This window comes from Macaca fascicularis, chromosome 17 (genome assembly GCF_037993035.2).
Source record: "Macaca fascicularis isolate 582-1 chromosome 17, T2T-MFA8v1.1".
Lineage (NCBI taxonomy): Eukaryota > Metazoa > Chordata > Mammalia > Primates > Cercopithecidae > Macaca > Macaca fascicularis.
Window position 1 is genome coordinate 52818391 of NC_088391.1, and position 72089 is coordinate 52890479.

A 72089-nucleotide genomic window follows, 5' to 3' on the forward strand; every position below is an offset into this window, starting at 1 on the left:
AATACCCCATGTTTTCACTTATAAGTGGGAGCTAAATTATGAGAACACATGGGCACATAGAGAGGAACAACACACAGTGGGGCTTTGGGGCTTACCAGAGAATGAAGACTGGGAGGGAGGAGAGGATCAGAAAAAATAACTAATCGGTTCTGGGGTTAATGCTTGGGCAACAAAATAATATGTACAACAACCCCCCATGATACAGGTTTACCTATGTAACAAATTTGCACATTTACCTCTGAACTTAAAAGTTAAAAAAAAAAAAAAAAAAAAAAAAAAAAAAAAAAAAAAGGTCAGTGGATCAATGCACTGTGCGATTTGGCAAGTCTGAAGAATTACTGGAATAAGATGACTAGGAGTGAGTAGGAAAGGTAACAATGTGGAAAGGATAATTGGATGGTCTGAAATATGAATTGTGGAAGGCAAATTATTCATTAGAGAAGGCCAATAAGATCCAGGGAATGATCTTCAGGATGTGTGACCAAAGCAGGTTAATAATAACATTATTAGAGGATAAAAATTCCTTAGGAAAGTATCTTTATATTATTTTGTCAGTTTTTTTGACAAACTGCTTTTTTGTAGTGATTTATTAGTCCAGATGGTATGTACATTTAAAAAATTTTTGACACATGCTTTTAAATATTGTGGCAATTTACATTCTCCATGCAAATATAAATATAATTATTTGTATATATTATAGTTGACTTTAGGTACTTTTATATTTTAATTATTTCCAATTTAAGAGATTACAATACTTCACTATTTTAATAAACATTTATTGTGTACACATGGGCATCCAGAGTGAAATAAGAAACATTGGCGACTTGAAAACCTGGGAAGATGAAAGGGGGTGTGGGATAAGACACTACCTCTTGGCTACAATGTTTACTATTTGGGTAATTGTTATACTAAAAGCTGAGATTCCACAACTATGCAATATATTCATATAACAAAACTGTTTTATACCCCCTAATCTATAAAAACAATTTTTTTTTGTTTTGTTTTTGTTTGTTTGTTTGTTTGAGACGGAGTCTCAATCTGTCGCCCAGGCTGGAGTGCAGTGGCCGATCTCAGCTCACTGCAAGCTCCGCCTCCCGGGTTTAAGCCATTCTCCTGCCTCCGCCTCCCGAGTAGCTGGGACTACAGATGCCCGCCACCTCGCCCGGCTACTTTTTTGTATTTTTTTTTTTTTTTAGTAGAGATGGGGTTTCACCGTGTTAGCCAGGATGGTCTCCGTCTCCTGACCTCGTGATCCGCCCGTCTCGGCCTCCCAAAGTGCTGGGATTACAGGCTTGAGCCACCGCGCCTGGCCAAAAACATAAATTAAAGTAAAAAAATACACTAAAAATACTACAAAAATAGACATTTTTATTTAGTGTTGAGTAAAATATTCTTGGATGTCTATTTTTTATACATTTCATTTGCTAATTTCTAATGAAATACAAGGACTTCATGACAAACATTCTTAAACATTTGAAACTTTTATCAAGTAACTATAATAAAAGTTCACTGAATGAAAAATATTTTGTTCATCATAATGCTATTTTGGATACTACTTTCCCAGAAAAAAAATAACTTCTTTATTTTACAATAAATAGGTTATTTGCCCCTCAGAGTGAGATTTATAATAATAATAATAACAGTAAGTATTATGGAATAAGGGTGAAAGATTAAAAAAAGAAATGAGATGTAAACTTCCTTAAGTTTGTTTATGTAAGTTTATGGTTATGAAGACATGACAAATTATCCACTATCAAGTTTAAGGGTAATTTGGATCAAAATTACTTTTTGTTGTGCTTTCAATCTTATGGAATTTTAAAATAAGGCTTTAAATTTAGAAAGTGTGATTATCGCATAAACATCATATTTGAGTAACTTAATTATATGTGAATAAACTTTGTCAGCATCATTCTGGACGATTTATAAAAATGCAGATCCTGAAACTTCCCAGGACTTCTTGATAGTTCCATGTAATCTGCATTTTTACAAAGTCCCCAGGTGACACTTCTACTCACAAAAGTTTGAGTATAACTGATAACAACATTCTCTGACATATTCTCAAACTTAATTATGTTAGAAATTGTGAGAATATGACAAACAATCTTTTATATCCTGAGAAATTCTGTCTACATGAGCACTGATATTTATTCAAAGGGAAAGTTAAAAATAAAACTATCAGTAAAGCACATATATATGATATGTCAGTAACTCTCCATTAACATGAAACAAATGTGCCAGATGGTAAATGCCCTACTTAGAAAACTTGGGGAATTGACTGATCCCCAAGCAGAGATCCCTGGGAAATAATTTGTGTCACTCAAGGCAACAAACATATTGATAAATTGTGCTCAGTGTTCATGAAAATGATTGGATTTAAACCGAAGAACTTGAACATGTGGCATTATGGAGCAGAGAGCTTTTAGTTGATTAAAGTTCTCTTGCAAATATCCTGTATCAGAGAGCCAAAATCAAAACTGTGGTAAATGACTTTATTTATATTGCTATAAATTAAGTTTTTAAACTTACATTTTGGATTATGAATTTTAAATATATATATATATTACTTTTTCAGTTATTACAGATGACTAGAGTAAGGCAAGTTTTTGTGCTCAAAGTCTCCTTGTACCTTTAGAAACAGCATTGCAGTAATATAATTTAGAAGGGGCATTGTGGCTCAGGCACCCATTTTCATTATTTTAATTTTAAATGGTGATTGTTTAATTGTGATAATGCATTTCTTAAAGATATGTAGTAACCATGCTGATAAAATGTGATATTAAACAGGAAATGATATTGTCCTAGACATTAACATAGATTTTCTCATTTACTCTTTGAACCTATTTGGAATTTATTCTTCAAGTAAACCTATTAAAAACTGAGGTGAAAATGTTCAAATAATTAAAACTCAAGTTTTCTAAGTGATTCCAAACCAAAAACTTCTCTTTTATACTAAAATGTCAGAATATATTGCTGATCAAACTTGCTTTGTATTTCTTTGTTTTTAATTTAAATAATATTTACTCTTCTGGTTTTAAACTTATTTTTTTTTGTAGAAATCTGGTAGATAAAAAACCATCCACAAGCTACTATTCAGAGATGATCAATTATAAATTTGTGTGTGTGTATTGTATATAAAATATAATTTTGTCTATGAGTCTTGTGTGTATGTATTTATGTGTGTACATGTCTACATGTATGTATGTATCTATCATATGTCTTTCTATATAGCTATACTTGTTTGTCCTGGGGTTTTTGTTGTTGTTGTTGTTGTTACTAAGCGTCTGTCTTTTTTTTTTTTTTTGGGAAACAACCCTAGTTCTTTGAAGAACTGCATATTCTTCTATCTAGAGATGTGGTTTCCAGAGAAATTATTGTTGCGGGATCCTTGGGTTGTTGCTTTTATGGTCAAACACCTCTGTGACTGGTGGCTCCTTTGCCGGAGTTCTGCTTTGGCCCACTGGGCGCGTTCGGCCCACTCGGCCTGTCAGGCTGTGCTATGCTCATGCTACCAGCTTGGATCTCACATCTGCCAAGGACGAGCCAGGCATGGAGTAGCAAGGGGTGTGTGGGCGAGCTAGTGTGGGATCCGGCTACTGTGCACAGTCAGGCACACCACCTGCTGCAGCATGGCAGGCAGCTCGAGGTGCTGACACAGTTGCCAGCTCCCTATGAGGCTGTGGCGGGACCAGGTACACCACAAACAGCTTCCATAACTGCCAGTGGGGAGCACGGTAGCGCTTGGAAGTTTGGAGAGTCCAGGAGCTGCAGAGCCCCAAAGAGGGAATCACAACCCTGGCTCAGGGAGCTCCCAGGTCTGGGCTCCCTGAAGGGCTGCGGCTCTTCTCTCCTTCTCTTCACCCACAATGTGGTGAGCAAGGGAATATTTCAGCCCTGTTTGTGTTATAGCTTTTTCACCCCTGCCATTCTGCAGGTCCCGAGTTCTTGTCCTGCGTCCAGGAAGAATGAGGTATGAAGACAAATGGAGAGTGATCAAGGCAAAGAGGAACTTTATTGAGTGACAGAATAGTTGAGAACAGGATTTGGAGTGGATAGCTCTACTCTGCAGCTGGATGTCACTACCAGTGTTCACCTCTCAGCAGAGAGGACACACTAGAGTGACTAGCTCCTCTCTACAGCCTGTTTTCCTGACCTCTACTCAGCTCTGGGCTGAGGCCAGCATTAATGGGCCTCAGATGGGAGGAAGTGTATGCCAATTGGTCCATGGGTGACCCTGGGCAAGCCCAAAAAAGGAAAAAGTTCCCACTCTGGTCTGTAGGACTGGCAGCCTGGCCCCCAGGTTTCAGGTCCTCCCTGGCCTGAAGGTGATGCCTCACTGGGAATTCACCCCCTTCCATCAAGGAACCTGTCTGCCTCCTGCTGCCATTTAAGGTGCGAAGACTGTAGGTGCCAAGGCGTGCCTGCTGACCAGGGCTGAATTGCCCTCATTCCCCCATCAGCTTCCCTCCTATGCTTGTCTGTGTTCAAAGCCTGGAGGGGGTCAAGGTGGCAGTGGGTTGGTGTGGCAGTACTACCCCAAGTGTGTACAACTGGGCTGTGACAGTGCCTGTGCTCAGCCTGGACTTCGCTCCAAGATCAGAGTAGGCACTGATAGCAGGAAAAAGCCAAGCAGTGGGAGTAGGCATTTCCCAGCCGGGGAGGGCAGGGTGGAAGCTACCCGGCCCCCAACAGTGCAGGGATGCCTGGGTCTGCAGTGGCTGTTTGGGCAGCTGCAGCTGCACTTGGATGGGGGTGAGGCTCTTGCCTGCTCTGTCGAGCAGTAGGCCTAGGTCTGCAGCCAACAATTTGGGCGGCTGCAGCTGTGCCTGGGAGGGTGGGGTGCCTGCCTTCTCCATACAGTGGGAGGCCAAGGCATCAGCTGTTGTATGGGCAGCTGCAGCGGCATCTGGGGAGCTCCCCCTCCACCAACTCAGAAGGAGTGGGGCTCCTACTAGTCCCCCACTCCCACCAGCTCCGTGGAGTGTGCAGCCTTGGCCGTACCTGCCTGCTGCAGCTGGCGTGATGGCAGTGCCTGCTCCAGATGGGCTGCTGCCGCCATCGGTATCAAGTTCTTACCTGACTACTAATCTAATAATGGTTGATTGGTTCAGGGTTAGGCAACATGTTTCTTATAATCCTTCCCAAGAATGTCTTCAAAGGACTTTAGAAGACTTTAACACGGTATTGTATTAAATTGTATAAAATATAAGAAGTAGGAGCTATCAATAGTTAATTGTCCTAGCATGTGGAGAAGGGTTGTATGTAATGGAAGAATAAAGAAGCTAGATGCATAAAATAGAAGTTTTGTAAATACTAAAATATACACTATATTAAAACTTTGCATTGTTCTCTAAATTTAATGTGTGTAATCAAATAACTAGTTTTAAAATGTTATGAGAAAAACTGTGAAAGAACAAAAAATAGTAAATATGACTTTAAACGTGTAAATTTGAGTATGTGACCTGAAAATCGGCAATTGGCAAAGTCTACCTAGAAATATTAGACTTCTCATGCACCTTTTGATAGAGAAGGATAGAGGGATAGAAAGAAGCTAGTCTGTCTTTCCACATCATTCCTGTTGATGCCAGAGGTTTCCTACATCGTATATCAAAAGTGACAGAAAAGTAGAGCAAACCTATTCCCAGAAAGGATCATTACTCTTCACCTTAAAAACCTTTAAAATGGTATTATTGATTAGTCTTAATTCAACTTAGTACAACATTGAAAGATTTTAGTATTCTATCATCTCTGCTTTTATTGTTACCTTGTATAATTCTCTTTCCTTTTCTTAATGATAGCTTAATTAAATTTCATTTTCTGGTCATTCTTACTTCATAAAAGCTTTGTTCAATTATTTTTAATTTTGCATTTTTTACTAGTTTTATTAATACAGTTTAATTTCCCAAGAGTAAATGCAAATATTATTTTATCAGGCATCCTAGATATATTATTATGTGTATGTATAAATGCATATTTATATTTTAGTTCTCTACGTTTTTACACAAATGCACTATACTCTATAATCCGCAAGTGTTTTTGTTTTGTTTTGTTTTGTTTTTCTGATACCAAGTCTCACTCTGCCACACAGGCTGGAGTGCAATGGTGCAATCTCATTTCACTGCAACCTCTGCCTCCCGAGATCAAGCAATTCTACTGCCTTAGCCTCCAGAGTATCTGGGAATATAGGCATGTGCCACCATGCCCAGCTAATTTTTGTATTTTTAGTAGGGATTGGTTTTGCTATGTTGCCCAGGCTGGTCTCGACTCCTGGGCTCAACTGATCCCCCTGCCTCGGCCTCTCAAAGTGCTGGGATTTCAGGCGTGCTTTTAAATTTTGGAGGTATTTTTTTCAAAAGTAAACTAAATAGTTGTTGATTTTACTGGGAGCCAAATTATTCCATTAGTGCATACTCCCACAATTATTTAAGCGGCCTTCTATTTTGGATACTTACGCTATTTCTAATATTTTACTATTAAAAATAATGGTTCAAGACTGCAACAATTAATCTTGTGCTTATTTCATATGTATTAGGGTAAATGAGTAGAAAAATATTTTAGAAGCAGTGTTTGTAGAACGCACATTTTTATGTTGATAAATACTGCAAAATTGCCCTTTATAGATGTTACAGAAATTTATATTCCAATTAGAAATGACTAAGCTTCCTCTACAACCATATCAACCTAAACATGCCTGATCTTTTCTGATTATGGAAGCTAAGCCCATTCGTTCTCAGGTGAGAGAGGTGAGTGAGCTTTGTAGTTTCTTTGCATCCCTTTCATTATTTTATGCAACCTCTAGATCTTTGCCAGTATAAGAAATATTTGTGTCTATATTTGTAAAATTTTATTTCTTATCAGAAATTATTATTTCCCATAATTAAGCATGATTAGCATTTTCTGAAATGGATTCTTTATATCTTCTGTTTTATTTTTCTATTTGGGATTGATTTTTTTCTCAGTGGCCTGTAGGAATTCTGTTAAGAATTACCATTTTTTGTAGATATTAACTTCACATATTATTATTCTTTTGACTTTGCTTATGATCTTTTTTCTATGTAGAAAAATTTTAATATACATTTTTATTTATCAATAATTACTTTTATGCTTTTAGAAGTTTTATGTTTTATTTAGAAAGGTGTCTTCCATCCTGAGCTGTAAAATAATTAGCCCATGGTTTGTTTTAGTAGAGTTATGATGTGCAATTCTTTAATTAAATATGTGGTTTATTTAAAATTTGTATTTTTATGTGTTAAAAGGGTGTTTTTAATCTTCTAGATGTCAGTTTCTTTAAAAATTTAAAATTCCCCCAAATAGTTGAAATAGTTAGATTTTCATACACTAGTATGTTTATTTACTTTTAAGCTTTGAAGCATTGTATATTATCTTTACCTCTATTCATGTGCCACTACATACTGTTTACAAAATGATGCTTTGCAGTCTATTTTAATACATTTTACAGTAAATTAGGATTACTATTACATTTTTTAAAAATAATTTTTCTTTGAATGTTTTTGTATTTCTATATGAGCTATATAGTGTTTTGTTTCAAAATATTATCCTTTATATTTATTTAAACACGATAAAAAGTATAGTTTAGCTTAGGGAAACTGACATATATGTAAAGTAGTATCAAGGCACATATTATACTTTCCCGTTTGTGCAGGTTTACCTTAAAACTTTTTAAGACTATTCCATAATTTTCTTAATATAGATTAATTTATATCCTACAACTATTTTCCCCAAGAAATATTTTTATTCACGTTGTAAAATACTTTAGCATCTCCTAACAGTTATTTAAATATATGAATTAAATTTCTACATGTTAATCAAATATCTATTGAAGTTCTTGATGTTTTTATGTTTTCCAGGAATAAAATTACATCATACATAATCTGTACCTTCTCTCTCTCTCTTTTTTTTTTTTTCTCTGAGACAGAGTCTTGCTCTGATGACCAGGCTGGAGTGCAGTGGCACAATCTCGGTGCACTACAAGCTCCGCCTCCCAGGTTCATGCCATTCTCCTGCCTCAACCTCCAGAGTAGCTGGGACTACAGACACCCACCACCACACCCGGCTAATTTTTTGTATTTTTAGTAGAGATGGGTTTCACTGTGGTCTCGATCTCCTGACCTCATGATCTGCCCACCTTGGCCTCCCAAAGTTGTACCTTGTCTTTTTAAAATTTGTAGTTACATATACATTTTCTGATGTTTCCCATATGTATCTGTTTGTTTCTCATGCTTCTTAATATGTATATTGTTTTACTTATTTATTTGGAAACAGAGTCTCACTCTGTCACCCAGGCTGCAGTATAGTGACATGATCACAACTTGTGGTAGTCTTGAACTCCTGGACTCAAGCAATCCTACCACCTCACCTTCCTGAGTCACTGGGATTACAGGCATGTTCCACTGCACCCATCTCTTCTTCATATATTTACTGTGCATTTCATTTTGTTCACATTTTTTATTTCTATTCACAAGACCTTCAGTACTCCATGGACTCCTTGATTTTTCTTATTACCAGTAAAATTATGTTGATTCTAAATTTATATAATATTTCCCAATACACAGAAATACATAATTCTCAAAATTTGTTTTTTAGAAATCTATAAAGCTACCTACAAAATGTTAAGAATGGTTGTTTTGGTCTTCTGAAATGAAAATATTAGGAAATATAGTTTAGTCTATGACTTAGTTTTGTGTCAATGAAGTAACAAGTTAAAACAGACTTAACTACTTGTAATTACACAAATTTATTATCTTTCAGTGCTGTATGTAGAAGTTCAACATCAGTCTCACTGTACTAAAATTAATGAACTACAAGTCTGCATTCCTTTCTCAGTATTTAAGGGGAAAATACACTTTCTTGCCTTTTCCAACTTCTTAGAAAGGTCTCTCTCTCTTTCTATCTCTCTCTCTCTCTCTCTCAGTCTCTCTCTCTCTCTAACTCAAGTAGACCAGGCTCTCCATTTTTAGAAATTCACATGATTAGATTGAGCCCAAGTGAATAATTCCAGATAATTTTGATCTCAAGGTCCTAAACGTTGATCACTTCTGTGAAATGCCTTTTTCCACACTAGGTAAAATATTCACAGGTTGTAAGGATTAGGAGGTACATATTTTTGGTGGTGAGGAAAGATGGGGAGGTTGTAGTCATTATGCCTTTCCCCCTCTATTTTATCAGGTAAACCCCAACCCTGATATTCACCATGGGTACTTTTCTAATTTCCTAAGCTTCCGCTGGTCTGAGAAATAAAGGGAAAGAGTACAAAAGAGAGAAATTTTAAAGCTGGGTGTTCAGGGGAGACATCACATGTCAGCAGGTTCTGTGATGCTCCCTGAGCCATAAAATCATCAAGTTTTTATTAGCAACTTTCAAAGGGGAGGGAGTGTATGAATAGGGTGTGGGTCACAGAGATCACATGCTTCACAAGGTAATAAAATATCACAAAGCAAATGGAGGCAGGGCGAGATCACAGGACCACAGGATGGGGCAAAATTAAACTGCTAATGAAGTTTTGGGCACATATTGTCATTCATAACATCTTATCAGGAGACAGCGTTTGAGAGCAGACAACCGGTCTGACCAAAATTTATTAAGCAGGAATTTCTTCGTACTAATAAGCCTGGGAGTGCTACAGGAGACTGGGGCTTATTTCATCCCTTTGTCTTCAACCATAAAAGAGAGTCGCCCCCAAAGCAGCCATTTTAGAGGCTTACCTTCAGGGACGCATTCTCTTTCTCAGGGATGTCCCTTGCTGAGAAAAAGAATTCAGCGATCTTTGTCCTATTTCCTTTTAAAGAAGAGAAATATGGCTCTGTTCCACCCGGCTCACTGGCAGTCAGAGTTTGAGGTTATCTCCCTTGTTCCCTGAACATTGCTGTTATCCCGTTCATTTTCAAGGTGCCCAGACTTCATATTGTTTAAACACACATGCTCTACAAACAATTTGTGCAGCTAATGCAGTCATCACTGGGTCCTGAGGCAACATCCATCCTCAGTTTATGAAGATGATAGGATTAAGAGATTAAAGTAAAGATAGGCATAGGAAATCACAAGAGTATTGATTGGGGAAGGGATAAATGTCCATGAAATCTTCACAATTTATGTTCTTCTGCCGTAGCTTCAGCTGGCCCCTCCATTCAGGGTCCCTGACACCCTGCAACACTATTTTAAGCAATATATTCCAAAATATTTTATGAAATTTTAGACATAAATTATTACATTTAAATAAATGTACCAAGTGGATATGATTATAAGGGAATAATAAGATTGCAATTTAATAAACTATCACAGAGTACAAACTACTAGATAGTCTGACACATTGTCTACATTCTGTAAGAATTTTTTGGTGACTTTAATCATGATCAATTTTAATTTACTATGTTTGAATTTAATATAAATAACACAGTGTAAGTTATCTTTGTGCTTGTCATCTATTGGCCAACATCATGTTTGGAAAATTTATTTATGCTGTTTATGTAGTAGTAATTTGTTTATGTTCATTGCTATGCATTATTCCATTGTATAATTTTATCACAAAGGATTGCTTCTTTATACTTTTGATAGATATTTGGATTGTTTCCAGATTTGAGCTATTATGAAAAATGCTCCTACAAACATTCTAGTAAAATATTTTTTATGTGTATTATTTTGCATTTAATTGAATGTAGAGCTAGAAATAGAATTTCTGGAAATACAGTAAATAGTATTTTTAGTTAGTACAGTCATTTTATTTTTAATCTATGGGAATATGAATAATAATATAATAGAAAAGGATAAACATAAAATAAATGTGATATTAAAAATAGCTGAATACAAATCAGAAAAATCCTTAAAATCGCTTTTTTTTTTCTATTTTTTAAGAACTGGAAATAGAGAGAGTGGTAGGATTTTGCATAGTATTATCTAGGCAATATATTCACAAAGGGCAGTATACATTATTTAATTAATGACTTCTTATTTAACAATTATAATAATGAATATTTTGCAACAAACTTCTCATGAAATGTACTACTTGACAAGTTAGATGAAACCTTTGCAACTTCAAATTTCGTGCTTAATAAAGATCTAGTTACTGATCAGAATGATGAGAATGCACATGAGTATTATTCTTATTACATTCATAACCCAGATACAATGTATGCAACTTTAGATTGCCCTTTAGAATCTGAACACCTTTATATTCATGAATTTGGTAATTTAGACAAGAAAAATCAAACCCCTGGTGCTTTAGTGCTTTATTACATTTATTAGAGAATGTTTTTGGAAAATTACCAAGTCATCTTTGTGACAGCATGGGGATATTTCCAACAAGACATTATCTAATTCAAAGTAATGATCATGATTTGCCCACTGGGGGGATCATGACAGAACATTTGTAATTGTATTTTATACCAATATATTGAGAAGTAGAGAAATAAATTATAAAAACCAAATTTATATTTTAAATTCAAATGCAGATATATTTTTGTCATAGCAAAAAGAAAACAGAAGAGATAGATTTTGTTGTTACAAGATAAGAAGTACCAATGAAGAATTTTTTGCCTGGAAATACTTACATTCTCTAATACAAAAAAAAAAAGTAAATTACACTTGCACACAAACAGTAGAATTGGAAAAGAAAAGAGAGATTTAATAAATAATATAGAATCAACAATATGTAATGCAGATGTGTAAATAAGAAAAACTTAAACATTATTTTTAAGTAAATGAGTATTTATAAGCTGGTATCCAATATATGCTAAATATAGAGATAAATATTTTGGCACTAACAGCACAATGTTTATAGAAATCACAGAATATGATATTAAAATTTGCTACAAGGATGACTGAGCATATGTGATAGATAAAAAAAATGATAATAATAAACGCATTTTTGAGAATGACAGTATCAAAATGAGATTATTAATAGGATGATATAATAAATCAGGCAAAATAAGAGAATAAATACTACTCTATGAGGTTGGAAAAATAATGCTAAAGACTTGTTGTTTGTTATATATTGTTTAATTAAAAGGAAAAAAAACAAGTGAATAAAAAGTAACATCTATGTCATTATTTTATACCTGTTTAGAGAATTGATATTAACAATTAAATGAATCACAAAGGAGAAAAATAATTTAGTGCATTAATTTAAAATATTGTGGAGGTTAAGCCTGTGAGTGTACTTTGTTAATGGTGTTAATATAAAGCAATAGGTGTATAATCCAGAAAATTCAGATGCATTCTTATTGTGATTTTTATATTAATTTGGTCTTTAGGTCTCCGTGTAGTTTCAATAAGCCTAGATAGCCACTTTCTAGGAGAGACCGGCTCGAGGGAAAGTTAAGTTCAGGTGTATGTGTCAGATGAGACAAAATGAGGGGGTAAAAGAAAAAATGAATGAAACAGAAGTATATTACTTGCAGATTCCAGAGAGACTTGAGGCCCTGATAGGATGTCAATGGGAGAGGAGCAAGAGAGAGAGGTCCTGTGGGACTGTGCTTTATTATGGCCCATAGATATCTTTTAGGCTTTCCTCTGGAATTGACTAGTTTAAAGAAAACGAGTACAAAAGCCTTATTTACATAATTTTGGTATTTACTACCAAAATTCACTTTGGTTTTATCATGGCCAGTAGCTATGCGTGTGTTGGGTTTTGGGTCAATGGGATGAGAAATAAGCAGGCTATACTGCAAACAACCACAGGGAGAGGGAGAGTTTTAACTAGGCCAAATATAAGTTTTAAATAACTAGGTTTTAAATAACTTGTGTCAGGTCTAAAAATGGATGCCAAAACAGAAAATTTATTAAAAGAGTTTACAACATTTTTCTGTTTAATATGTACATTTGCTACTATAAGACATGGTCTCAGTGATATGTCAATCATATATTGAGAGCAGCTCAAATTGAATATACAATATTTTGATATCAACACAGCAAACATATTGATTAACATTACATTTGACTGTGCAATCACTCAGACATAAGATGAAAATGGCCATAAGATTTATTAAACCAATTAGGTAATTTAATTAAAATATGGTATGCACTAAGCAACATCTTTATATAATAAAAACTCATAATATACTTATAACATTTGAAGGAATACAAAATTATTTTTGAATTTTTACTTTCTACTATTCACATTTATTTGTATCTGTTACTTGATACTAACAATGTTAACAAAAGCTGACAACAAAATCAATCAAAACTGATTGTTACTATTTTACTTTTTAATAAATTAAAAAGAATTTAAAGGATATTGAATGCATTTTATTTATTTTTGATATTAAATATGTATTAAATGCATAGTATTCAAAACACGATTTTGGTGGGTTTTTTTTTTTTTTTTTTTTTTGAGACAAGGCCTTGCTCTGTCACCCAGGCTGGAGTGCAGTGGTGCAATCATGGTTCACTGAAGCCTCCACCTCCTGAGGTCAAGTCATCCTCCCACCTCAGCCTCTCCAGTTGCTGGGACTACAGGCTTCTGCCACCACACTTGGCTAATTACTTTTGTATTTTGTTAGAGACTGGGTTTTGCCATGTTGCCCAGGCTGGAATATTCACTATATAGTATATAATATTTTAATATTAAAATAAAATCCTCTAAGTAATATTATGCAGATTTGTTTCTCTAAATGGAAATAAATCACATGTAAAATATCAGCAAATGTGACATTAGAGTTAAATAAAGGTAATCATAAAAAGGTAACAAAATTTGTTTGGGAGTATGATGGAGAAAATACTTATGAAAAATTCCAAATGTAATACCTACAAGATATTATTTTCTAGCCATTATGGATCAAGCATTTTTCTCAATTGATGTAATATTTGAACAAATTGAATAATATTATGATCATTTGGGTTTATTTGTAATGTAGCAGCCATAGAAATATTGAGTAATTTTTAAATATTTGTTAATTTAAATATTTCATTGAGACAATGAAAAATTTTAAGATTGAGTTTTGTTATGAAATAATAACATTCTAATATATATAAATCTTTATATTTATTCTTTATATTTTAATTTAATCTAAATTGCATGCCAATTTAAATATGCTGTCTTAGAACACTGTTTTCATTTGTCTCGCCAATTTTGTCTTTTTTATCCTTTCTATTTTTTTTTGGATTGAATCAGATTTATTGACATATATGTTTTCCACTTATGCAGATTTACATACACACAATATTTACTAGTTCTTTCATATTAGTCTACAGCATACAATCTTGACTTTTACCATAACTGAATGATGCTGTTAGAAACTTTTCATCTGTGTCAGTCTGACTTAAAAAAAAATTATTTTTAATTTTTGTGGGAACATAGTAGGTGTTTATATTTATGGGGTACATGAGATGCTTCAATACAGGCATGCATTGTGAAATAGCTATGTCATGGAGAATGGGGCATCTATTCCCTCATGGATTTATCATTTGAGTTACAAACCACCCAATTACATTCTTTATTTTACTAACCTAACTTTCTTGATGGATTTTCAATGTACTTAAAATTTTTCTGCATTTTAAACCTCATAGACATCATCATTATTAATTTTAATACAGGCAGTTTTTATGTAGAATCAATTATATATTCACATTTTTATTGAGCATTTCTGAGTTTTCATTAGATTATTTTTCTTCTCTATAAAATGTCTATACTACGTTTTTCTCAGTTTTTGTATGCTTGAACATACTTTTATTTTTATGAATTATTGAGAAATATTTTTACTGAATGTGAAATCTTGGATTTGCAGCTACGTTGTTTGACTTTTTGGAAATGTAATTTCCTTGTTGTTTTAGATCCCAGTGTTTTAGTTTTATTTTTTACCTTTTCTTCTGAGACCACTCCCCACAGTGTATGTGTGTATGTTTGTGTATTTCAAAATGTTACCTATGTCTCCTAGCCTCTATTTCTCTTTTCTTCATTTCTTGTGTTTTAATTTTATTACATTTTTGTAAAGTATTTCCTAATTCACTTAATCTCTTTTGGCCCATCTAATCTGCTACCAGTTAAGCGACCAATTGAATTATTCATTTCGTTCCAGTGTTTGTACTTTATATTTATATATTCTACATAGTTTTTTATTCTCTTTTAAGTCACATATCTTAATTTTCAAATTCTAGAGTAAATTAATTATAACTAATTTAGACTGCCTTATAAAATCATTATCTGTATTTCTGTGAATATGAATCTTCTTTTTTCCTGGTTTACTGGGTAAGTTTAAACTACATGTAAGACATTTTGTGAGAAGAATCACAGAAAAGTAATATGTGATATTTAATATGTTAATTTTTTTGAGTGAAAAATTTACTTATGCTTCAACAGGCAACAAGCATGGATGAAGGATTGTCTTAATTGTACCATGAATTTGGCTATTTGAGTACTGGTATCAATTTTTTAGGGGTTGGTCTCATGCTTTACTCTTACTCTAGGTTTTGGATTTCTGCGTTTCCCAAATGAAGAGGTGTGAAGTTGGCAATACCTCTCCTTACTTGTGCACACTTCACTCTGGTATTTTCCCTCTTTCCCTGTAGGGTGGCTGCTTAATCTCTTAAACGCACAGTCACACACAACGCTGAACAAATTCTCTAAGAAAAACATACAAAATTTAAGGCTCAGCTTTCTGTGTTTCTCTTCTCTTCTGAGTTTCGTTCCTCATGTTCACACTTTCTTCTTAGTACTTTGACATTTTCAAAGATATCTTTTGTACATTCGTTCCACTTTTTTCATGGGTGACTTGTTTGGTAACAAACTATTCAACCAATACCAGCATCACGGATTCTTAGTGGACATGGAACAAACATCCAGTTCTTCTTCACTCAGACTTTGCTACATTGTTTAATCAGTGTGGTGCAGATGGTTGACTCTATTTTGAACTACTTAATTGTCACATTTCATTTTTGTTGATTGTCCTTGCTATTATAAATACAGTATTCTGGTTAGCACAGCAGGTTTCTGAACAAGACCACCTGGGTTTATATCTTGACTTCTCCATTTACCATTTACCCACACGTAACTATGACAGGTTGCTTCATTTCTGTCTTATTTCCCTGATATGTTAAAGGAGATAATATTTATCTTAATATTAAAGATTGTTTTCAGGAGGAAGTAAGGTTACTTACATAAAGCACTTGGAAGGTTTATATTCTTGATGTTCTGAGTATTTCAAATTACTTCTTACCATATAAAAATATTTCAATGTTTGCATCAGCAAATGCTTGTATTTCTCTTAGCGATTTAGTGCTTAGGAAGATTGTCTCATTCAATATGTTTTTAAAAATGTACATCTCATGTGTAACTCATCTGAAATGATCATTTACTGTTGTATTTCATGGACTCCCTACAGTTCACATTACAGAGTATTTAAAATTTATGTGTATGCACAAATGTACATTACATTTTTGTAGGAAGGTATTACAGCATTCGTCAAATGTCTGATTGCATAATAAACTGAAAGTGTTCCAGGAACAATTTATTGTGTATTCTGTGTACTGATATAAAGGGAGAGTTGTGTTGTATGTGGTGGTAGTTCTTGTCATTGCTGTTTGAGAGTGAAAACATTACTCTAGTATAGGCTCTAAGCATGCAGTATTTTCCCTCCATGGCATGATGTTAAGACACATTTTGTGCTATACAAAACAAGACAAAACAAAACAAAACAAAAAAATACTCTTCCAGCTGCAGAAGATGAAGGAATAATTCTATCTTATTGCTTTATATCCACATATGTGGACTATATTTGTATATTATATTCTTTATCTCTGATAACGGTCTTCCTTTCCATCTAACAAAATCGTATGTAACTGTAAAGGCCTTCCTGTAATATGGCCCTATCTCTGAGATTCATCCTACTTAAGACAGAATTAATTTTTGTGACTGTTTAAATTGTGTAAACAAGGACTATGTCTTCATCGTTATTTTGCTTCTATGTGGTACAGAATGAACATGAAGAAAATATTACTGGACTTGGTTAAATTTGTTCGGAGTACGAGAGGTAGTATATAATCATTAAATTTCACAGCCATTTTCTAGTGACAACATGCCCCTGTATATGGCAGATATTGCTAGAAGAATTAAGGTTTGTTTCCAAAACACATTGTGATTGTCTTGGTTACCCTACTTCATAATGTAATACTCTTTCATTGACAAACAAAAACTAGCACTCTTCTTCTTCTTTTTTTTTTTTTACATTAAGCAGCAATTCCATAATTCATGCATTTACTCAGTAAATATTTATGAAATACATTTCAGGCACTAGGCACTTTCTAGGCCTTTTATTTATGGAATTGAACAAAAGAGACAAGGTGTCTGTCTCTATGGTATTCATTCAAGTGTGGAAGAGAACAATAAATAGAAAAATGTTACCTTAATCTCAAATTATATCCAATCTCAGAACACTTCCCATCATCATACAAACATGCTGTTATTTTTTTCCATTTAGATTTTCCCTTTTCCATCTAGACTGCATTTTCTGTCTTCATGTACCACACCACTTTTATTCACCAATTTGAAAGAAAAATTCCTAAAAGAGTTGAGAGTTGTCTTTACTTATTTTCCTCCTGTTCTCTCAAATCTTAACACTGCTTTAAACCATCATTATATCTTGTATGGATTATTGTAGTAGCCTTCAAATTATTCATCCAATTTGTATCAGAATAATCTATGTAGTATTTCAGCATAGTAGCCTGAAAGTTGCTATTAAAATGTCCGTGACTTTATGTCACCTCTCTGCTTAAAAATCCTCCAACAGCTTCCAATTTCTCTCAGAGCAAATGCTGCATCTTCCCAATTTCCTGTGAGGTTTTAAGTAACTGCACCTCAAATACCTATGACTTCATCTCCTAACACTCTCAGTTTTCTTTTATTTCAGCTTTATGTTTCCACTTCAAGCATGCCAGGCATGTTCCCAATTCAGAGACTTTACATTTTCTCTTTTCTTATTCTGAAATGCTATTTCCTGTACATAATTCCTTACTTATTAATTTTTGTGACTGCTTAAGTTATGTAAATAAGGACTATGTTTTAGAAGAATCCTCTTAAATGTACCTTTGTAGGAAGACCTGCCTTAGCAAACCTACTTAATATTGCATAGTAACTTCAATTCTTCCTCATTCTCATTCTAATGTAGTCATACCAGCATTCGAACTGTTTCCAAATACACTAATTACAATTCTACTTCAGCAGCTATTTGCTTAACATTCCTTATGCATAGAATGTTTTTCTCCTACACACACAGTTGGACTTCTTATTCTCTTTGTTTGAGCCTTTCTTCAAATGCCACTTCTTAGTAAACTGTTTCCTGATGTTCCCATATGCAGTTGCACCCTCCTTTTTATACTTGGTATCCTCTTTCTTATTTTATTATACTTAATTGAATGTTTCAAATATAAAACTCGTTATTTTTTACTGGCTTCATACCTATGCCTTCCTAATGAAACAAGATTTTTATGATAGCTTGAATGTTTACTTTGTTCAATACATGACCATGCAGTGGACAGTTAAGTTAATATCCATGTGTAGTATGACAGTTAGTGTTTAATGTCATATAGTTTTAAGTGCTATGGAGAATAAAGATGGCTAAGTGGGAAAGCTGTTATGGCGGGGTTTGCCTACTTTTTATAATGTTGTCAGGGAAAAGATCAATGATGGGTTGACACATAAATGAAGAACCAGGGTGACAGAGCAAGCTGGGGGAGAAGAGTTTCAAACGTGAGAAAAATAGCCCATGCAGATCCCCATGAGAGGAGAATTTTAGGCATAATGTAGGAACTCAGGTAGACTAGCGATACAGGAGATAGAATGAAATTATTTAGGCCGGTAGTGAGGGCAAAAGAGTCCTCAGCAGAACTTCCATCCTTATAAAAAGCAGTCCAAGAAATCACTTCTTTTCTAACCAAGAGCAGCCTGAGAGATACAACTGCAAACATACATAAGGAAGCTGGAAGCTTGTCCAGGGGAATGCCGGCAGCTGCGCCTCTAGAAAAGGGCTCCCCGAGGGTCAGGAATGTCCAACATAGAAGCTCCATCTTCTCTTTTTTGTTAGCATGTGTGCCGTAAGAAAGAAACGGGCAACATGGAGAAGCTCAGGCAGAGAACCCACCTGCATAATAAAAGATTTGGGGTGGGGATATTTGCACCCTATGCAGATGGCACACCTTGTCCTAACTGGTATTTCGCACTCTGTGTATATCAGACACCACCTCCTCACTAGTTCATCTATAAAACCCACTGCATTTCACTGCGGATCGCCAATCTACTTTTCCAGGACTCCTTTACATAGCAGAGAGCTATCCTTTCTTTCCCCTATTAAATTATGGCTCATAACCCCACTCTTTGTGTGTCCATGTGCTTAATCTCCATGGCGCTAAGACAATGAACCTCGTTGTCACCCCAAACAAGGAGGCCTCTTCGCTAGTGTATCTGCATCAGAATGAACCCTGAGAAAATAGTAGGAAATAAGGAAATAAGGTCAGAGAGGAAATGGAGCCTGTTAATATACACAGTTAAGTTATTAAAAGAACATTGGGTTTGCTTGCAAGTGATTGGAATTACATTGAAGTGTTTTGAGCAGAGGGATGGCAGAATCCAATTTACTTTTTGAAAATGATCTTTCTGGCTGAAGGGGAAGGGCTGGTTGGGATGAAAGAGTGAGACCAGTGAAAAGGCTACTGCCATAAAAGGGATGTTGGTAGCTTGACCAGGGTGGTAGCGTTGAAGGTGACAGAAACTGTTTAGGTTCTAGTTATGATTTTAAGATAGCGGTAATAATATTTCTGATTGACTGAATGTGGAGCTTGAGAGAAAGTTGGTCTTCAAGGATGATTCAATATTGGATAGGTTGAGTTGGAAAAGTCTATTTAACATCCAATTTGCAAGTTAAGGGGAGAAATCTAGAGTACAGAATATGTATAAATTGACTTTTTATTTAATGCACTTTAAGTTTAAAAGTAAAAGACATGAGGAGCAAGAATGAAAACAATTAATATGAGAAATAGATGAGAAACCACTAGAAAGTATTGTCCTGGTAGCCGGGCGTGGTGACTCACGCCTGTAATTCCAGCACTTCGGGAGGCCAAAGTGTGTGGATCACCTGAGGTCAGGAGTTTGAGACCAGCCTGACCAACATGGAGAAACCCCTTCTCTACTAAAAATACAACACTAGCGGGGCGTGGTGGCGCATGCCTGTAATCCCAGCTGTTAGGGATGCTGAGGCTGAATTGCTGCAACCCGGGAGGCAGAGGTTGTGGTGAACCGAGATCGCACCATTGCACTCCAGCCTTGGCAACAAGAGTAATACTCTGTCTCAAGAAAAAAAATAACAAAAAAGAAAGTATTGTCCTGGTAGTCAACAAAGAACTATTTAAAGAAATGTGTATGCTACATGACAATGATAGATCAAGTGACATGAAAGCTGAAAATTGGTCATTGGTTTTATGAGCAGGGGAATTACTGGAGACCAAATCAAAAATCACTGATTGCGCTAAGAGAAAATACAGCTTGCAACGTTTCTGAATGTCTGTGTCTAATGTGCAGTAGCTATTCCAGCAGACCATCGATCCTCCATTCGTAATTCTCCATAAACTGACAACACACATTATAACCCGATTATGACCTTGCAGTTAAGAAATGTGAATATAATGATATTAAAATTTCTATTTAATTGAGAGAGTGACTTTCACAAGGATTGGTACTCTTGGAATCTATAGCATTATATGGGGTCTGATAGTAAGAATTGAAAATATTCTTAAGCCTGTGGACAAAGGCCTAGTATTTTAAAGCCAGATCTCATTTCTCAGGTTGCATAATGATATCACTTTACTAAAAATAAACAAATGAACCTTAGGTATCTGAATTCTCTAAGTTCTTTACAATGTCTTGGTATTATCAAAACTTACTGGGCCTGCCAGAGAGAAATTATTTGATTTGGCTATTCCAGGTCTGAAATGTTATAAATGCTCTCTACCTTAAGAAATTTAGTGAGACCATAATTTATTTTATAGATATCTCTTATTTTTTTGTTCTAGGATATTAATGGAAGATAGCTTAGATATAAAATAGAAATACAAAAAATCAACAACACTTTGTTTCTGTTGACAGACGTGAATCTGTGTTAAATTTCCATGCAAGGTGTTATAAAATTAAGACAAACTTAAAACTGTTATAGAAGGAGCATAATTTTAGCCATTTACACTTCACATTATAAAATATGATGCAATATCATTTTGCAAGCAGTAAGATATAATATCCAATCCGAAACTAATTAGAAATATAGTATTTTATTAACCATATCTTCTGTCATTTCAGCTTCATTTTAAATCAGAATTGTCTAAAATTAAGATATCTTAAATATTTTAGATGAATGATCTGTCCTCCTGGCAGAATTAACATAAAAATAAAAATGATTTGCAAAGGGAAAGGTTTGAAAAGTTTAATAACCTATATTTAAAATGTAGCAAGACTTTTAGTACTTTCATCAATTTTGATATTAAAGTCTTCCCAGTCATTTCTCAAACTATAATAATGTGTCCTTAAATAATGACTTTCAACTTTAAAATGTTGGTGATGATCTGTGTATGAGAACAAGTACATATTTATGAACTTTAGTTACCCAGTGAAATGCATGAATAAGCTTAACGCTGTGTTTAGAGAATGATTTACTTTATAAGTTAATCTTGTGTCAGACATGTTGAAAACATAGGAATACCTTTTAAAAAAGTCACGTATACTATAGCTTGGTTTGTGAGTCACCAGTTTGTGGCATTGCAGAAAGCTACATTAAATAGAATTGATTCCCAGTGGTTGGATGAAACTAATTTGTATAATTATTTATTTTATTAATATTTTAAAGTAGACTTTAATGTATTGTTGTAAATTAAATTTATTTTATATCTTTCAACCAGTCAATGTTTTAGAAATAATATTTACATTTGACTTAAAAATAAAAATTTTAAAATCACATAGAGTTAGTTTTATTTATTTATTTATTTATTTACATTTAACATCTGATTCCAGAAAACACTATGTGAAAGTATGACTTAAGGAGAGTGATAGGAGATTATTTCAATGCAATGTTTTATTCACCTAAAATTATACATAATTCATCTAATTTTACCCATAAATAAAATTCTACTATAAAAACATTTTCTCAATTTTTATTAATGCTTGTTATTGTAATAAGGTAAGAACACCTCAAACATTCCAAATATATTTTAACTTTGTTAAATCAAAATATGAGAAAAATATTTATGTTCATATAAGGTAAACAAAATAATAAACATACCAATTTACACATGATTAATATACTAAGCACTAATGAGTACTAATGTACTCTAGTTGTAAGAATTTAGAATATATTATAGAAGAATGTATACTTTAAATATCAATAGTTTATAACTAATTTATAGTTTCAATATTATATTATTTTATAAATAAGTAATATGGTTCAATTAAGCTATATTATCATGTTTACCTGGTTTTTCACTGCTTCAAAGGTTCTTAGAAAAATCATATGTTCTTAGAAAAATCAAAACAGTAAATGTATATTATAACTAAAATATATGAGCAGGATTGTGATGGTTACTTTTAGGTGTCCACTTGACTGGATGAAGGCACACCTAGATAGCTGGTAAAGCATTATTTCTGGGTATGTCTGTGAGATGTTTCCAGAAGAGACTGGCATTTGGCTCAGTGGACTGAGTAAGGAGGATCTATCCTGACCTAGTGTGGATGGGTACCATCTAATCAGCTGAGGGCCCAGATAAAACAAAAGGAAGAGGAAAGTTGGATTACTTTTTTCTTCTGAAGCTATGACACTCTTTTTTCTACTGCCCTTGGATGTCAAAACTCTAGGTTCTTGGCTTTCAGAGACCGGGACTTGTACCAGTATTCCCACAGTCTCTCAGGACGTTAGTCTTGGACTTAGAGTTGCATCTCTGGCTTCCCTGGTTCTGGGGCCTTTGAACTTGGACTAACCGATGCTACCAGCTTCCCTGGTTCTTCAGCTTGCAGATGGCTTATTGTGGGGTTCCTGAACATCCATAATTATGTGAGATAATTCCATTAATAAATCCCCTCACATCTCTCTCTCTTTCTGGAGAACCCTAACTAACATAAGGATCTATTCCTATTTTTATTAGAATTTAAATTTGAAAACAGGAATCGTTATTTTACTTTGTCTGATAACTCAAAGCTATAAAGGTTCACTGGAAATTTTTAATTTTTTAAAAAATAGGGAATCAAATAAATAACTTCATCATACTTTGATGTTTCATATGCATCAATATTAGCTGGCACTGTAGTGAATCAGTCTAACTCAATATTTGGCTAAATTATACTGAATTCCAGGCATAAAACTTTCCCCTGTATTTGGATCTGGGGTGCTTTTCTCTAGTAGATTAACCATTGTAGCCAGGATTCGACGAGTATGCATCTGAGAAGATGGGATGAGGGAGTTCAGAGAAAAAAGGAAGTTGGTAAAGAGGATTCTCAAAAGACTGACAGTACCCTTGACCTGGGTATCTGTGTCAAAAACCTTACCCACTACCACAGAGAAAAGATAATTGGCTAACTAGTTTAAAACCATGGAAACTTGATAGGAATTAGAGAAACTCAACTAACCCTTGAAAGATGAAAATTCTAGAGATGAATATCTTAAAAAGATGATTTTTGACATTATTGGGACTCTAGCTGGCTTGAAATGGCCTCAAGAAAGGCTTGGCCTTCTGTGTTTTTCTGCTGGGTACACACGCCAAAGGTCGTGGCGAGCTTTTGTTGTTGCCTGTGTCATTGTCAGTCATATTACTTGATTGCTCTTATTTCTTCCATCTAAGGACATAGGTATATACTTGTTTTGCTTCTATTTGAAACATTTTGATGAAATAAGATGGGGAGAAGAAGAGGAGAAAAGAGAACAAAATGAATCCAAGTGATTATCTTTTTTATTTCTAAAAGTAATACTTTTAAAATGACTTATTTTAGCAAACTAAAAGATGATGTCTGACTACTGAGGGATAATACAAATCACTGACAACTTCTTTCATTTAAGTTAATAACTGTAATCCACAATTTGTATAAACATTTTTCGTTGAAATCTGAATGCCCCTCTGCGATAGATAATGAGTATGTTTCCTTTATTTCACTTCAGTATTTTCTGAAGAACATCATTTTACGTATCACTAAATAGAAGCGATGTCTCCACTTCTGAAAACTCTCAAACACTCAAAATAAAACTCTAAAATGACAGAGAACAAATATTAATAAAACATGCATTGAAAACTTTTATATTAGTAAATGTTAAGTTAAAATTTACAGAAGACAGTACCACTGATAAAGAAGGCAGAGTATACAATGACCATGGTTTTATGTTTTTCTAAAGAAGTTTTTTTAAATGTCTTCAGATTAGACTATATCATTATCTCTTTTATTGACATACTGACCTTACTTGGATAAAGTTCATAGAACTATGTTAAATAAGTGTTCTCATATAATAAAAGCACAGTTTAACACTGCAACTTACAAATTAGAAAAGATAATAAGTAAAAAGTCAGGACATTTATTTTATATTACTATTAAAAACAATCTCTAGTATTTAAAAGAAAATTTTGGAAAATAAAATTTAAATTATAATGTACAACATTATAAATGTATCACTTTAATCAGATACAACAGATTAATGTTTGTATTTGGAATTACCTAAAAATGAATTATTGAATTATCAGTAAGATGATGACCCCAATAATTTTTGAAAATGTATACGAAGACTATTTCAAATAAAAACATTATCAAAAAGAGTAAATATATAATTTAAAATGGTTACAAATATGTTGGGATGTACCTTATTATTAAATCATTAACATTTAAATATTGCCTCTTGTATATAATTAATCTCCTGCATATATATATATTTTTCACAGGTAACTAAATAATTTGAATAACCTGGTCAATTGCCTTATATGCTAAAGACCATCATCTTGTTATTTATTTCTTTACTTTGCACTTACTTAACACTTTTACCACAGCAACTAATACATTCCTTTACCAACAATTATTGCAGTTGGAAGCATAATTAACTCCTTCAAGCCACTGTGTTGCCAAATGACATACTCAAGGGATACTGTCTCCAGAAACTATTGCATTTTCTTTGAATCACACTTTGACCCAAATAAATAAATACATGTATTTTTGTTTTCATTTGCAACAAGTAGATATCTCTGGTTAGATATCCAATAGAGCAACTAAAATATTCATAGTTTGGATAGTGGAAGGGATAATTTCCTTTTATATATTATATGTACTGTCACATTAAAATGTTTTTATGCCGAATAGGGTGGCTCATTCCTGTTTTCCCAGCACTTTGGGAGGCTGAGGCAGGTGGATCATCTGAGATCAGGAGCTCGAGACAAGCCTGGCCAACATGGCAAAATCCCGTCTCTACTAAAAATACAAAAATTAGGCGGGTCTGGTGGCGGAATCCTGTAATCCCAGCTACTTGGGAGGCTGAGGCAGGGAGAATTGCTTGAACCCAAGAGGCGGAGGTTGCAGTGAGCCGAGATCGTACCACTGTACTCCAGCCTGGGTGACAGAGTGAGACTCTATCGCAAAAAACAAACAACAAAAAAAAGGGTTTTCATTAGTTATTCACAAAAAATGCTAAAATATGACATTTAAATAATTGGGTAGAAGGAAATAATGTAAATACACTTTGGAGATGGGAAGATTTCTATTTTGAAACAATTATTATCCTGAAATCTTGAGTCACATATTCATGCAATTATTTCTTATATTTTTATTGTAATTACTCAAGTTAAAGATATTGGATATTTCACATCATGCATGAGTTAAAGAATTATTCCAGAAGGAGATCTTTCCAAAAATAATCATTGATAGAACAGAAACAGATTGAAAGTAATCAACACTTTGCAGAATAATCCCTGCTTTTTCACTTTACTTATTCATGGTAGACAGTGAGGGTCTAAGAAAAACTTAGAAACTTAGAGGTTAATAACACTTGCTCTGTGTTGATCCTGGCTAAAATTGTGACTTTGGACAGTTATTACTTGTACTTATTTATAAAATTTTGGTTCCCCTGCTCTTTAAAATTGTATCTAGAAATGTCATAGCATTGGAGTGTGTGCAAGTTTCTGGTGAGGGCCAAGTAATAAACTGTGATTGTCTTCATTTTGCCTGGTAAATCGGATATTTTCTCCCAATTCTTTTAATACCGATTCAAATCAATCTCTCTTTCTCTCTCACACGCACCTACACTGTAGATAGATACTTAGATATTTGCTGTGTGTGTGTGTATATATATATATAGAGAGAGAGCGAGCATGAGAGAGCGCTATATATACACACCAAAGTATCTATCCATTTCTACATATGTATATTTCTTTTAGTATATATTTTTGCTATATATATTCACACAACTATATATATACCTGTATCAATATTGATATCAATATTTATATATTTGTATCTATTAACTGTCTATATATGTATGCATATATGATGTGTGTATATGTGTGTGTGTGGAGAGAGGGAGAGAACTATAAATATGTGTTCATTACATTTTTGTTGAATGAAGAAAAATCCTAGACCTTTTTTTGAGCACATTAAGTCAAAGTTAAATAACTTGGTCAGTGATTAGAGCACTGGGAGAGAAAGCATAATTATCTTCTTTTGTGACAAAGTAACCATAATGGCTCGATATGTGCCCAGGCTCATGTACATGCATGGAAGGAGTTAGAGATTAAATAGATCTTTTACTTTTTCTGGTGATTAGAAATATTTTTGTGGTTTTTGACTTTGCCTTAGAAGAAAATTTTTGTCCAGGAACTCTGCCCATTTGTAAGGTTACATTTGAGCCTCTAGTGCTGTTGTGCTGTTTTGATGACAGTTGTTCATTTCCATATGGGGCTGTACATTCTTTCTGTCTACAATGATTACAACTGAATTGTGCTTACCTGGAACTATCAAAGGATGGAATAAAATATTTATGTTCCAGTGGACAGCTGCTGAGGTGTTTGTCCCATCAGGGTGATTAGAAACCTTTCTGTGAAAGATTTCTAAGATTGTGACATATATCACTATTTCCATCCTTTTCATCATCACCTGTACTGAAAGGGAAGTGTTGGCTGAAAACTATTGAGGGTTTGGTTTGAGTTTAGCCATTGGAGATACTTGTAAGACATTTGGAAGACAAATAAGAGAGGCTGTCCTTTTAGGGTAATACTAAAGTAGGGTATACCCTTATTTCAATATAACTGGTGTCCTAAGAAAAAAAGAGCCACAAAGAAAGGCAGAATACCATGTGAAGACAGAGGCAGAGATTGGAGGGATATAGCTTCACACCAGAAAACATTGCTGATCACCATCATAAATAGAAGAGGAAAGGAAGAATTCTACTTGGCCTGTCAGAGGGATCATGACCCTGCTGACAGCTGGGTTTCAGTTGTCTGTCTTCCATACTGTGAGGGAATGGATTTTATGTTTTTAAGACACTCAGTCAGTTCCTGGTACTTTGTTATGGCAGTCCTCAGAAATTAATACAATAGATGGTTCCTATTTCTCTGACTAAACTTTCAAGAACCAGGCATTTCAGGAAACAGAAACCAAAACAAGATTCCTTGGCACAATCTTGCCCAAGTATTTTAAGTGTTTATGTGTTGTTAAAGACAGAATCAGTGAAAATCTCAGTGCCATATAAAAAAGCCCATTTATTTATTTATTTTTAGAATTTATCTTAGTGAAAGTTAGGGTCTGAAACACTTGAGTGTAGGATTAATGATTCCTATGACTCAGAAAACTTGGGACCAGAATAAATATCTTTTAAGAAGATGGAGAATAGTAGGGTGAAGTTTGTGGAACAAATTCAAACATCTGAATTTAACCTGAAAAAGTAAGGCAGATACTATAAAGACAGTAGACAATGGAAAACAAAGCAAAACAAATTTCCTTTAATTGCATGGGCGAAGATCAGCTATTTGAAGTTCTTTGCAATAGAGTAAATACACATAATAATGCTTATTTAACAATTAGAGAGGCTAGTATTCTAAGAACATTCTGTCAATTATTATATTTAATCCCCATAACAATTTTAAGAGGTAAGTACAAAAACTCCCTTTGGAAAGATTATTACAGTGAGAGAAATCTAACATATCTAACTCTATCTTGTGTCTAAACTCAAGAGCTAACTGGGATTATTCATTCCTGGGCATAGGCTAAGCTAACTATGGGAGAAATTTAATTTATAGTTTAACCTTAAAACAAGAATGATAATAGCTCCTTTGCAAAACTGCCTTCCTACTTGTTCAGGGACCAAAACCACCTTCATAAAACTAATGAAAGTCCACAAGGTTAGAATTATGGGAGTGGGTTGAATTCTGCTAAGACTGATGCGTAAGACTTAACCTGTGCAAAGGTTAGGCAATAACCAGCTGTGGTTCTATAGCTTGCTTACTGCTTAGCAGTCATGAAGCCTAAGGTCATAAGATTCAGAACTTTCTCAATTGCTCATATAGATAGCATCACTGTTGTAAAAAACCTAGGATCGGTCTTTGAGATATTTTTCAGACTTTGTGTTCTAGTGGACCAACTGATACCATCTGGACCCACCTGGCAGAGTTGGTTATTTAAAGCTTTAAACAGTTGGTCGGTGACACTCCCACCCAGAAACTGATTCAATGTGTGAAGACAGTTTGGGCATTCTTATGATTTCCTCCCCAAGCAACAAGCCACACCTATTCCTTAACCCCCTGCCCACCAATTATCCTTAAAAAGTCTAGCTTCCAAGATCTCAGAAAGTCAGATTTGAGAAATATCTTCCATATTCCTGTTTGGCTCTTTTGCAATAATTAAAATATCTGCAGCAACACTCCTGCTGTTCTCAGTGCTTTTCCGGGCAAGAAGAATCTGTCAGGTTATAATGGCACTTGCATTATTTTTAGTTTACAGATGAGGAAACTGTCATCTCTGCATTTGTTGACTGAGTGAACTTGGCAGAGTTGGCTATCTACAGTCAGATGGTTTGGTCAGAGTTGTTTCCCTGTGTACTTTTCTGCTCTTATATTAATACAGTTTGGAAGCTTTAGCCAGCTATTCTTTTTTATTTTTTTTATTTTATTTTTTTTTAAGACCAGACTTTTTTTATTCACTGGTAAGCTATTTCTGCTTTTCTGTGTTTCAAGTCTTTTTTCTTCAGGTGTTAGCTACAATTGTGATACTGATCTCCAATGACATTTAGATTATCTGACCCCACATAAAGATTTTTCCCTTTATAGTAAGAACAGGTAATACTAATTTGTTACTGTTTGTTAAGAAACAATCTTAGAATAAATATTTTACAGTGTATCATTTTACCAATTATTTCACGTTAATAATAATGGATGAAAAAGATGAAGCAAATAAATTTGACTTACAGAAGATTTCCGCATTTGTTTTCTATTTTCAATGTTTCATATTTCTCAACTGAAAGATTATAAAGCTCTGAAGATCTAAAAGATAAAAATATATTCGAAACATTAGATTCTAACCTCCCAGACAAGCATTGGCATTATTAATTTTTAACAGAACAATACCAGAAAACAAGATTTTGTTCTTTTATCCAGTAATGAAAATTTTATTAGTAAATAGGATAAATTAGAGTGTCAAGAAAATGTTTTTATTAAAGATTTTTTTAAATTTCTTTTTCCCTGGGGGCTAGGCCTGGGAATTCTGCCATCCATATGAGAGAATGAGTTTTTTTTTTTTCTTGTTCACATATGATTCCCTTATAACCTACAGCATTTTTTATTCATGGTACAAATATTAGTGGTAGTGATGGGAGATAAGATTAAATTATATTCACTAATATAATGAAGTATGGGGAAGAGACTAGAAGAATCAAGTTTCGTGTTTGAAAAATCAATAAGCTTCCCAGTATCTGGCAAATCCAGAGAGGATAATGATTGGAAGAACCACAAGAAAGTAGATCGTATATGCATCAGCCTTATTTTTAAGGAAAAAAATGTAGGAAAAAGAATATCAGACATAACTTGATATTACAGTTGTGGAAGAAAACACTACATTCTCCAACTTTTACTATTTTTATTTTTTAGGCATTATATAAATAAGCTAGTACTTTATTAGAATCAGGCTATACTTTGAATTTAATAAATTAATAGTTTAGAGGTAAATCTTTATCAAAATTGAGTAACTCAGGAAAGCTTAGGCAGTATTTATTAGCCCTTTTGAGCTGAAAGAACAACTGTCTTAATTGCTGCTGCTTAGAACCCTCAGATGACTTTTATGATGAAAAAAACTTATGAACCACTCTGGAAAATAAGAGTTCATGAACTGAAAATTCTGCTGTAGGTAATGAAACAATAATGGAGGCAGAAAGGTTAAATAGCTTTTCTAAAGATCAGCAACCGGTAAGTAGCAGAGCAAAAATCAGTATAAGATTTTACAGCCTCAGGGGCTTTTAACCATATCACTGATTTTTTTTTCTAGAGCCTTTTGTTAATGAAGTAACACTTTCCGTAGACATGATGTTGTAGCTAAAGGGATATCTCCCAATATTAATACTTAATTTTTTCTTGGCTATACATTTTAAAAATTATTACCTTAAAACAAAGTAATAAAATCTCCTTGCATGCAATGGATTCCAAAATAGGTAAAAATAATACTAAAGTTATCTGGTTGTCCTTTAATGTACTGTACTATAATTACATTATAAAATCTGTTAAAATATTGAAAAACATTTAATATTACATTCTACATGAATTAGGTTTTATAGAATTTTCTGAAATAAATACAGCCATAGCAATATATAATAAAATAAAGATATGAACATAGGAAAAAAAACTTCAAAAAAGTTAAAGCTTAATTTTTTATAATTTTCAGAATGAGAGAAACAAGTTTTTAAGTGAGAATGCATTATCAGGCAACAACTACAAAAAATTACCAGCTCCTCAGCTTGCAAAGATCTCAAGGCCAAGTGCCTTTTCCATCATCAAGAATAAGAGTGCTCTCCTCAATACTGATTTACAGGAAAGCTTTTATTTCCTTACTGAATTTATGAGCATTTATATAGTTTTCATACCTTAGGCAACAAAATGACAATGGCAAAATTGACCTTTTGAAAAAAAAATATATTTTTACTCATTTCAAAAGAGAAATGAGTTCAGACATGGAGCTACAAAGTTCAAAAAATAAAAAAATAAAAGCTGCTAAAAATCACTGGAATATGGTACATATATTTTTAAATGTATATAAAATGTAATATATTAAAGTAAAAAATATATAGAGGCTAAAGTCTAAACATTTTTAGTAAGTTGTTTGGATTTAGAAAACATATGGTTTTCTTAATACAGATGATTAATTTCTGGCATGTAAGGGAAACATTATCTTTCTCAATAATATATTGCCCTAGTCTGTTTGGGACGCTATAACAAACACAACATAGACTGGCTTGCTTATAAAAACAAAAATTTATTTCTCACAGTTCTGGAGGCTGAAGCCTGAGTTCAGGGTGCTAGCACAGCTGGATTCTGGTGAAGACCTGCTTCCTGGTTCATAGACTGCCATTTTCTCCCTGTATCTTCACATGGTGGAACTTGCAAGGGATCTCTCTGGGGTCTCTTTCATAAGAGCTCTAATCCGATTCACGAGGACTCCACCCTCATGCCCTTATCAGCTCACAAAGGTTTTGCTTCCTAATGCAATCACATTGGGGGTTTAGATTTCAACATACAAATTTTGGGGAGGATAAAAGCATTCAGTCCATAACATATATATGTGTGTGTTTGTGTGTGCATATGTCACATATAACATATATGTATATATAACACACACATATAACATATAACACACATATATATAAACATACATGTTATATGATTATATGTATGAAAATTAAACAGATAAAATTCCCTTTTCCATCATTCTGAGAAGAAAGGGCGAGTCTTCTATTAAGGATCTACTTGTTAAAAGTCTGTTGAGAACTCAACCTTATATTTTTGTGCAATTATATTCTGGCATAACGAAAACATATAATTCATAAAATGCTCAAAGATACATCAGTTTAAAAGCAATACTACAACAAAATATGACATTTATATGCAATAAAGTATTGTTACAAAAATGAGGATGCCTTATTTGGAATGTAACATGTATGTAATATGTTTTTACAAAATTGTGAAAAATGAACAAGAACATAGGTCATGAATGAATGTGGATATATACTATAATACTGTAATGTAATGTGCTTAACATTCAGGTTCAAAGAAACAGTTTTAGAAATGGTGTTAAAATAAGTTGGCAATTAATTTGATGTATTCCAAAAAGTTTTGGTTGGAAGAGAAAATGAATAAGCTGTCTTTCACACAAAAGCAGAGCAAAAAATAAGTCTGTTTACTGACAATAAATAACTCCTTCTATTACATCAGAAAAGAAATGACTATGTACAGTAGAGAGATTTTTCCACAAATATGCCTTTAGTACTTATCTTTATGTATGTGCCTTATAATAACTATTAATATAAAATATTTAATTAATTGCTACAAATGTGATGATTATTAATGAGAGTAAAAGTAGGTTTGTTAAGTCAATGGCCCTTTCTTTGAAAAGTGTATGTGTGTGTGTGTGTATGGGTGTGTGCATGTGTGTGTGTGAGAGTAAGAGAGAAAGAGAGGGAGGGAGGGACAGGTATGTTTGTACTTGCGTATGTTTGTTTGCCTGTTTGTTTTAACATTTATCTAAGATTGTTTTTTTCATTGAGGGGTGCGGGGCGGGTGACTTCAAATGACCTAGTTGGCTTATGTTTGCGAGCTCAGGAGTAATGGCTGGGGCAGTGATAAAGTGTTCCATATAATTGAATTAAAAGAATACATTGAAATTGAGTGAGGAAATATATGAATCCAGGCTAAGTGCATTTGGAAAAGAACCAGAGAGAAGAAATGCAATGATGTTGAAGTGCAGCTGAGACTGAAGAAACAATAACATGTATTTAAGAGGGATTTTAAAATGGAATCTCTTGTAAGTTTTTACACAAGATATAAATTTTCATGAAACTTAGAAATGTGCTGTTCTGTGTTCAAGTTAGTGTGGTGATTTAAAAAATGCAAAGACAGGCACAGGGAAGTTGGAAGACCTAGGAGTAGCACTATCTCAATTATAATAGAGACTGGACCAGTAGCTGCAGAGGACTAATAAAAACCATGATGGCTGTTAATTTAGGCTATTTGTAGGTTTTTAATTATGATATTGTCTGGAGTACAACATTTCTTCTCAATTTGTAGACAGTAAACATTTTAGCAATGTTTCAGCTTTCAACTCAGCATTTATTTGCATCATTCAGTTAGACATAAACTTCTAAAATAAAATACACCCTTTCCTCTTTTTGCATTCTTAAATATTCTTTAATATTTATGAAATTAGGATAGCTCTTTCAGGTTTTTTATTCTTGGAAATAACATAAATGGTCCTAAAATGTAAGAACTCACAAAGTTATTTTAATGAATCAATTGTACAAGCAATAAACATAGAAAGACACAGGAAAATCTTTTAACTAGATATGCAATTCCATTGCAATTATATTGATGGCAGCAGTGGCCCATCTGGAGCGGCTGTTGCCATGATGGAGGCTGCAATGGAGGAGGCATGGCCAGGGCTTCAGCTCCACAGAGCCAGAAGGAGCCGGGAGTAAATGGAAGCCCGGTCCACTTCTGAGTTGTCAGGACAGGAGCCTTCTGCTTCCCAGGAGCATCTGCGGCTGCCCAGTCATGACTGCAGACACGGGCATCCCTGTGCTCTTGGGGACCAGAAGCAGGGAGGAGCTTCTCCCTCCTGGGCCCAGCTTCAGCCTCCCAAGCTGCGACTGTGGACTCAGGCATCCCTGCACTCTTGGGTGCCTAGGAAGCCTTCTTTCCCAACAAGCTCAGAGGTGCCTGCTCCCACTGCCTGGCCTCTCCCCGCTCCTGGCTCCCACTCTGATTTCACAGCAAAGTTGAGGTTGAGCCTGGGAGATTTTGCAACGCAGCTGGGTGTGCCCGCACTTGGGACAGCACTTATATGCCAGCCCCCGTCCCCTCAGCCCCCTCCGGACTTTGGGTGCCAATGAACATAGGAGGGAGTCTGAAGAGGGGCTGAGGGTAGCTCGGTGCTGCCTGCAGGTGCCCCTCAGCATGAACAGCCTGGGCACCATGAATAGCAGCAGGAGGTAGACAGTCTTTGGGTGGAAAAGGGTGTGTCCCGGGTAAAGCCCCACCTTCAAGTTGGGGAAGACCTGAAGCATATGGGCCATTCTGCCAACCCTGTAGACTGGCGTGGAAACTTATAGTGCTTTGTCTGGGCCCACCCATGGCTGCCCACGGACCAATCAGCATGTACTTCCTCTCTTCTGAAGCCCATCAAAACCCGTGAATCAGCCAGACTCAAGAAAATGGTGGGATGACCTGCCTGCGGAGAGGAGTTATCCATACCAGGGTCTCCTCTCTGCTTAGAGCTGAAAAGAGATGAGAGGGTGGCCAGCTGCAGACAGGAGCTACCCGCTCCGGGTCTCCTCTCTGCTGAGAGCTGAGAAGATGATGGGACAACGTGGAGCTACTCACTCCAGTGTCTTCTCTCTGTGTTCAGTTGAGAGCTGAACACTCGTGGGGACACCCTGGCTATGGAGAGAAGTTCCCACTGTGGGTCTCTTCTCTGCTGTTCTATCACTCAATAAAGCTCCTCTTCAACTCACTCACCCTCCACTTGTCCTGCATCTTATTCATCCTGGGCACGGGAAAAGAACTTGGGACATGCCGAATGGGTTGAAAGAGATGTAACAAAAACAGGGCTGAAACATGTCCCTTGCTCGCCACATTAAGGGGCAACAAGAAGGAGAGAAGAACTGCAGCCCTTTGGCAAGTCCAGACCTAGGAGCTCCCTGAGTCAGGCCTGTGACACGACTTTGGGGTTCTGCAGTTCCTGCTCAGTGGCCAGACCACATGCACACTCCCCTTGTTACTCTGTTTGCCCTTGGCAGGCATGGGATTCAGGCCAGTAGCATGAGCCAAGTGCAACCTGCTGGGCCAAGTGGGCCAAGCAGGTCCAAGCAAAACTCAGGTAAAGGAACCACTGGCCACAGAGGTTTCCAGTTGATTAAGCAACACCCCAAAGATTCCGCAATAATTTTTATTACAAACCTTATATTTTTCAAAGGTATATTTGGTCAAATCTATATAAATTACAATTTTTCTAACGAGAGTTTTACCTACTCATATTACATTCAATACAAAATCAGAAATCTTTTCAGAATACTTTCTATCAACAATTTAAAAATAAATGGAGCTGCTTATGTTTGTCGCCATGGCGGGACACAGAAGTTGAGATATCAATTGACAGACTTAACCGCATAGCCTTTAAAATAATTTCTGTTTTCAACTCCATTTTTTTCTCCCTCTTATCTATGATATCTGAGTCTAAATTATCTCACTGGTTCCTTGAGTAAACTGCACCATTTCTCCTGCAGCACATTGGTCGATTTTGTTCTGGTTTATGTATCTGTTTTTATTTTTATTCAATTATTTTAAAGTACATTTTTGTGGATTACACAGATATGTATACAGCTGAATTAATTTACACAAAAAAAATGCCCATACAAGCAGCATCTAGTTATTTAAACGACAGTTTGAACCATATGAAATTCCCAGTTTTAATAATTTTTGACCATAAATAAAACAAATGTATGTATTTGTTTACTAGTACTCCAGTTGTCTCCTGGAGTACACTCTCAGTCAGCACTATTCTACATATAGCTACCACTCTTGTTTTCTAACACATCATAGTTCTTGCCTGTTTTTGTGATTTATAGAGATAGTATCATGTAGTACGTATTTTTTTCTCATCTTCTACTCAGATTCTCAGTGAAATTCATCTTTGTGGTTGCATGCAGTGAGAATTCTTTGATTTTCATAGCTATATACTTTCCATTGTATACAAATACTATACTTTATGTATTCCACTATTAGAATATTCGAGATATTTTCATCTTGGTGTTATTGGTAATATAGCTATACATTTTTATTACCTATCTCATAGTGAATAACTTCTCCTTTCTGCTCAGGATATTTCTAAGAGTGAAAGTGATATGCAAGAGTACATGTATTTATAGAGCTTTACCAGATACATCAGATGATTTTCTATTTGTGTTTCAATTTATACTCCCACAAGCAGAGTATGAGAGTTTTTGTTATTCCACATTTTTGCCATTATTTAGTCTTCTTTTTTAATTTTAGTCCTTCTTCTGAGCATGTAATGGTATTACTTTGGAAATTTAATTTACGTTTCTCTGATCCTAATGAAATTTGATACAAGACCTTCTCCTGTTTGCTGATCACCTATATATTTCCTTAGGTAAAGTATCTCTTCAAGTATTTGCCTATTTCATTTTTTTAATTAGGTTATTTATTATCAATTTATAAGAAGTTTTAAGTGTGTAGCAATAACTACTAAAACTGGATATTATTATACCTGTGACCAGCATTTGCAGGCCTGGCTATAGATCCTCTGTGATATTATGATATCATGTGTGGCTCATAACTCTTATAGCCCTTGTTATAATGTTGGGGTGAGTTAGACCTCAGAAGCAGGTCTTAGAAAATAGAATCTCACTCTCTGACCTGCTGCTCTCCTTTCATTTGCCCTTTTTTCTATCCAAGTCAGGAATCTTCCCCCACATTTCTGTTTTGAAATTCTCTGACCTACCTTATCTGATTGCAAATAAGATTCCAATTTCAGAAGGGGTCCTGCCTCATAGCCTGTAGTAAGGAAAGCTTCACCAAAAGATCAAGAAGAATCTAAACAGACAGGCTGTGCTGTGTTTCCCTAAACAGTCTATTAGTATTAGATCACACCTTTTTGTCTAGTCTATACAATTGTCCTTACTTCAATCATACTTACCTAACAAAGTTCTCCAGAAAACGCCTGAGAAGACAGGATATGGTGGAGTTTCCAGGATTGTTGACTGAACACATGGATATTACTGGGGTGTGGTTCACCCTGGGAGGGCATGGAAGTTTTATATCCTTTACCCTCTACCTGGCTCTAGGCATCGCTTCATCTATTTCCTTTGCAATATCATGTATAATAAGCCAGTAAACGTAAGTGTTTACCTGAGTTCTGTGAACCACTCTAACAAATTAAACCCAAGGAGGGGGTTGTGGGAATTCCAGTTGATAGCAAATCAGTCAAAAGCACAGGTACAATATTCTGGGGCTTATGATTGGCATCAAAAGTGAGCAGCGGTCTTGTGGGACCAAGCCCTCAACCTGTAGAATTTGATGGTATTTCCCTAGAAGAGAGTGTGGGGGTTTCATTGGAGAACATTTATCTTTTATCCTCTGAACAATTGATTGCTTGCTTGCTGGTGGGAAGAAATTCCCACATATGTAGTCACAGAAGTCTTCATGTTGATTGTTGTGCTGTGAGAGCAGGGAAAAACTGTTTTTCCACTCATATCCTCAAAACATATGCCCTTATGAATAGAAAGTTACAACCAAAAATTTCATTGCATCATAACATGTAATAGCCCAAAACCTTGAAATAATTGAAATCTTCATTAACCATTGAATATATAAATAAAATATAGTATGTTCATATAATAGATTATTATACACCATTGAGAATGAAGTATAATGTTGATGAGACTCACACACACAATTGTATGATTTTTTTGTATAAGATGTATACAAAAAATATAGGCCACATGTTTCCATTAATATGGTAAAACATGTTTGTGTGTTAAAAGTTAGAAAGTGATGATGTTGTTGCAATAAATGTTGATTGAGAGGGACTACAAGGGGGTCTCAATAAACTGTTTATTACAGTTTAACCTTTTCAGGCCCAACCCTTACAGACATAAGTTTACTTTAAAATATTTTTTAAAAATCAGATACTGAAATTCATTGATTTACTGTTACATTTCTGTGTAATCATTCTTAAGTAACCGGAATTTCAACAGTAAAATTCTAAATGAATCACAATAAGTTTGGGAAAATTCCTGGAGAATTTCCAAACTACTAAATATAGGAATATTGATTAATGCAATAGAAATAGCGATATTTTCATGAACAATTCCTTTATGCAAGGTTTTTTGAAGCAAGGATTAAACTTATTATCAGTCAAAAATAATCTTGGCATAAAAGCACTGGGATCCGCTATGTTATAAAATGGACAATACAGTATTTATATTTCATAATTCGATTTCAAATTTATTCCAGTAGCATGTTATACAATGCTAAAATTCATCATTAAAGTAATTACCTTTACTTTTCTGTTTCTTCTCAATCAATTTGGGTATAGTAGGCAGAAAAGCTATTGTTTTTAGGATAAAGTCTTATGCAATATACATGCGAAAACTGGAAAATATTGTTGAGAAAGTTGTGCAACTATTTGTGTATTCATAAGTATGGAAAATATATAGTGTTTACAATATTTAGTTCTGAAAATAAAAGAAAATATTTCTTTGTAGCATATGGTACATGCAATTTTAATAAGGAGTATTTTAGGAGAGAAATTATATAAAATAAAAATTTTGAGTATAGGCAAGAAAAATTCCAGTGAGAATAGTTAGAATAAATTTAACAGTGAATGCTACTATTTACAAATTCTAGTGTTCAGTAAGTAATAATCTAAAATCAAATGCTTTATTTAGCAGAACATAAAACCAAAGTCACTTAAATATGTCATTTGGTCTGACAAAAAGCATTTGACACTATATTGAACCAGAAATGTATAATTTTATATTACAGAGATACAGTAACAGTTTCACCTCCTGAAAATAAGAAAAATTATCACTGACCTCTGGGTTCCTTTCCTCAAAATCAATGTTGTGGAACCCAAGATGTAAAGGTGAAGGTAAATTACAAGAACTAACTTTTGGACATTAACCTTAGTTAATTTGGTTGTGCAGAGTTCTTAGTTCCTTTTGGTAAATAATTGCAGCCATTGGTGAAATTTGAAATAGACGGACTTATTTACAAAGTCTAACAAGTTTCTAGTTTGCTATACCTTAAAAAATTTCTAACACTTACTTGCAAGAAAAGCTCACTGAAGCTTATTTTTGAAGGCAGGTTTCATTTACTGTTACGGCCAACTTGAGGCAATAATAAGTTGGCCATACCAATAGTTGGACTTGAGATCATTTAGAAATTAAGCCGCAGATGACTTCCTTAAAGATATAGGTTATAGGCATTGCTAGATATGTAGGGGGCTGAAAGTACTTTAATCAATCTAAAAACTTGAATACTTTAGATTTGAGTAATAATTTACATCTAGTGTTTATAATGCTAATTAAAACATTAATTTTACCAATAAAAAATGTATGACCTTTACTTTTATAATTTACAACATTTCTGGTCTAGATCAGAGATAAAGGTAGCTGAAATATTTGTAGGAGCCACCTCTGGAGTTTAGACTTTCTGATAAAATGATAGTTGACCACTCTTGAAATGTGTAAAGTATTTTATTGTATTGTATATGTACTGTATTATATTGCATGTATATTGTATTGGCTAGTAAAGACTAACCAATCTGAATTATAATTGAATTTGAAAAAACACACAAACACGCACACATACACTTGCCTATATCATACTATACTGTCTTTGGGAAGCATTTTAGAGTACTTTAAAATATTATCTGTAAAAATGTGAGAAACTCTGGAGAAGCTATAAACAATATTGGACTGCTGTGAATTTGTTGAAGGTAGGTAGGGCTGGAGGGGAAAAGGAAGGTTAAAACCTGCTAAAGAAAGAAGTCAGAGGCAGTTATGAGGGAATAGCAGAAAAAATATTCTTATGTTCTGATAATTCTGGTACACATTTCCATAGCTTTAAAGCAATAAAGGCCAAGACATTTATTGATGAGATTAGCAACAACTCGTTCAGGACTACCAGTGCCAGTGTCAAACAAGTTTTTCTGTTGAAGACTTACTGGATTGAAATGTGTGAGTTACTTTCTGTACTTCCCTCTAAGAGGATAAATGTGAAATTCTGACGACAATAAATACCTGGCCAAGTGGTCTCAGGCGAGAGTTATCAAAAGTGCCTCTGTGAGGACTTCTGGTTTTAGCTCTTGCATGTAAAGCACGTGGAAGTTGCACTCCCATTCTTAAAGCAAGAACATGTTAAGAAAATGGAAAATAAATGACTTTCCTTGGATCCATCAATAATAAGCTACCACTGTAGAATTATTAGAATGGTTACAATCCATAAACCTGACAGCACCCATTGCTGGTGAAGATGCAAAACAACAGGAACTCTCAATCATGGTTGACGGGAATGAAAATGGTACAAACACTTTGTAAAATGGTACTTTTTATTTTTATTTATTTATTTTTTTACAGAGTTAAACATAGTCTTACCATATAATACAGAAAGAACTGTCCTGTTTTTTACCCAACTTATTTGAAAACTTATGTCTACACAAAAAGTTGCACATAAATATTCATCACAGTTTTATTCATAGTCACCAAGAACTGGAAGGAAAAAAAGATGTCTTTTAAGAGATGAATCATACAGTATATATCCTTTAGAGCCTGGCTTATTTAGTTTAGCAATAGGTATTTAAGAATTTACCATGGCTTGATAATTTGTATTATATTGTATTTAATAAATGCTAATATTTTATGATACATTAGAATACTATTCCGAGATAAGAAACAATACAAATTATCAAGCCATACTAAAATCTTAAATACATATTGCAAAGTTAATAAGCCAGTCTCAAAAAGATACATACTGTATGATGCCATTCACGATTCTAGAATGTATCATCTTATAGAAAAAACAAAACTATAAAGATGCTAAACAGATAGATAGTTACCAGGGGTTTAGGAAGGGTGGAGGTTTCAACAGATGAAACAGGAGAATACTTTTTTTTTTTGGAGCAGTAATACTATTCTATATGATATTCTCCAATACAGTGGAGGATCCATTATTCCATGCATTTATCAAAACTCAAGCATAAATGGTAAACCTTAATTTAGGCAAATTTAATTATTTAGGACATCAAAGAATCCCAGGATGGGATGCAGAGTTTGACAACGTAATCTAAATGTATTACCAATATATGATATACCCCCACTAAAAAAAAAAAAAGTGACGAAAAAGATGCTGACCCAGGAAACTTTGGAAATGAGTGGACTGTGTAAGACTGGCAAAAGCAGCAGTTCAAAAACATTATATCCTAGTTGATAAGATGTTTTCCACCAGAATATAAATTAACAATTTCAAAATCCTTATACCTGCATTTTGAAGTTGATTTATTAAGCAAATGATGGCAAATGGTACAAGCCAGGCCTTCTTACTATTAAAGTAGAATGTTACAGATAAGCAAGGGGTTAAAGTTAGATTGTGTGGTAGTAGACTAGATTTGGAAACATAAGTATAAACTCATGTTTAGCTTAATATGAATAGACATGCTTACATATAGTAATATTTATAGATATGTGTACACACTTTGGTTAATACACATGCATATTTCTTTATTCTGTCACATGAGAGGTTCTAGTAGCAATGTCAATCCATTAACAATAAGAAAACCAAGCAGGCTGATTATGGTTTCTAATCACAATCTCTAGTAAAAGAAACTAGGGATCTGTGGGAAAAGGGGTGGTTGTTGGGCTGGTCAGAAAATATATAATATGAACCTGGGGTATTTTGTAGTGCCAGAATGTAATAACATACTCAAAAAAGGAAATAAAACAAACAAAAAACACCCTAGCAATAATAGTATGTCAAAAGGACACAAAGTCAACTAAAAGAGTTTCCAGTAGTCAAGGCTCAAACAATTCGAGCAAGGATATACATAAAGTAGTGTTAGATTTTAAACCAACATAAAATAAATATTAATGTGCCTATGTTGACATAAACATATAATTTGAGTTGATCAATGACAAGGAAGATACAATGTCCTCTGTAGAAAAATCTGAAATAATTTAGTTAGTTAGCTACTCTGTAATCAAGGAGGTTAAACATAGCTCCTCACTTCTTAACTGTGGGCTGTACATAGTGATTTCCTTCCAAGAAATACAACATGGAAAGGGGAAAAACAGTAAATACACACTGAAGAAACCTGATAAAAACTAATTCAACCAGATGATCAAGGTTGGCATCATCAGTGATAACTCGTGTGCATAGTGTCTACCCTTGATACGACGTATTGAGAACTGTACTTTATCTATGTAGTCTTCTGCCCCAAAACTCGTAACTTTGACCCTGAAAAAAACTGCAAACAGATCCCAATTGAGAAATACTCTACAAAATATCTTAGCTATACAAACACTGTCAAAGTCACTAAAATCAAAGAGCATATGGAAAACTGACATTCAAGAGAGACTTAGGAGCCATTACTACCAAATGTCATGTGGTATCCTGAATCAGAACTTGAAAGAGAAAAAGGACTTGTATCAATATGGGTTTATACATTTTAACAAGTGCATTATCCTAATTATAAGATATTAATAATAGAAAAAACTGGGTGCTGAGTATATGGGAACTCAGTAGTATATTCACAACTTTTAATAAACCTGAAACTATTCTAAAATAAAAACATTGATTTAAAATAATAAAAAGCATTAACCAAAAAAAGTGTCTCTTTGATGCATGGAGATAATTACTTTTCATCTTTTCCCACATCCATAAACTCATCAGGATAACTATAATTGGTATCTAGGCATTTGGCCATTCCTCAAAACATATTAATAATAGAAATACATAAAATTTGTATAGTCATTGCTATGTGTTAGTCATTTTTCTAAGATTTATATATAAACACATACATACAGACACAAATACATATGTATATGTGCATATCTGTGGAATGTGTGTATGCAGCAGGTCTGTGTGTATATATATGCATGCATACACACATTTTATGTATATATCCATATTTATAATATATATGTTTATTATAAATACATATGTAAATTAATTTAACCTTATAACAACTGTTGCTTTTACCACTATTCTCAACTTACAAGTTAGAAATTTGGAGAAATACTGAAGCTATATATTCCAACAAAAATTGTAATTTGCTCAACTATATCCTATATTTTTTATTAGCCTAGGGACTTTGATAAAATCTATGAGGGATTTATGATAATTAGCATTTAATTCTCAATAAGTTACCCAATGAGTTACATACTAATATTTTTCCTTTTCTACACTTGGGTAAACTGAGGCATAAACACGTAAATTTTCTACATGCCACACATCTTTTGACTAGTAAGTTGTTAATATTACCAGCAGGGTACTTTGAATATGTGGGATCTGATTCCAGAGTAATGTGCTTAACCTCTTTTCTATCATGTCTCCCAGACTCCCATTGAAAGATTCCATAAAATCAGAAACAGGAGAGGAAAGAAATGGCACTCCTATATACAGTATATAAAATTTAAGAATATCAGAAGCCAAAGTGAGAAGTCTAAAATTTTATAGAATAGAAACTCATTCTAAGAATCACACTAAGAATCAGATTTTTCAACTGCATTATTGTATGCAAGAAGACAAATAGAGCATTTTGGTTTTTTTGCAGGCAACTGTTAAATACATTAGCATCTAAATTTCACATTTACTCAAACTTTTATTTAATTTGGGGAACTAATAAAGAAACCATTAGATAAACAAGTTATTTTTGTTCTACCATACGAAATTCAGGCTGAAATATTTTGAAGGTGACATATTACTATTTACAGAAATAAATCAAGGAAATGCTTGAAGACATAGAAAACAGAAATGTTCAAATAGCTTGCCATTTAACAGTTTCTTACACCAGTTTATTATTTTTGAGAACTAAAGAATACCTAATGTTATTACAGACTATGTCTCATTTTTTTGCTCAATGAGAAAATAAGAGCATTCTGAAATAATCCTTTTGTGAGATTATATAATGTATACATATATATTTTACTACTTAAACTATCAGTTGGTACATATTAACATACATGATTATCTAGTAGTGGAACATCATGGATATAAAAATAGAATGCACATGCATGACTATTAATCCAACAGAGAAAATTCGGCCTATGTATTACAAAACACAAAAGTGGGGCAAGAGGATTAACAAAAGAAAATATGTAAATAAAAAGTATGAAAAAACATGGTAGGAAAAACCTGAACAATAATCTGCTAAATGTAGTGTAAATGAGTTAAACTCACAAAGTAAAATCCAAAGATCTTTTTGCATATTGGATAAAGCAACATCATTTACCAGTATACTATCCGAAATTGACAATAAACACGCATTCCAACACCCCCCTTCCACAGACAAATACACACAGAAAGACTGGGAGATGAGAATAATATTCAAGAAAAGACAAAAGATTTTAGTGGCCTTGGCATGGCATTATGTATTGTGTACTGGTAAAAGTAACAATGGAAAAATAATGTATATCTCTCATAAGCATTTGTGAACAGACCCATAAAATAAATTAAATAAAGTGTACAAACTGTATGGAGAGTTAAATAAATCAATAGTTGTCGGGATGTAGGATATGTTAGAATTTTAACACAAATTATGAAAAAAGCATTTAAAAATTAGCAGATGCATCAAATATTTAAATAACACAATTTGTTCATTTGCATGTGCACATAAAACATAAATATCTCACTGGACAACAATACAATTGAAATAAATAACATGGTAGATTAAAAATTGTTACATATTTATTTGACAATGACATATTGTTAAATAATTTTTAGGCCCCCAAATAACAAAAGAATCTAAAGCAAATATAAAGGAAAACATTTTAAAAGTTCAGGACCGTTAAAATTATAAAGCAAAACACAGATAAGGGATTACTTAAATAGAAGTCACAAAGGATTAGGCTATAAAATTATTCATCATCGTTATATGTAAAATTATCTTAAACATTCCAAGTGGGAAAATGTATATAAACATTTTTTGATTTTTTACCAATAGCCTGTGCAACATTATTGTCCTTTCATATTTTAAAATAAAATTTAGTATAATCAAAATTATTTTAATTTCATCTTTCATAATATAAATTACCTGTATATTTAAATTTCAATGACGCACAACAAATGTATAAATATTGGGTGATTTTATAAATATTTATTTATGCTTTAAAAAAAATGTTTCCAAGTTTCTATAAACTTAAGGGGTACAAGTACAGTTTTGCTACATGGATATACTGTGTGGTGGTGAAGTCTGGGCTTTTTGGAGAATTAGCACCAGAATAATGCACATTGTACCCAGGAAGAATTTTCTCATCCCTCACCTACTTCCCATTCTCCCACCTTTTAGTCACCAATGTTTATTATTCCACACTCAAAGTCCATCTGTATATTTTACTTAGCTTCTACTTATATGTGAGAATTTGATATTTAACATTGTTTCAGAATTGTTTCACTTAAGGTAATAGACTCCAATTCCATCCATGTGGCTGCAAAAGACATGAATTCATTCCCTTGTATGGCTAAAAAATTATTCCGTGGTGTATATATACCAAATTTTCTTTATCCATTCATCTGTTGATGGACACTTAGGTTGATTATGTATCTTGGTTATTGTGAACAGTGTGATAAACATACAAGTTCAGGTTTTTTTTTCTTGTAATTATTATTTTTTTTCTGAGTAGATACCAAGAAGTGAAATTGTTGAATTAGATAATAGTTCTACTTTTAGTCATTTGAGAAATCTCCATACTTTTTTTTGACAGAAGTTGTATTAATTTACATTTCTACTAACCGTGTATAAGCATTCTTTTTTCTCTGCACCTTCACCAACATTTGTTATTTTTTGAGTTTTTAATAATAGCCATTCTGACTGGTATAAGATGATATTTCACTGTGGTTTAATTTGCATTTCTTTGATGATTAGTGATGTTGAGCATTTTTTAATATACTTATTGTTCATTTGTATATCTTCTTTTGAAAAATGTCTATTCATGTCCTATGTGCACTTTTTAATAAGATTGTTTTTGTTGTGGTGGTGGTAGTGGTGGTGGTGTTTGAGTTCCTTGTAAATTCTGGATATTAGCTCCCTATCAGATTCGTAGTTTGCAAATATTTTCTTCCATTGTGCAGGTTGTCAGTTCACTCTATTGGTATTCTTTTATTCTATTATTTCATTTGCTGTGCAGATTTTTCGTTTAATTAAGTCCCATTTGTCTATGCTTGTTTTTGTTGCTTGTACTCTTGAGGTCTTAGTCATAATTTTTTCTTTGCCTAATCCAATATCCTGAAGAATTTTGTCTAGGTTTTCACCTAATATATTAATGTCAGGTTTTATATTTAAGTTTTTAATCTTGACTAGATTTTATATGGTGAGAAATAGGGGTCTAGTTTCATTTTTCTGCTTATGACATTCCCATTTTCCCAGCACCATTCATTGAAAAGGGTGTCCTTTCCTCAGTGCATGTTTTTGTCTACTTCGTCAAAGATAAGTTGGCTGTAGGTATTTGGCTTTATGTTGAGGTTCTCTATTTTGTTTAATTTATCTATGTTTCTATTTTTACAAGTACTATGCTGTTTTAGTTACCAAAGCCTTGTAATTTATTTTGAATTTGGGTAATGTGATGTCTCTTGTTTTATTCTTTTTGCTTAGGATTGCTTTGGCTATTTGAGCTTTTTTGGGAGTTCTATATGAATTTCAGGACTTTTTCCTAATTCTGTGAAAAATGGTATCAGCATCCCTTCATAATAAAAACTTTAGCAAACTAAACATATAAGAAACATACCTGAAAATCATAAAGGGCATATGACAAGCCCACAGCAAAAGTCACACTTAATGAGAAAAATTTGAAGGAAATTCCCCTAAAAAATGGAACAAGACAAGGATGCCCACTTTGACCACTCCTATTCAACAAAGTACTGGAAATCCTAGCCAGGATTCTGTGCTTGGCTTATTTCATTTAACATAATTACATCCAGTACCACCTATGTTGCTATCAATGACATAATTTCATTCTTTTTTGTTGCTGACTAATATTCCATTATGTATGTATACTACATTTTCTTTATCTGTCTATCTGTTGATGGACAATTTTGGTTGATTCCATATCTTGGTTATTGTGACTAGTGCTGTGATAAATATAGAAATGCAGGTATTCCTTTGGTATACCGATTTTCTTACCTTTGAATAAATACCCAGTAGTGAGACTGCTGGATCAACTGGTAGGCTTATTGTTAGTTTTTTGAGGAATCTCAAATAATGTACTTTTTTTTTTTTTTAAACTCTGTAACTTGCGAATAGGTTACTCAGCAAAGTAACACAGTCCTCAATTATTCTTTTATTCTTCATATGGTGGACACAAATAATTTTGTATCTGGCATCCATTTCTAATCTCCTATTTTTGAACAGATATTTATTATTATTTTTAAATGTATTCACTACATAATAAAAACACTCATATAGTTTTCGATAAGATAGTTTCGGGAGGAGAGATGGATAAATAGGTGGAACACAGGAGATTTTTAGGACAATGAGATAATTCTGTATGACACTATAATGGGGGATACATGATATTACACATTTGGCAAAACTCACAGATCCATACAATGTAGAAAGTGAACATTAAAGTAAACTATAAACTTTAGTTAATAATAACAGATTAATATTGGTTAATCAATTATGACAAATGTGCCACACAAATGCAAGATGTTAATAAGGAGAGAAATTGAAGATGCGGGAAGTGTATGAGAACTATCTGTGCTTTCTGTTCAATCTTTCTATAAAATGAAAACTGCTCTAAAATATAGGCTATCAATAATAAAATAAACATGAAGCAATAGTGCAATTATGACATGGACTCTGGTTATTTTTAAATTACTTTTCTTTGATGATTGCCATAGATCCAACTGATATTTTGTCAATCAAACAGAAAAGGTAGTGTTTCTTACATTGGAAAATATATACTTGATTTTTATCATTGATTATGAAAAAATTTACACTTTTTTAAAATTGCTGTGATAGGTATCTAATGACCATAAGAAGAATCAGACTTAGGATAAAGGCAATGCTTTATTTATTTGTCAAGTCACTGAGCAGAGAAAAAAAACGTGGTCTTTGATGACAGCTTTTGACAGCTGAATGAAACAACCACAAATACTGCCCTACACCTAATTTCATGTTTTGTAGCACAAAAATCTATTGTTTAAGCCACTTTAGTTAGAGGCTTCATTTTCCTGAAGATGAAAGCATCCTGAATGATAGTACAATCTGTTTTTCTTATGTCTTTTTGAACATACTAGAACCATTGACTTCTATTCCCTCTTTCCTTAACTCTCATTCTCTCCACTGATCCATATAATCTAGGATTTGAAAGAAACACAGAAAAACAAAATAAGACAAATGAATGTCAAATGTAAACCAAAAAAATAAAATTCTAAGCTCCTCCCCACCCCCGGCAAACTGAAAGTACCCGCCTCTAGGTCAAGGGGACCCAAACAAACCTGGAAATACTAGTTCAGGTCATGACAGGAAGAGGAGAGTTGGACATGTCTCATTTTGCTCTGTTTCTCTTGGAGTTTAGACACAACTGACAAGCATTAACGTTAAAATGAGGATCTTAAGACACATCTATCCTCTAGGAAGCCTGCTAACTGGAGGCTTCATCTCTTCATCTACATGACAAAAACCTTGGCTTCCACAAGCTCCCCTCTTCTTACCTTGGCTCAAGCTAATTTCAGGTCTTCAAGCAGAACTTAATCTTTTTAACCAATTGCCAAACAGGAAATCTTTAAATCCACGTATGTCCTGGAAGCTCTCCTGCTTTGAGATGTTGTGCCTCTTCGGACTTAAGACATGTAGAAATGTGTCAATACATGTACTGATTTATGTAATTGCCTGTAACTTCTATCTTCCTAAAATGTACAAAATCAAGCTGTTAAACCAACCTCCTTGGGCACATGTTCTCAGAACCTCCGGAGTCTGTGTTCTGGGTCATGATCCTTAACCTTGGCAAAATAAACTTCTAAATTAATTGAGACCTGTCTCAGATACTTTTTTGGCTTATACCAATAATCCAGGCACCAGAAATCTACATTAATAGATCTAAGACCCAATACTTGTGTGTATATGATATAGTTTGAATATTTGTCTCCCAATCTCATGTTGATATTTGATCCTCAATGTTGCAGGTGTGGGATAGTAGGAAGTATTTTGGTCATGGGGGCAGATTACTCATGAATGGCTTAGTGGCATGGGTAGAACTACTGTTTATAAAAAGAGCTCTGCACCTCCTCTTGCCCTCTCTCTTGCTTTCTTCCTCTCGCCATGTGATGCCTGCCCTCTTTTACTGCCTGCCATAAGTGGAAGCTCCCTGAAACCCTCACCAGGAGCAGATGATGGTGCCATGCTTCTTGTACAGGTTATAGAACTGTAAGCCAAATAAACCTCTTTTCTTTATAAACTACCAGCCTCAGATATTTCTTTACAAAAATGCAAAGTGGACTAAGACAATATATTAAAGACTGTAATGTGAAATTTTCATCATTTTGCTCAACTAAGTGTCTTCATAGAGTGAAGATATCTTTGGACTTTCTTTAAATTATAAAAATCAATAGTAAGATGATCAAGTCTCATTTGAGTGAATTCATAGAAGAAGTAAAAGCAAAACACTGTTTTTTCTTCATATCCTTTTTATCTTTTATGCATGTTTATATGGAAATAAAGTATGCATGAAATAATTTCACAGTACATTTTTGCTCAACATTATTGTTGTGACATATGCTTTTGTCAATTACTTCCTGTATACTGTATATACACCAACACATTAATATGTTATAGTTTATTATTTTTCAGAAACAATTTGCTGTTTTTGATAATCCAACTATTTCTAAACACAATCACTAACATTTTATGACATTTTCTATTATACATCTCCCAAAATCAATCATTTTTTTTGTAAAATTGTTTGTGTGTGTGTGTAACAGTAACATCAAATATCTACATAGGGAAGTACACATGACTATAATAAAAAAATATACATTTAGTACTATAAATTTTACAATAAAATTTATTTAATTATTGTGATATACAACCATTGTAAATAGTCTTCTTTCATTTTTAATATAATTTAGAATGAATCTAATTTTTGCTTTTATCTTTTCCATGTATTTAATTATATTTTGACTGCCAGATTATTTGCACTTGCTTGTATCCAATAGGAATTATTTTTGTATCAGTATATATGCATTATTTATGATATTTTTAGGATTGTAGTAAGACTCAATTTTAGACTGGAATATGCAGATATGAAAGAAGAATTGTTTTACTCACAAAATTTTGCTTTCATAAAAAGGCCTATTGATTTCTTAGTGGAGTGAAAACTAAGTTAAATATCTCACTGTCAGGTAACAGATGTTGAAAAAGATTAGCACAGTAGTTGAATACACATTTACTAAAAACATACATAAAACGCTTAATGATTCAGTGTTTGTGCTCTTTTTGGTTTAAGATTCAAATACTTCCAGTCAAACTAGTTTTAAACAGAAAACCATAAAATGAAGCATCTGAGAAATAAAATAAATAATTTCAATTGACAAAGAATGTTTCATAAATGTATTATTTTCTAGAGCATAAAAATTTTTAATTATTCTGCTGGTTCCTAAAGTATAATGACTACTGCATATGGTGTGCAATGAAAGCCAATTTTTCAAACTAATAAGAAGTACTGATTTTAATCTCAACTAAGTCTGGCATCTAAACCCATATTTCCTATCTTTAGATTCTTTTACTCCTGTTCTTTTTATGAAAGTAAGAACTGTATCAGTTAGAGTTCAGTGCAGTCAATTAATACCCCTCTAGTTTTATACCAACAAAGTGATTTAATACATGCATATATAGGGTTATAAAATAACCAGCAAAACTTGAAAAGTGGGTTTCAGGAGGTGATGTCCAAGAATGCATGTTATGTTAGTTTGTATTGGACATTGAAATGCTGTTACAGATATTTCAATTTTCTCTGGAAAATCACACTTTTATGACTTTTCTTTCCAGCATGAAGGTGGCCAAAAGGGGCAAGGAAATACCCTCCTCTTTACTTCTATCTCTCAAATATTTGCAAGTGTGTATCATTAACAACCAAATCAACTTGGAATACTATAGTGACAGATTGGTCTAAAAGATACAGTTTTGAAAAATTATAAAAATATCAAGTATATTTTTAGGTAGCAAGATTAGTAAAATATTGTCCACGTACAATCATCCAACTTTATCAAAAGTATCAATTTTCTGCTGCTCTGTGAGAAACCACCTCAGAATCGTGCCTTAAAACAACATTCATTTGTTTGTTTATGATTCTGCCATTTGAATGAGAATCAGGTGGGCTGTTTTTCTGGGACTGTACCTGTAGTAACTCATACGGATACAGGAATGTTATAGTCACCTTGGAGCAGGATGGTCACAAATGGTTTTAGCTTCAAGTCTGATAGTTCTTTTTTCTAGTCCCTTTATTTCCTGAAAACTGTTAAATTAGTAAATAAGCATGATTAAATTAAGTTTTAATATATTTGGCAAAATTTTTAATGATGATGATGTTTACTGCTGTTTACTTCATACCAGGAGACAAAAAATGATTGATTCTCCCACTTTTAATAATGCTATGCACATTTATTTATAATGCTATAAAATTAACTTTATAACATTTTCTGGCATATATTACCCTTTCAAAATCAGTAGTTTTCATATACAGTATGACAACAGTATGCATCATGAATGTTAGAGTTAAGTAGAAAAACAATGAGCCATCAGTTCAACTCACTGCAATTAGTCAATCAACTTTCAACAGAAATTGACTTCATTTAAACATTAAAAAATGTATATTATTCAGGGGACATATATCTTTTTTTCTAAATCACAGTCATGTACTGCATAAAGACCTTTGGGTCAATGACCAACAGCATATAAAATAGGATCCACTCAGATCACAATGAACCTAAAAGTTTTCTATTGACTTGACATTGTAGCCATCCTAAAGTCATAGTGCAACACATTACTCATTTGTTTGCAATGATAGTGGTGTAAACAAACCTGTTGTACTCCCAGTCATATAAAAATGTAATACACAATTATGTATAGTATATAATACTTGATTATGATAATAAATGGTCATGTTGCTGGCTTATGCATTTGCTATATGATTCTTTTTATCATTAAAGCATATTCCTTCTCTTGTAAAAAGAAGTTAACTGTAAAACAGCACAGGCAGATCCTGCAGGAGGTATTCCAGAGGAAGGCATTATTATAGAAAATGTCAGCTCCATGCATGTTATTGCCCCTAAAGGCCTTCCAGTGGGATAAGATGTGGAGGTGCAGACAGTGACTTTGATAATCCTGACCCCGTGTAAGCCTAGGCTAAGGTGTGTGTTTGTGTCATAGTTTTTAACAAAAAGGTATAAAATATAATTTCACTTACACATAGTATGTTAATTTTTTTAAAGGTTACTAATTAGCAGAAACTCTCTTGGTTATTCTATGATTCAGAATATAAAATTTATACATATATGGAGGCTTATTTGCACATACATATTTATAAGTACACTTATAAATAAAAGTAAAAGAAAATAAGATTCATATTAAAAAGTGTATAGAATAAGAATATAAAGAAAATATTTTTGTACAGCTGTATGATGTGTGTTCTAAGCTGCGTTATTACAAGAGTCAAAAAGTTTAAAAAAATAAAAAGTATAATAAAGTAAAAAAATTTACAGAAAGCTAAGGTTAACTTACTATTGAATAAAGCAAATATTAAAAATAAATTTAGTGTAATCTAAATGTACAGTGTTTATGAAGTCTGTAATAGTGTACATTCACTAATCACTCATTCACTGAGTCACCCAGAGAAACTTCTGGTCCTGCAAGCTTCATTTATAGTAATTACCTCATTCAGGTAGTTACTACTTGTCTTTAAAAAATATTTTATACTATATTTTTATTGAACGATTTCTATATTTAGTTATGCTAAGATACACAGATACTTAACATTGTCTTACACTCGCCTTTAGTATCAGTACAGCATCATGCCTAGTTTGCAGTCTAGGATTAATAGGCTATGGCATACAGCCTAGCTGTATAGTAGGCAATACCATCTAACTTTGTGTAAATACACTCTATGATGTTTACACAACAACAAGATCATCTAATAACACATTTCTCAGGATTTATTACCATTGTTAAGGAATGCATGACTTTATTGAATTTAATTGTGGCTAACTGAATTATAGACCATGAAGATTCTTGTGTTATAAAATATATAAAAGCATAGACATTAACAAATGAGTGATATCAATAAATTTTAGAAGAAAGTATAAAATGTAGTACAGAAAAAATTCATATATCTCTGATATGAAAATTATGGTATTTTATTTTTATGCCCTTTATGCCAACATATTTATGTGTACATTACATAATTATAAATGTACTTGGCGTATAGTTGCACAATAATTTTTAATATTTCATTTGGATATTCACTGATGTGTATGCTAACAAACACAGTAAAATTTAATAAAGTAGCTATAAATAAAATATTATATCCTCGTTTCACAGTTCTGCTATTTACAATTAGCTCAGTGTAAGATTAAACTTGCTAACATTTATTACATTGCTCAATACATTTTAAATGCATTCTGTAATTCATTTTTGTATTTCTTCTGATCAGAAACATGCAATCAGTTTACCTTAGGTTAGGAAATATTTATGACTGAAATAGAACGGTTTGAATACTCTTTGTAAATTATGTTTTTAAGTTTAAATACTATTTGCATATGAATCCTGGCTTTACCACTTACAAATGATGAGATCTTGAAGACATTAGTTCACTTGTTCATTTAAAATATCTTGATGATAATTCCTACCTCAGAGTACATTATATTAAAGACAAAATATAACAATATATGTGAAAGTTCCTCACCTATTGCCTAATACTAAATCTAAATTCACAATTTAATATTCACAAAATGCTAACCCTCATTATTTTTTAATCTAAAATAAAGTGGGAAAATATAACTAATTAAACGAAACACACCTTATGTGTCAGAAATATAATTTCACTTACACATTTGTGTTAATTTTTTTAAAGGTTACTAATTAGCAGAAACTCTCTTGGTTATTCTATGATTCAGAATATAAAATTTATACATATATATGGAGGCTTATTTGCACATACATATTTATAAGTATTTACATTTATATTGCATATTGCATATACATGCATATTTATAAAGAGTAGCTGATGCTGCTTTAATCTTTTTTGCTTTATGTTTTATATCTAAATTTTTAATTCAATAGTCAAGTGGGAGATTATTAGATGCTTTTTCTTGGTGATCTTTCACTTGCAGAGATATAAGACTAAGCTTGGACTCATGACTAGGTTGGACGTTTTATACATCTATTTTCTCAGAATCTAATGAAGAAATGGATCGATGCCTTCCTATCAGCCATAACTGTTTATTTTATTTTTTTAGCATTTACTTTCCCCCCAATACACATTTCTTGGATTAAAACCTATAATTGATGTTTAGGTTTTCTACAAGTAAATTGGTATGTTTATTTTCTTTAGATAGGTTTAGCGGTCCATATTCGATGTAATAATTTATCAACTCCAGATTTGAATCTTGAATATTTTGTGCTTGAAGATGCCTAGGTATGGAACAAATCAAAATAAATATAAGTGAGATTTCCTGGAATTAGGAAAATAACATAAAATGTGTGTGTTTAGAGTAAACATTCATTAGAGTTTCTGTATTGTTATTTCTATGAGTATTGTATTATGAGTTAATCACTTAGCACAATGGTTCCAAGTAAAAGTCTCATGTATACTTGACATTCATCTATATTTTACAATTTAATATGCTTTTTAAAAAGTCTTAAGTTAATATTTTGTTTTAGTATTTAAATTGAAACACTAAAATAAAACCTTAGCTACAAAAGCAAATTTTGTGCATATACAAAAGCAAAATAAAAGATATTTTGTGTGCTTGTTGCACACTCTAAGTTAATGGAGAATGAATTATTTTTGCTGTAAACTTTATTAAATAACAAGATATGTCTTTGTCTCTAAAATACAACATGAACCTTTTATTCCATAGAGTAACTATAAGATAAAATGAGATTATATATAATGAAACGTACATTGAATTCCCCTAACAGCAGAGAATAAATTTGAATCTGTAATTACAAAACAGTTTTTTTATAGTTAGATGACATATTACATTATGGAAGTTGGGACATGCACCATAAATTATTACTTTGTTGTTGCAACATTGTACATGAACTAGATTGTGTCAGCCAGCATTTGGGCAATTATAATTATCCAGAAATTGTAAAATCCAGATTTTTGGTTGGACCTTGTAGTAGAACATATCATATTGTTTATTGAAATGAGAGATAATAATTTAGCTGAAACCTATGAGAACAATTAAGTTAATACTTTGTTTAAAAAAATAAAAGCAAAGGATTATCTTAAAGTCTTGTCTTAATGGTGGGTAGAGGCACTATGGTGTGGTATGAAATGACTTTCAAAAGTCAATGTTATTCAGATGCAAGTCATATAATATAATATACAGTTAGATATTATACATAAAGACCAAATTATAAATAAATATATGTACAACATAATGAACATACATATACAATATATCTAAATTGTACACATACCATATAGTGAACAAATATTAATTGCAAAGTTCAGTAAGTATGCACTCTAGTAACTGCTTATCAAATCTAGATATACAATATTTCTATTTTTACAGAAATTTTCCTCATGTCATATTGAAATTTATTTTCTCCTTTTACACCTTATACAACCTGAGTAAACAATGATCTTTTTGCTATCAGTATGCAAATAAAATCATCTAATTTATACTTTTTAGTGTTTCAGTTTCTTCTCAACATAATGGCTTGGAAAAGTCACCCATGCTTTTGAAATTTGCTGTTAGTTTTTTTAATGGCTGTGCTGTGTTCCATGGTGTGCATATGTCTGTTGGTTTATCCATTCATCTGTTGAGGAATAACTGGGCCATTTCCAGTTTGGGCCATTATTACAAGGTGTTATCAAAATCTGTATAAAAGTTTTAGTGTTGTTATCGTCATTATTTTTCTGTGAATGTCTGTTTTCATTTCTTTCTGGTGAACTCCTAGGTTGAGCGATTGATGGAACATGTGGTAATTGTTTAATTTCAGAAAGTACCAAACTATACTCCGATACTGCTGTATTAACTTCAGAGTTCTACCAGTAATGTATGGCAGTTCCAATTGTTTAAAACATTGCAAATATTTGTTATGATTCCTTTTAAATTTTAATTATAGTCACACTGGTAGGCAGTTAGTATTGTCTCATTGTGCTTTCCATTTGCATTGCCTTTTATAACAAGTGACAGTAAGCATTTTAATATTGCACTTATTGGGCTTACAATTTGATTTAAAACATATTATTTTTATATAAATATTGCTAGATTTAATTTTTAAAATATTTTTGTGAATACTTGTTGAGAATATTTGTTGAGAATTTGTTGCCTATATTCATGAAGAAAAAATATTCTTTCCTTATGATATCTGTCAGCTTTTCGCATTCAGGTTATAAGATTTTTATAACATTTTATAAATGTTATAGAAGAATGTTATAAATGTTGAGAAAAATTCCGGTTTTTATTTTCTATTTTCTGAAAGAGTTTGGGCATTACTGACATTACGTTTTTTCCTTAAAATGTTTCACAGCAGTGAAACGCTGAATGTACATTTTCTTCATGAGAAAATATTTGATTTAAATGGTTTACTAAATATATGAATATTCAGATTTAATATTTCTTCATTAAATGTTGTGAAGTTGTGGTTTCTAAGGGCTTGCTTATTTAATTTATGTTGGTAAAATGCTTAGGACAATTTTGATCATAATATTTTATTTTTGTACTTTTAATGTTGGTAGGAGTTACAGTGATACCTTCTTTCATTTCTGTTACTGGTACTTTATGTGTATGTGCACTTGAGTGTGTGTGTTTCTCATTTGTCTTCATTAATCTTTCCATTGTTTTAGCTATCTTGTAAACTGTTCCAAGCTCTAATTTTTTAAAATTGTATTTATCTCATCTTATTTTGGTTTCAATTAGCTTATGTTTTCTTGTTTCTAAAGTGACCATTTGGATAACACATTCTAAACTTTTCTTGTTTCTCAAGATAGAGAATCTTATAATTTCCCTACCAATCATATTTTCATAGTATCTTCTTAGGTTCCATCAGGGACATATGAAATGGTAAGGCATGGTGAATGCGATCTCTACAGGAAAGGCAGAGTTTGAATATTGAATCTTGTCAAGTTAAAAGAGTAAGATAAGTACCTTGGGCACCTCACCAATTATGTAAAACAGCATAAATTTAATCTGATTTTCATTATCTCTGTTTCATTCTCAACTATGTAGTGGTCAATTTCAGGTAAGTCTTGTGTAGCCTCACCCTGCCAATATATCAAGCAGTCCTCTACCAAGGACTGTTAGGAAATCACCTTACAGTCGCAGCTCCTTCTTCTCTGGCATCTGTCTCATGTCACAGACATGTCTCTGTTCCTAACTTTGATCTGTACCTTCTATATTCAGTGGATTTCTCTGGCACCCCATTTAGTTTGGAATTCAACACCCTTCATTGAAGGGTTGGAATTTCCCCTGTTAGTAAGCCAGGGTAAAAATGGGATTCATCTTATGTGTTTTCCTCTAATAATTTTATAGTCTCTGTTGCCTCAAAACAGCTATATATTTTGCCTATTGTTATGGTTATTTAGCCTGGGGTGCTAGCCCAATACTAGTTATTGCATCATAGTTGGAAGTAGATGTTCCCCTAGATGATTTTTAATTATGCAATAAAAGACTTTCCAAAGTAACATAAGATAGTGACAATAGTGAAATGGGTCATAAATCAATTGTGACCCATTAATAGACATGGTACAAATGTTTAATAAGACTATTATAATTCTATTACAATTTGTTTTCTAATTTCTAAACTTTTACATCATTCTCCAGTATGAACAAAATAGCACTCTAATGAATTTCTAAATTATCTGTTTCATTGTATGTATCACTTGGGAAAACGTATCTTCAAGGGGAAAGAAAACTTTCATACATTTAGAGGTACACTAGTATGAAATGTTACAATTTGCATGAATGGTGACTTCATTTTATAAGCAGTAATTTGATTCACCTACCAAGGCACTAAAATGTTTAATAGAACTTGCTCTGTCATTATTATTCATTATTTATAAAATGATGCAAATGGAATTAGAGCCTTAGAAAGGTTAAGATACAGATAAATCCATGCCCTAAAGAACTTGTAATTTAAAGATCCTTTCAATAAGCTGCCCATCACTCAACCCCTGGGCACTCATTAGAATAAGACAGCTTGTGATCACTATTCCATTTGGCATTCAAAATAGAAGTTATAATTCAAAAGTATATTTTAAAATTTGAAAACAAAATGTATAATACTCTGCTAGATCTACATAATCTTCTTAGGTTTAAAGTATAATATAAATATTACCTGAATGGTTTATGGTATAGCAGAAGAGTAATATTTCATTTCCAATTTAATGTTATACCAGTTTTTTTTCTATGTCAACTAGAACTGCAAGCAGAGGCAGAGCTACTCCTCCATACTTGAACAATTGGACTGAAATAAATAAACTTGATTTATGCCTGTACTTCATAGCTTAATGAAGATCATTTTCTCTGATTCTGATCACTGGGCCATGTCTACATAGTGATTTGCTGTCTTAGTTATTGCTATTTTGCGACTTACTGTAATCTTCAGAAGTAAATGAGATAAATCAGAACAGTTTAAAATTTTATAGAAATTATTATCTTAAAGAATATTGGAATCTCTACAGCAACTTCATTTAGAACTTACCTTTCAGATTAGGGTGGAATGAACAAATTCCTTATATAACAAGAATGTAGAAAATCCTTTTCTTAAGTTAATTCTATTCGATACATGTTCGAAAACAATTCTACTTAAAACTTCATCAGTTGAGAATAATACGGTTTTCTTTTTAAATAAGTGTATAAGTGGAGAGTCTCATATTTTTCAACAGCTACCTGAAAAAGTTCTGGCCGGGTGCAGTGGCTCACGCCTGTAATCTCAGCACTTTGGGAGGTCGAGGCCAGCGGATCGCGAGGTCAGGATATCGACACCATCCTGGCTAACATGGCGAAACCTGTCTCTACTAAAAATACAAAAAATTAGCCGGGCGTGGTGGCGAGACCCTGTAGTCCCAGCTACTGGGAGAGCTTGAGGCAGGAGAATGGCATGAACCCGGGAGGCGGAGCTTGTAGTGAGCCCAGATCGCACCACTGCACTCCAGCCTGGGGCGATAGAGCGAGACTCGGTCTCAAAAAAAAAAAAAAAAAAAAAAAAAGAAAAGAAAACAAGAAAAAGTTCTGTTTCAAAACAAATGCTAAACTATTTTTTAAGAGTTTCAAAGTGAGAGCAGAATCATCTCATTCTATGGAATTTTGGAGTTTTTTGGCCTGATGCTTCTGACAGTGTGGATAAAACTCCATCCCAAGGAACCCGGGGAGAATGTAGAAAAGGCAGGGTTCAGGAATCAGTAGCTAAAAAGCAGGTGTCCTGTTGCTTGTAAGAAGAGCATCTACTCTTGTTTCTGAGGGTGTTCCAGTCTTCTATCCTCCTTATTCACACCTAGAAGGCACGGTACCAAAAATAAGGACTCTAGCATCACTGACTAGAGTTGAAGATAAAAGTTTGGTGATCAAAGAAGTTTAAACTCTTGTTTTTCTGTATTATATTCTGTAATGTATGATCCCTTTACAACACTTTTACACAATTACTTAGTATTCACACTTTTTTGACTTTACCCTTCTTTTGGAACTTTCCTCTCTTCCAACTGGCATGGTAAATGGAGACTAAAGCTTCCTCTACCTCAGGAAGCCTCTTCCATATAAAGGAAAGGAAAATTTAGGCCAGTTCTGTTCTGTGCTAGGTTTTTGGGGAAAAATCATTTTATTTTGGTGCTATCTTTCTGAAAGACTTTCCCCAATTTGTTTTTCTGATCAAGTTGCAAAAGTTCAGGGGCCAAGATTAAGACAGGGGCCTAATGGGATGCTTGGAGTGTCAAGGTCAAATCTAGAACTGACCACATTTGGGGTTTTAATTTCAGACATAGGGGACAAAGCACTCTCAAAACTAACAGTATTTTTTGTTTGGAACATCCCTTACATTGTTGAGTTTTTAAATCTGTGGTGGAAGGAGTCAAGTGGAGAATTCTGAGAAGACGAGAGATCTTGACATTGCTAACATTCTTTACTAGAGAAGAGTTAACAAAAGGAGATAGTGCAAGTTATTAATTTTCAAGTTTACAGCCCGTTATTTCAAACATGGGGATTTTTTTTCTATATTGACCATGAGAACTTTAGAGTTGAATCTGCAGCCTGGTAATAGCATAACCCTAAAACATCACAGTTGTCAGGATTTTTTAAAAGCCTGGTAGTGGGACCTTAAAATTGGAAAAATACTAAAGACTGCTTTATATTTTAATATATTGAGGTATATCCTAATAAAATATAAATGGGTACTATACAGGACACAATGTAAATAAGGTAATTTTAAGTGAAAGTAAACCACAAAACAACTCATACAATGTGATTTAAAACACACACACACACACACACATTAAATTGAAATATATGTGTGGCACATAAACATTTTAAGTCCTCCAAAACTTTGCAAACTGTGAAGTCGAAAATATTGAATACACTGGATTTCATTGATTTTTGAGTTCTACCTCACCTTACATTTTGCCACTTCCAGTGTCGGAAATGTGTTTAAAAATAGATAGTGTATTACAGTTTAATAAGTACAGTTTTTTTAACTCAATGGTAGATTTAATAACAGTAACATCCTAGAGCTGAAAAAATGCTATTCTTAATCTGAATTTTCTTATTTCTACCTGATAGCAAAACACAATCTCGTCACTTTTTCTCATTCCAGCACAAATTTTATGTTAATTCTGGTGTTTTTTTTTTTTTTTTTTTTTTTTTTGGCTTAAGCATTTTCCTCTATTAATCTGTCCCAGAGTGACTTTGCCTCCTACCCCCTGAGGATGTTTGTCAATGTCCGGAAACTTTTTTGATTATCATACAGGTGTCTACAATTATCCAGTCTAAAATGTCAATGGAGTCATGTTTGAGAAATCCTGGCAAGAAAGTTCTCTGTTGTGGGTAGCAAAAATTGTCCCCCGCCAAAATTATTCAGACCCTGGGGTATGAGTCACTTATAAGATAATATAGCATTTCACCATTTCAAATAAACACAAAAACAAAACAACAATGCAAATCTCATAACACGTTGTGGTGGTAGTGAGCTAGAACATAGCAACTGTGCCACCATTTGTACTGAAATAGAGTTTTTTCAATCTTGATTCTCCATAGAATCTCCTAAAATGCATTAAAAATGCTGATGCTTCAGTGCCATCTCCAGAAATTCTGAAGTAGTTTGGGCATTGGGATTTTTAAAACTCTTCCAAGTTATACTAAGCCAAGGTGATAGCAATACAATTCTGTAATGTCTCTCTTTTTGTAACTAGATGGAAAAATTATTTTAAGTCAAATCAATATACTTTGAACTCTAATATTAAGCTGATAAATTTTGAACATACAAGTTTAGAGAAATGGCATTTTATTTCCTACTTTTCTAGGTAGGAAATGTTGGTCCCATTTCTTATAGCCTGGGAGAAACTCTGAGAAAATAAAATGTTGGAGATTCAATGCTACATGTTACAGCCCACAAGTGCCACACTGTCAATAGAGGCTCAAGAGAAATTCCTTATTTTTCTCAGAAAAATGCCCAATGCCTGACTGATATTACTGTAATTTGGGGGATAATGCAATTATATTTCCACTGTGAATTATTCAATGAAATGTTGTAACACTATTGTGCTAATTGTAGTACTGTAATACACCGAGATTGGTGTGTGTGGAATTTTTCTTTGTACTTGTATGCATATTTATCTATTTAAGTATACAAGTATATATTAAGTGTATATGTGTACTTAACATTTATTACATATAATATTTAAGTTTATATGATATATTAAGATTATAATTATAATTCATATCAATATATATAACATAAAATCTGCTAATTTACATGGAAACTGATTCAATGTTTTATACATCTGTGCCAGAGTGAAAGACAGTGTTATTAATTTAAGGATAAAAATTTAGGGAAGAGATAAATAATTTAGTGCTAGGTCTATTGAGTTTTATTTGTCTGTAAGATATTTTGATGGGCAGTATGATTAGGCAGTTAGAAATGTATAACATAGTTTATAACATGTTCAAGCTTCAACATAAACGTAATCATCTATAGTCAGATGGTGCTAACAATCTAACAATAAGTGGTAGTTTACAATGGAAAACTTCAAAATGGAATAAGGAAAATGGCAAGAGATGTCATTCGGAGGGGAATCACTGCATTTGTATGGTGAGAGGTGAAAAAGAACAAATAAACACAGAAGGAACACTCAGAAGACAAGGAATACAATTGGTAATCACCTGCCACAGAAGGCAATAGAGGAGACTATTTTAAGATGAATAGAGATAATAAATTGGCACAAGGCTAAAAGGAAATTAAAAATGATGACAAAAGAAGGTGGGTTATTGACTTTGGCATATAGGAAGTTATTAGTGGTTTTTGTGATAATAGCTGTGTAAATGGGTGAGTAAAATTGAAACAGCCAGAGCAAAGGCATCAATAAGTGAAAAAGGCCTTACAGACAGATTATGCTATCATATGTTGAGTAATATGAAGGAAAAATAAGAGGAAAGTAGCTTGAGGTGATAGCTGTGTACAAAGGAAGTATGTATTTGCTTGCTTTAAAGATTTTTAATCCTTATTTTAATATATTTAAAATATTGAATACAGCTTAATTGTGACCAAAAAAGGGGAGCAGTAAGACATTAAAAATGAAGATTAAAGGTTAAACAGATAATTGATATAACTCTAATAAATAATTTACAAAACGAGTTACTATTGCATAGTGGTGAGAAGCATTGGTGATCAGTTAGCTTTAGCTAAAAATAGTTACTTCAATGGTAAGGGAAAGAAGTAGTGAAAATGGAATCTGAAATGTTATGTTAGAGGCAATGTAATCTGCTAACAGTGAGATGTCTGGGTATCTTTTCACAGAATTAGTTTGAATTCGATGTGCATTGAATGCCTATCACTATCTAGATAAAGTAGTAATACTGAGGGTACAATGTGATGCATGGTGACAGTCCACACATGTCATACACTCCACTGAAAGATACCAAAATGTTTCTCATTTTTTAAAATACAATTTCAGTATTTGAAATGATATCATTACGATTTTAGGGTAAAGTGATATATGGACTTCCAAAGTGAAATAAAAATGTTGAATTTTAAATTAATAAATATTTAAAAAAGAATTTAAAAATATTGAATGCATATAAAATACTCCTAAATAAACATTTGGCAGAAATTTAGGATTCACTAAGGATTACTTTTGTTTGTTAAAATATTTTCTTTATAATTACCATTTGTTCTTGAATATGAATTAAAAGCTTTAACTAATTTGGGAAAAAAAAAAAAAAAAACAACTAAATGTTTATCCTCGGGGCATTGTAATTGGCCAGAAACCTACTTTTTCAAAACTGGAAAGTACATGATGAATGCAAATTAATTTTCTCTTCCAGCAAGCAATGAGAAATACAATTTTGAAATAGCTCCTGCTGTGTGAAGCAAAGGCTTCCCTCCTCCGTGGGATCATGGTTGAGGTCTTCAGAAATCCATAATTAACACGAAACACTTTAAAGACGAAGCCAAAGTAAACTATGATGGAATTGATCATGGTATTTTCCTTTTGTGCCTCCTTTTCCCTGCTATTTCAATACTAGTTACCATTTCCTTGGTTGCCTATGGGAAATAAGATTCATCTGCTGATCAAGTTAAAACTAATTAAACATTTTTATTTGAAATTTTATATGTGAACCTATAGAGTCAAATAAAACTAGAGAAGGCATATCATACTGCAAGAAATAAAGTCTTCATTATGTGTATAAAGATATATATATATTTTTCCTTTTACTTTTCTTTTCTTTTTTTGAGACGGAGTCTCATTCTGTCACACAGGCTGGAGTGCAGTGGCAATTCTCCTGCCTCAGCCTCCCAAGGAGCTGGGATTATAGGTGCTTGCCACTATGTTCAGCAATATGTCCAGCAATATACACACACACACACACACACACACACACACACACACACACATATATATATATGTATTTTTAATAGAGATGGGGTTTCGACATGTTGGCCAGGATGGTTTCAAACTCCTGACCTGAAATGATCCACCCGCCTTGGCCTCCCAAAGTGCTAGGATTACAGGTGTGAGCCAGCAAAAATGGTCTAAAGCACCAATTACTTCTCTCCTGAAATTAACAATTAAATGACTTAGTTTTCTATTCGGTTTTGATCTTGCAAAAATCACAGTTTAAGATTACACATGTTCTGTTCATGTGGGTGTAAACAATGTTGAATAGTCAAACTCTTCATAGGTACACAGGAGGATACAAAGAAGGCTTAAAAATCAGCCTCTCTTTCAGCATAGACATTGTCTATATGATAATGGAGTCGTGCTTAGAAGGCTTTGAAGTCAGTGGTTGGAATTTGCACATTGTATTTCCATATTATTAGGTTGGTGCAAAAGTAATTGTGGGTTAGTTGTTACTTTATTATTTATTAATTTATTTATTTTATTATATTATACTTTAAGTTCTAGTCATTACTTTTAATAGCGGAAGCTGCAATTGCTTTTGCAGCAACTTACTTGTACATGCTTGGCAATTTACATGCCACTGAAGTTTCTCCAGTGGCAATTAAAAATATTCACTGATTTTTTTTTTGTAGTATTCATATAATCAATAGTAGAAGAACACTAATAGTTGTCATCAATTATTATAAAAAAGTAATAGTAACAATAGTAATGAAGACAGCAATAATAAAAATGGAGCTTCTTTTTCTTGTAATGCAAGGGCTAAATTATGCAGAACAAATTTGTGGGTATTCAGAAGTAATTGTTCATAATCTTATTTAAGATTTGTTTTTGCAATTAGTTTCTAAAATTGTCATCCAATTTGACTTAGTTTTCTGGTTGACTAATTGACCATTTATCACCTTCAGTACTCCAACAATGCTGTTGTTATCACCTCTTGTTTCAAGACCATGAGTGGAGAGAAACAAGTGCATGCTCTCCTACAGTAGAAAATGAAGTTACAATGGGGCTATGGTACATATGTCTTACATATGACTGATTTATGAGGGAACATAACTGAGAACACCATACAAATGGAAATAGACACCAACCTAAGTAATGTGTTCTCCTATGTAGATATTCTATTGCACCTAATTCAAGCCAGATTTAAATACAGACAGAATAGATAATTGTATAGGATTTAAACTTTGGAGTTAAATTAATCATTCTCCAGGTAATTAGTCATTGCCAACCTAGAAAGATTTTTTTCTTTTACTCATTTTCAAAGGTGTTACTCATTACTAGCCAATTATTAGGCTTGCTTGTGTTCAGTATCCTGTGAGCTACTTCTTAACTGTATTATCTAGATAAGAATTTCAATGTATTGGATGATCTTATAATTACCCCTCACAAGTACTGAAGATATATAATGTTTTTGTACATATCCAATGATAACAAGTCAATCCCTAAAGACTTTTCAGTGATATTTATAATATATATTTAATATTCTATAAGTTTCACTATACTTCAAATTGACTAAGATGAATGCGCATGTGTATGTGTGAGTGTGTGTTTGTGTGTGTGTGTGAGAGACAGAGAGAAACAAGGGGATAAAGTTACTAGAAGTTTAGAAATTGATCACAAATAAAAGCACTAAAGATATGCCGCAGAAAAAAAAAACACTTTCAAGATCAGCTCTTTTACTTCGCTTTATATGTTTTTTTTTATTTTGCATAGTATATGGATATGTACCCTTTTGATTTCCTAAAATTTTCATATAGATATAAACTTCAAATTAGAAAATCAGAAATAACTGATATTATGATGCCTTTGAATGCAATCGCAGATTTATTTACCATTCATAGGATATCATTGGCAGCTCTGACATCAGGGTATAAAATAAAGAAAATTAAACATTTATTTGACTTTGTATTTTCTATTGAATACAGACAGCATCACTCTATATCTTGGCGTTAAAACAAAGCAAGATACAGCAAGGTACTTGGTAAGATAATTAAGAAAGTATTGATGAAAGTTTGATAATAGAATACTGATATTCCATGATTGAAAGTAAAATACATGAAATCATTGTGTGGGCAAGAGAAGATTATTATAAATTGTGTCTAAATTATTTGTTCAATACTATGGATCTCTGAGAATAACATTGTTATGCCTGCTTGGGAAAAGGTATCCAGCTCAGAGCTCAACTGCGGTTGTTTATTGGTCATCAGATTATTCCATCTAGAAGACTAGAGACAGAAACCTACCCTCTTCCTAAAGCATCTTGCCGGCTTACTTAGGAGTTTTGTTTCTCTTAGGCCCAGTAGATGGCACTTATATGCTATTCCAATCAAACCAAATAGAAATAGTGTCAACTGCCAGTCTCAGCTGAATCATATCATCATCTGAGCTTTTTCTTTCTTTCCTAAAACTAAATCTGTTTTCTCAGTCTATTTAAAAGTAGCTTCCATCATATTGATATTTATTTTAAAACATACATTTACACTTGTATGCATATAAAATTATAAGTAAAAAAGGTTTTAAATTAATTTTCTGTGCAGAAGGCTAAATGTGGTTAAATCTCAAGAAGAAACCAGTGATCCTATGTTCACTGTTTGTTAGGAAACATCGTAAGACATAACAGAGGGTTGACTTTAAACAAATATGTCAGGCTTATTTTATTAGAATTGGTATAATTTACATACTTTGTGTTTTATACATTTTGGGGTGTATCTATATTTTTTATTTTTTTTTATTATTATTATACTTTAAGTTCTAGGGTACATGTGCATAACGTGCAGGTTTGTTACATATGTATACTTGTGCCATGTTGGTGTGCTGCACCCATCAACTCGTCAGCACCCATCAACTCGTCATTTACATCAGGTACAACTCCCAATGAAATCCCTCCCCCTCCCCCCTCCCCATGATAGGCCCCGGTGTCTGATATCCCCCTTCCCGAGTCCAAGTGATCTCATTGTTCAGTTCCCACCTATGAGTGAGAACATGCAGTGTTTGGTTTTCTATTCTTGTGTTAGTTTGCTAAGAATGATGGTTTCCAGCTGCATCCATGTCCCTACAAAGGACACAAACTCATCCTTTTTTATGGCTGCATAGTATTCCATGGTGTATATGTGCCACATTTTCTTAATCCAGTCTGTCACTGATGGACATTTGGGTTGATTCCAAGTCTTTGCTATTGTGAATAGTGCCGCAATAAACATACGTGTGCATGTGTCTTTATAGCAGCATGATTTATAAGCCTTTGGGTATATTCCCAGTAATGGGATGGCTGGGTCATATGGTACATCTAGTTCTAGATCCTTGAGGAATCGCCATACTGTTTTCCATAATGGTTGAACTAGTTTACAATCCCACCAACAGTGTAAAAGTGTTCCTATTTCTCCACATCCTCTCCAGCACCTGTTGTTTCCTGACTTCTTAATGATCGCCATTCTAACTGGTGTGAGATGGTATCTCCTGGTGGTTTTGATTTGCATTTCTCTGATGGCCAGTGATGATGAGCATTTTTTCATGTATCTGTTGGCTGTATACATGTCTTCTTTTGAGAAATGTCTTTTCATATCCTTTGCCCACTTTTTGATGGGGTTGTTTTTTCGTTTTCTTGTTAATTCGTTTGAGTTCTTTGTAGGTTCTGGATATTAAGCCCTTTGTCAGATGAGTAGATTGCAAAAATTTTCTCCCATTCTGTAGGTTGCCTCTTCACTCTGATGGTAGTTTCTTTTGCTGTGCAGAAGCTTTTTAGTTTTATTAGATCCCATTTGTCAATTTTGGCTTTTGCTGCCGTTGCTTTTGGTGTTTTAGACATGAAGTCTTTGCCCATGCCTATGTCCTGAATGGTACTACCTAGGTTTTCCTCTAGGGTTTTTATGGTATTAGGTCTAACATTTAAGTCTCTAATCCATCTTGAATTAATTTTCGTATAAGGAGTAAGGAAAGGGTCCAGTTTCAGCTTTCTACTTATGGCTAGCCAATTTTCCCAGCACCATTTATTAAATAGGGAATCCTTTCCCCATTCCTTGTTTCTGTCAGGTTTGTCAAAGATCAGATGGCTGTAGATGTGTGGTATTATTCCTGAGGACTCTGTTCTGTTCCATTGGTCTATATCTCTGTTTTGGTACCAGTACCATGCTGTTTTGGTTACTGTAGCCTTGTAGTATAGTTTGAAGTCAGGTAGCATGATGCCTCCAGCTTTGTTCTTTTGACTTAGGATTGTCTTGGAGATGCGGGCTCTTTTTTGGTTCCATATGAACTTTAAAGCAGTTTTTTCCAATTCTGTGAAGAAACTCACTTCCATTCACAATTGCTTCAAAGAGAATAAAACACCTAGGAATCCAACTTACAAGGGATGTAAAGGACCTCTTCAAGGAGAGCTACAAACCAGTGCTCAGTGAAATAAAAGAGGACACAAACAAATGGAAGAACATACCATGCTCATGGATAGGAAGAATCAATATCGTGAAAATGGCCATACTGCCCAAGGTTATTTATAGATTCAATGCCATCCCCATCAAGCTACCAATGAGTTTCTTCACAGAATTGGGGTGTATCTATTATACATTTTGATAAACACACATTGTTGTGTACCCACAACTACAGTCAATCTCCAGTTCATTTCTACTAGCTCTTAAAGTACTCTCATATCCTTTGTAGTCCCTCCTAGGTCCTCAGACCATGCCAAAAATTGATCCGTAGTCTACCATTACCATTACTGCCTTTTCCAGAATCTCTTAAAAATTGAGTCATATATTATCTAGGATTTTGTTTTGGCTTTTTTTTACTTATAAAAATATAGGTGCGGCTGAGTGCAGTGGCCAGGCTGGTTTCAAACTCCTGATCTCAAATGATCCACCAGCCTTGGCATCCCAAAGTCAGTGATTGGTAAATGAGCAAAGAATATTTGAGACAAATGAGATAAGATGGGATGAATTTGAACTCATCTGTTGAGAACTTATGCTGTTGTAGAATACCCATATTAAAAATCAAATGAAGTTTGTTCTTTGAAACATTTTATTCCAAGTTAACTAAGAGTATTTTTAAAAAGACAGATGAACAAATTAAAACAAAAAAACTGTAATTTTTATAAAGTACAAATATAAAACTTAAATCTGACTATCATAAAAGCATATAAACTTCGATGCACCTTTAATATCAATTATGTGTGGTATATAGACTCATATACGAAAAGCCATGCTTCTTTGCTTATTTTATTCACAGTTCAAATTTTCAATTTCATTTTGTATACAATAAACACAGATGGTTTCAAATTTGACTGACTGCTTCTAAGTAATTTTTATGTGGATATAATTTTGTCAAAATGACATCTCATCAGAGTAGCGAATAATTTAAGAGTACTGTTGCAGACACATGTGTGTGTCTGTATGTATATATGTTTGTGTCTCTGTAGCTCTATTCATCTGGATACAAATAGCATTAGTCATGATAATAGTAATTTCGTGACTTTAAAAATTCATTTAGCAAATCCATGTTATATTTTGTTAATCTTTAAATGCTTAACATTAATAATAGTGAATATTGCTGAAAATATCTGCAGTGTTAACTTAGAGCCAGGATGTAAACAGAAACTGACAGAGACATATACATGCCCTGGGAGGAACAGCAACTCCCCGGCAGGAATTCTAAACTGGAGTTGGAAGAGCATCCTTTGGATCCAGTTTCAAACCTGACTAGCTCTATGTAAGTTATGTAGCCCTTCAGTATTGCATTGTATCCTTAAAATAGAAAAGGATATTTTTACGCTAGACTGTTTTTGTAACATACTCATGTAATGTTTGAGCTGAGTGTTCTTCCTTCCAGATTAAAATAATATTGATTACATTACAAATGCAATAATGACTATGTGCATATTTGTAATATCATTTATCAGTTTTGCTTTAAAATAATACTTTTTTGGTAGCTCATGCCTGTAATCCCAGCACTTTGGGAGGCTGAGGCAGGTGGATCACAAGGTCAGGAGTTCAAGACCAGCCTGGCCAAGATGGTGAAACCCCTAAAAATACGAAAATTAGCCAGGCGTGGTGGCGGGCACCTGTAATCCCAGCTATTCGAGAGACTGAGGCAGAGAATTGCTTGAACCTGGGAGGTGGAGGTTGCAGTGAGCCGAGATCATGCCACTGCACTCCAGCCTGGGAAATAAAGCTAAACTTCATCTCAAAAAACTAAAAATAAAAAAGGATTTTTGAAATGACAATAAGATTGACACACACCAGTATATGTATACCCTTAATTTAAATTCATTAGAAAAAAAGATAACACAATGTGAGAAAATTTGTTTTTATATGGATATGAGATATACACTATATCATTGCACTAATGAGAATTATTTCGAGACAAAGAAAGTACATCAGTGAACCTATTTTATAAAATATTAAACAAGTCTATGTTTTAAAATACTTAAGTCACCTATACTTTATAAGGAAGATTATAAAATTGAATTTGGTCTCATAAGGATTTACTTTTGAGCATAGAATATAATTTAATTTTTAACTACAATCACATATCTACATTGAAATTACTTTTTATCTTTGGACGGGAAAAGATAGTAATGACATTGCTGTAAGAGCACATTTTTTTCCTGCACTCATCTCTAAGAAAAAAAAATAAAGACCATAATTGTTGTCAATGTAATACATGCACTAACATTGTATTTTTGCTATCAGTTTCTAGGCCACAATAAACATAAATAGGCAGCTGACACAGCTTTGAAGACACTACTTCAAATGTCTGGCTTGTAAAAAATTCATCATGCTGTCTAATACTTACCAATGAAAGTAATTCAAGGACAGCTCACTCTGTACCAGCACTTCATCATTTCAAAATGCTTACAGCCAAAGGATAGTTTTTAATTGTTTATGTGATATATGACTTGATTGTCTCCACTCTGCACCTAGGAAGAACAGAGTAAATTAATAATAAGCTTAGGCACCACTGCAAAAAATGTTGCTAGGGAATTCAAGTGATGTATATCATGGTTGATGATGCTTGGACATTAGATAAATAAATAAGGAATATCAATTTTCTTCTAAATCTCATGTCTGACTGTAGGCTTTCCAAATTTCAGTTGAAATAATCATCTTTTAACTATGAAGGTTAGGAAGAATACTATTGTGTGTTCACATTGATGGGAAAATAGCAGATGAAAATTGAATGACTTTCTGTACTATGTTCTTTAGGTTTGTCATACATTTATATGGAGCAGCAGGTACTATTTCTACAAGGAAGCAATAATGAAAAGTAATGCAGACAGAAAGAGCTTGCCTCCAGCTAGACTAATAGCAAGGTCAGATTACATCAATTAAACCGGAAAGTCTCCAAGATAAAGTTCAGTAATACATTCAGGGATTTCATTTTTCCCCAAATAAATGTCTGCTTTTATAAGTGGAAAAATTTCACTGTGGTTTCATGTAGGTAACAAAATAAATTGAAAAACAGTAAAGGAAAAAACAAATAAAGTTATATAATTGTATGTATATACACACACATACACATATATATAATTTATACATTATATATCTAATAATATATATATAATTTATGTAAAATGGTATTTGCAGAAAGCCAAATACTTTTTTGTAAATGTATCCTTACATTTACATTATCATTGTAATGACATTGCTAGTAATAGTTGAGTTTTATTTTCACTCAGAAACAAATATTAACCTGAGAAGTGCCCAGTCTAGTCATTTAAAAAAGTGCTATTTTTCTTATTCAATATTATTTTAAATTACAATAATCATTTGAGACATATCATGCAAAGTTAAAAATAGACTAACAGTAATAGGTAACAAAAGGAGTAGGTCTGCATGGAAAATG